The sequence below is a fragment of the Coloeus monedula genome (assembly GCF_965178545.1).
Source record: "Coloeus monedula genome assembly, chromosome: 12".
In the NCBI taxonomy this organism is placed as follows: domain Eukaryota; kingdom Metazoa; phylum Chordata; class Aves; order Passeriformes; family Corvidae; genus Coloeus; species Coloeus monedula.
In genome coordinates this window covers 7,912,321-7,982,903 of record NC_138792.1, presented here as the reverse complement: position 1 = coordinate 7,982,903, position 70,583 = coordinate 7,912,321, and the positions used below count along the sequence as shown (strand labels likewise).

At 43.3% G+C, this 70,583-nt stretch overlaps 3 protein-coding genes across 3 annotated transcripts in view; 2 read left to right on the top strand and 1 right to left on the bottom strand.

The window, feature by feature from the left end:
* RNF128 (ring finger protein 128) overlaps positions 1–6,670 on the top strand; it is a gene marked incomplete at its 5' end in the record, with an annotated part of 23,605 nt that extends 16,935 nt beyond the window's left edge. The window contains 3 exons of the mRNA XM_082289201.1: positions 2,482–2,578; positions 3,795–3,972; positions 5,365–6,670. Of these exons, the coding sequence (XP_082145327.1) occupies positions 2,482–2,578; positions 3,795–3,972; positions 5,365–5,501 (412 nt within the window). The 3' untranslated portion in view covers positions 5,502–6,670. The remainder of the gene's footprint in view (positions 1–2,481; positions 2,579–3,794; positions 3,973–5,364) is intronic.
* Positions 6,671–11,606: 4,936 nt separating this feature from the next.
* TBC1D8B (TBC1 domain family member 8B) lies at positions 11,607–44,699 on the top strand. Its single transcript, XM_082289458.1, has 21 exons — positions 11,607–11,767; positions 19,726–19,836; positions 21,940–22,058; positions 22,668–22,893; positions 23,819–24,059; positions 25,131–25,338; positions 26,900–27,067; positions 27,626–27,775; positions 28,913–29,063; positions 29,293–29,507; positions 29,961–30,078; positions 30,795–31,080; positions 32,354–32,483; positions 35,975–36,073; positions 37,228–37,296; positions 37,484–37,724; positions 38,392–38,457; positions 38,573–38,656; positions 39,498–39,554; positions 39,878–39,975; positions 40,306–44,699. The coding sequence occupies exons 1-21, from the start codon at positions 11,638–11,640 to the stop codon at positions 40,714–40,716; spliced, it is 3,378 nt and encodes a 1,125-aa protein (XP_082145584.1). The 5' UTR covers positions 11,607–11,637; the 3' UTR covers positions 40,717–44,699.
* Positions 44,700–49,223: 4,524 nt separating this feature from the next.
* PASD1 (PAS domain containing repressor 1) overlaps positions 49,224–70,583 on the bottom strand; it is a gene marked incomplete at its 3' end in the record, with an annotated part of 25,691 nt that continues 4,331 nt past the window's right edge. Inside the window, exons 5-20 of the mRNA XM_082289747.1 lie at positions 69,391–69,511; positions 68,123–68,236; positions 67,339–67,457; positions 66,473–66,555; positions 62,751–62,857; positions 59,911–60,058; positions 57,767–57,848; positions 56,159–56,282; positions 55,298–55,407; positions 54,743–54,829; positions 53,626–53,784; positions 52,923–53,126; positions 51,907–52,109; positions 51,241–51,333; positions 50,555–50,762; positions 49,224–49,394 (exon numbers count right to left, since the gene is read on the bottom strand). Coding sequence (XP_082145873.1) covers positions 49,224–49,394; positions 50,555–50,762; positions 51,241–51,333; positions 51,907–52,109; positions 52,923–53,126; positions 53,626–53,784; positions 54,743–54,829; positions 55,298–55,407; positions 56,159–56,282; positions 57,767–57,848; positions 59,911–60,058; positions 62,751–62,857; positions 66,473–66,555; positions 67,339–67,457; positions 68,123–68,236; positions 69,391–69,511 — 2,133 coding nt within the window. The remainder of the gene's footprint in view (positions 49,395–50,554; positions 50,763–51,240; positions 51,334–51,906; positions 52,110–52,922; positions 53,127–53,625; positions 53,785–54,742; positions 54,830–55,297; positions 55,408–56,158; positions 56,283–57,766; positions 57,849–59,910; positions 60,059–62,750; positions 62,858–66,472; positions 66,556–67,338; positions 67,458–68,122; positions 68,237–69,390; positions 69,512–70,583) is intronic.

Sequence of the window (70,583 nt, the reverse complement as noted above, 5' to 3'; positions counted from 1 at the left end):
GTTGTACAGTGAGAATTCTTGAATATCTATCAAAACAATATTTTGAACAACAGAAAATGTGTGAATACACATTTGTAGTGTGCCCCAATGGCTTGTGTTCATCACTTCCCTTGTGAGTGCATTGACACACACAACTTGGCAGACCACAGTGTCCCTCAAGGGGATGCCAGGGCTTTTAAAATATTTCTTCCTTTGCTGGTGTATAAGAATGTTACCACTAACTTGCAGATAATTGGCAAAATGTTGCCCATTTCTTGTCCCTTACATTACCACTTACTAAGAGGGTCGTGTTTCTGCTAAATTTGTTAAATCATCCTGGCTTTTGTAGTTTAAAATAAAGCATTTCTATTCTTGTATGCATCCTCTGAGATAGAGACCAAAATAGAGCTATAGCAGTTTATTTTTCTAGAATTCTCTCCTGTTGTATCTCATTCCTGTGTTGCTGTGGAAGCTCAGTAGTGAAGCACTAAGGCTTTAATGTGATTGTTCCTAAGGTGAGCAATGAAGCAGCCTCAAGGCTTAAGGAAACTTGTTCTGTGGGATTTCCCCCTGTGCCTGCTGACTGGGAATGCTCTGGCCAAGCTTCTAAAATCAGAGGGCTGCCAGGTGAACTGCCCAAACTGTGCATAGGAAGAGGTGTCATAACCCTTAGGGAGGGTTACAGAAAGCACTTGGAACCATTCTGATGTAGGATAATGAAGTTCTGAAGAATAGAAAAATGGGTAGCTGCTGTTGTGTGCTAAGCAGTGCTGTCAAACACTGTCAAATCTCAGCTGAAGTTACCTGTGCACCAGGTTACAGTTTTGCAAAGGCTTTCTCTGCTCCCAAGCAGTAGAATCTCTAAGCTGTTCTGATAATACAAAGTTGGTCTGCTAAAGTGTTATCAACCAGCTTTCTTGATCTAATGCTTAAAACTTTAGAAAAAACCAAAACTGAATAACCTTTCAGGCATGTGTGTTAATGACTATTCAGTTGTCTTGTTATGTTTATGCTCATGGGTAGTTTTGCGTAGTAATGGACAAAGTCCCATGAATACAGGAGCTTTTAGACAGGCTCAAGACAACTTTTCCTTGATAGGAGACCTGACTTCTCATTATTTCCCTATAAGCCCTGCTAATCTTGGTATGAACCTGCAAACTAAGCATGACTTATTTGGGTAAGAGTGGAATAACATCTTTTGAATGTGTTCTTCATACACGAATTTCCTGCATTTGCTCTGAGACTGCTTTTATGTACATTTGTGATGTTTCATTCCTCTGCAGCCCAAATGTAGCTCTCAGAGGCACACTAGCTTGAAATGACTGCATGGACTTGATAATCTTCATAAGTGGTGATATCTGCCAGTATCAACCATATAAAATTCTCCCCTCACATGAGTTATAAACTGATATTTACTGCAAGAACATGCTGGTGGTTGACCTCAACACATCGAGCATACTTGTTGAAAGCATTTAACTGTATCTATGAAAGAACCACGCAAAGGAGTGCTCCTGTGAGTCACATTGGTGGTATCTGAGTCCCTAGGGTGTGGATATTTGCCGAGGGCATTCTTGTCCAGAGAGTCAAACTGAATGCATTTGTAGTTGGAGAGGTTCACAAGTCCAGTGTTAAGTTCAAGGACTTAAAATAGTGAGGTGTCAAGGAAGTCTCAGGTTTTATTCTAAACATGGTGTTGATGCAGCTGGAAGGAAGTGCCGATTATGTGAGCTGAATTGGAGAATCCTTGGATCCTTCTGGAGTGTAGGCTGCTGAGCACTGGATGTGGTGATCTCCGCACTTACTTCATAATAGAGTTGATTAATACTGAGCACTGCTTGTTTGCCTTGCTGTTTCTATTCAGGCTGAGGGAACAGGCAGATTAGAGGATTTCAAGTCATCCTAAATCTGTGGCCTAATTTAAACCCATTGTGGAATTGAGTGTCTTAATAGAAGCACCCATTTGCATCTGTGATGGCTGAGCTATATTTACTTTCTTGAGTGTAAAGCCTGCCAAATACCCACTTGGAATACACAGTGATTGTGCAGACACAGTAAATGGGTGGGAGTACAGTTTATCTTGAGGACATAAGTCTGTGAGATGATTTGCCTATGTAGTTATACAAAAACAAGTGCTATTTAGTCATCTGCATCTGCACGACGTAAGTTAACCTTAAAGCTGAGGCTGAGATGTCAATAGCTGTATCATCTAAATTATTGGCTAGGAGTGTATTGTACACAGTTTTGGAAAAACAGCTTTAGACTGGTTTAGCAAAAAGGGTAATGCTGAATTCTAGCAAGTTGTATTGGGATACTAATAAGCACAAACCAGCTACAGGTTGAAAGATCAACTGTCCATAACTTTCAGCTGAAACTTGTGGCAAAACAAGGTCATCTGTTCTAGAAGGAATAAATTCTTGGGGTTACAAAAGGGTCCTTCATAGCTGGCACATGAGCAATCTTCCTGGTATGAAAACTAACCTGTTGGCTATATTCTTCCACCAGCCATGTCTTCCACAAGACCTGTATTGACCCCTGGCTTCTGGAACACGGGACGTGTCCTCTGTGCAAATGTGACATCCTCAAAGTGTTGGGTGTTGAGGTAAGCCAGCAGCCTGTGGTCGTGGCAGCCACAGAGGCCATCCTGCCCTTAACGAGAGTCCCGTGTAGAGAGCAGCTTGTTACTTGTGTATGTTAACTTTGATAGAGGTCTTTTGTTATCTCTGGAAGATGCATACCAGGGAAATGACCACAACTATAAGCACCAGGTGTGAATGTTTTTCCTTTATCTCCCAGAACACGGGGAGATGGCATGTTTTTGTGGATGGCTGATAAGGGGCAGAAAAGTCTGCCCTGCCATGTGTTTGGTGGTGTAGCTGTTTTGTCTTTCCCTCTGCACGTTCCCAAAACTTCCTTAAAACTTTCCCATGGTAGAAACATATAAATACTGAAGTGTGTGTAATAAAGATGGATCCTGCTACAAGAAGCAGTGGTCTCTGTTTTTTCCAAGCTGCTGCAGCAGCTGCCAGTTGCAGTGTTACACTGCTGTTGTGGCCACATCTTGAGCTATTTCATGCTGCCTCTAGAGTGCAGGTGATAAACACAGGTGTTGCCATGTCTGTGCCCAGATGCTACAGGAGTAATTGCTGTGTCCCTTTTAGGGAAGCCTGCAGCTGACCTGGTGTGAGTTGGTATCACCTAAAGGCTTGGGCAGAATGTCAGCCAAAGCTGACTCATGCCTGACGGAAGATTCGGTCTTAACTGTTGTGCTTCCAGCTAAGGGTGTTTCTCATATCTTCAGGCAGACTTTAACAACTCATACTGTCCCTGAAACCAGCTTCTCTTCAGCTGCTCAGTACTTGGAGTCTGTGAAAAGTGAATGTGTTAGTATGTATGACATTTCTGGAACTGCATGATTTCCTGGGATACATCAGGAATTTCTGATGTGTTCTGTAATTGCTTATTGTTGCAAGTGCCAGAGGAAGATGTTTTTGCTAGTGCCTGATGCTGCCTGGACCAGCTAAAATGTAAGCCAGTTTGCCTGGGGGAGGCAGATCTCCACTGAGTGGAAGGAAGATTCTCTTTTCCTGGTACTGGGCAAACAATGCAGAAGCTGTGTCTGAACTTCCCACTCAATTAGGCAGTAACTGGTTTTCACCTCTGATGCTGGAGGTTAACAGCAGAGCTTTTATTCCATTTCATGTTTTTTCCTCTGCATAAAAGTGCTCTGGACTCAGTCCTTGTGGGCACTGTTCTCCTGGAAAGATGCAGTCTCCTGCCAAGTTGCAATTTAACCCTTTTCTCTTTTGTTCACAAAGATGGATGTAGCACCACGGTCTGAGCCTGTGCAAGCCCCAGGATCCAGTGGCCAGAGACCTCTATCCACTGTTACTATAGTTAATGAAGAGGACAATCTTAGTGAAACAGCATCATCTGGATATGATTCTGTACAGGGACCAGATGAATCTGCTCAGGAGGCACATGCACCATCAGAAAGTACGTCTACTGTTTCATCTGCCTTGCTAGATCACATTGCACTTGGCTGCTTAGGCTGTGAATTAGGGGGAGTTGCCTTCATAGCATCTCACAGGGCTTGAATACTTTTGTTTTTCAGGGTTATCTTAATCTTCCCTTTTGTTTTAGCCCTTAGCTCTGACACTTGGTCTTTGTTTTCAAATGAAACGAAGCCTTAGCGTGAATTAAAAGCCGAAGTCTATGAAAGAGTAGTTCAAAGTCAGAGGCTTACTACTTCAAGAGCCGAGATTTTTCCAAATATGTCCCCTACCCCTTTGTCTCTTTGGAGATTTCATTTGGATGAGTGAGTGTTGCTTTGCTACCAGATCATCTGCTTTAAGTAGGTACTTACAGAAAACTTTTGGGGAGTCAGTCCTGCTCTAGCTCAGATGGTGCAAGAGAGAGGAGGCAGATACTTCAATTGAATTTCAGATTTGCTAAGGCTGAGTCATCCTTGAACACTTTTAGAGAGTGTCAGTTTGGAAAGACTATCAGATTTTCCAAATACCTTATTTTTTTGAACGAGCAAACCAATTGAAAACGTCTTTTTGGTGGTCAGCTTTGCCAACACATATTCAGTGTTGCTGTTGGCTTTAAAAATGGAAAGGTTGCAGGAAAACAAATGAAAGTAACTACCCATGAATTGTGGCATGGCCTTAGGAAGGGGATGCTCTATTTCTCATGGGAAGACTAGCTGACAGGAAAATCTGGGATTTGCTGCCTCCTGTGGGACTCGTTGCTGCAGCAAGTGATGTGTGTTCAGGAGTGCTCTGTTGAAGCACCCCAGTAGAGAAGAGGACATTTCCTATGAGCTAAACATCAGAAGTTGAAATTGCATCCCCCTAAGCAACTCAAGGTGTGCTGGGTTAGTTACGTGGGTCATTCTCGTGTATTCTCACTTGGAGTGGGAAGGGCACACAGGGACATCAGCCAGACAAGGTTAGTGTGTAGGGAGAAGGCCTTCCTGTCCAAATTAGCATGGCCCCCACCCTAATTCATCCTGAGCCTGGTCTCTAGGAGTTGCTCTTGATGCCTGCCTTCAGCAGCCTAAAGATTCAAGACTTGGTAATATCCTCCAGGTTGGATTTTGTAGCCATGTAGGGCCTTCTGTGGCTTAAGCACACAACTTCAGCTTGCTTAGCACTACTGAGCTGAGTAGGTGTCTCCAGAAAGGACAGGCAGTGACAAGAGTGGGCTCCCAAACTAACAAGGGGCAGGAGGAGAGAGGTAGTGGGAGCATGGCCTTGGATTTCCATCTCTGCAGGAGAAGTGCAGTGAGCTTGCGCAAATCAAGTGCGTGTGGTTTGCTTTAAGGTTCTAACGCTTGGCTGTGACACTTTTTAACTTGTCTTCACTTGGCTTTCTTCTGGACAGATGACAACACACATCCTGTAAGTGAAGAATCCCAGCCCTCCACTGTGACTGTCTTTTCACACGGTGACAACCCAGGTTTTGAGGGAGATGAAACACAAGTTTGTGAAGGCAGGATTGTTTGTGAAGTCACGCTCTGAGAACATGCCCAGCCACATGGTGCAAGCCTTCTGCAAGGAACTGCTTACTGCCATTCCATATAAACCAAAAGTTGCAAGACTGTTGCAGAAAATGCTGCGTTGGCAATGTTTAGATAAATAGACTTGTCCAAATCATAATTGTATGGATTGCCTTTCTTAAAACTGTATTTCCCGCAGGAGTTTTAACACTCTCCAGATAAAGCTAAGCTGTCTTAAATATAAAGAAAACCAGCAGGTCTTCACTAAAACAAAAGTTCCATCTTCAGCAAAGCTTCTGTACCGTATTTGAGTTGTTTAAATGAGAAGATTTTTTACATCATAGTTGTCTCCACTGGGAATTGTTTTGAGTTGGGTCTTTTTGTTGTTTATTGTTTTCATTCAAGTGGATTTTCATTGTAAACAAATTTATTTTGATCTGTTCTAATACTTACTTATGAGACAGTTTTGTTTAAAGCAACATGGTCTTTAATGTTTGATAGGAGAAAGTGCAAACTAATGCTTGTCAAACTGGATTTTGTCCACAGTGTCTTTGGTTCTCTAGTAACCAACTGATTCTCTACCTCTCAACTCCAGCCTGCCAACCCCACATTCCTAAAGGGGAAGAAAAGAGAGCTGCAAGCTGACAGGCCAAATCTGACTTTCTGTAAAGGGAACAACTGCAGGAACTTTTCAAACCTTGTTCACGTTAGCCTGTTAGTCTGAAAGATCCTCAAGTGATCTGGGGAGTTAAAACCATTTCTAGCACCAGCAATATGCCAGAGTCCTGGCTTTGTGGGAGTCTGGGATAACTTCAGGAAAGACTCAGCTGAAGATGAAAAGACAGATTCTTACAAAAGGATCTGCTGTGTTTTGTTCAGAAAATGATCCAGCCTCTGAAAAATGCTGGACTGTTGCTGTACATTGTCTTGCTCAAGTGCACAAGCTGCAGGGAGATCCGATGTCCTGAGAGTGTAACAGAGGGTTGGAGAAGCTGTCTGTCCTCTGTGTGGAGTTGAGATGGGGTCAAGGAGGAGCACTGGGTGCCTCTATAGTAAGTGACTTGGCCTTGTCCAGCAAAGGTAGCTAAGGACATCTTATAAATGCACTTTATTTTTTTACCTCTGCATCTCTGACTAGTTTCTAATGTTTAGTACGACTTTGTCTTAAAGCCTGCAATAAATAACTTAAGAATCTGGGGGGTGAAAGCAATGCATTTTCTTAGCTATAGTACAAATGAAATGGTTGTAAATATTTCGTAATTTGTATTGAATTTGAATATGAAAATGTAAATGTTAATAAAACTCTATTTTTGATGATCCTGACTCACATAAAATATTACCACTCTCATGGAAGCAGATGATGAATTTGCCCTGTCCCACAACCTCAAAACACATCTTTCTTTTGGAAGGCCAAAAAGCAGCAGTGTTTGCTCAAAGTAACTGGAATAAGGAGTACTAGTTATGTGCAGGATGCTGCTGTTACATGGATTGAAATTGTGTTGAGGGGCTTAAACCGAGTAGCTGTACTCAATGTTAAAGAAAATCCAAGCACCGTAGGGTGTGTACAAGGGCGTGTTGAATTGTTCTACAAGGCATGTTCAGCACAAGGCAGTCTGCCACGTGCACTTCAGACCAGACTGGCTGCATCTCACTTTTCCTCTGTCAAGTTGCTCAGAATCTCTTCCTTACCCAAGGCTGTGCTTGCTTTGAAGAAAAAACATTTTAAAAATTATTATGTGTCCTTTGTTCTATACTCTGCTATGATATACAGTAAAAGCCTGTCGCTCTCCTGGCCAGTTTGGGAGCAGTTAAGTCTTGTGTTTCTTTCCAGCTCAGTTCCAAGTTCAGTCTAGAAAATACCAGTTGGTTCTAAGCTCCAGTTGTAAAGCTGATTATAATCAGACTCCACTCTGAAGCTGTAATTTGCTGTGATTGCCTTTTTATTCTACCTCTCAAGTGCAGAGCAGTGAAAGGAACAGCCAAGCAGTAACTATGCAGCCCCCCGATCACTTCATTCCATTTCACAAAGCTGGTATAAATTTATTGTGTGTAAGCTGCAACGTAGTAGAATCTTATGAGGATACAGTCTCATGAAATCATCTCCCAGTCTTGTGTTCAATGGGAGCAAAATTTGATGTTCAAAATAAAAACAGGATTCCGATCAATTCAATACATTGAAAGGCACTTCTTGGGTTGCTTTGTTTGTAGAATTGAAGCTTTACATTTACTGCCTTTTAAGAGGAACAAATCTGCCTTTTCCCCAGTACTTGTATTTCTAAGGGTAATGTGAATGCATAGCACTTTCTCAGGGAATGCACTAGGGGAGAACTGGGGGGGTGCAGAAGCTCACGTTGATGAACCTGTACTGCTGTAGGATCAGGTGATGTGTATGTGATCTGCCAAGGCAGCAGCTTGCTTGCTCAAGACACTTCACTAATTTTCAGAGATATTTGGGATTCTTATATCAAAGGTGACCCACTGCTAAAGGAACACATTCAGGGTAAGTACCAGAGCAGTATTTGAGCTACTGTTAGGCAGAACTTAATGGTTCTCCAGTATTGCAGCTTAACTTGCAAGTCTGCCATGCTCTTATCTGTGCAGGTTTGTTTATAACTAGTAGCTATGCAAGGGATTCGGTTTAAAAACGAAAGTGTAAATTTCATGAACACCATCTGTGATACTAAACTTGGGACTGTTGCTGCCAGACTGCCTTAAAGAAATTTCAAAGTTCCACTCTCACTTTTTGGAGTTCCAAGTTTCCATGGATAGCAGCTGTCTTTAACCAACCCTACTTAGGGGACTGTGCAGCAAAATTGTCACTTGTTTTTGGTGATGCCACGGGCTGGAATGTCTCCGGGTCGTGTATATGTTTGTGCCCTGGCATGACAGACTCTTTCCTCTAAGCAAGAGGCCAACAGGAATGTACCTGGGGCTAGAGTTGTTCCTGAAAAGCAGTAAAAACTTGCTGTTACTGCGCAGTAGTTTTGGGGTTTTCTATAGATACGCTAATGCTCATGGATAATGGAATGATACAGATGAAATGATGAGCCCACAAGTGGTACAGTTGCTAAAATGTCTGCCTATTGACTGTTAATATTCCCACTGAGTCACACAGACATGTCAATTCTGTCCCCAAAGAACAAACTGAACAGGCTCCGGCATCATGGCCAAGTGTTTACTCACTCCCTCAGGGAAAGGAAGGGAGTCACCCCTCTCCCTCAGGAATGCCCTGATCTAGACACTTGAGTGGAACACTTGTGTGGTCTCAAAGGGGAACTGGGAAAATTTTTTTATCCCTGGTGGAGAGGAAGCCTTGTTGCCTGGTGCTGGATAACTGTGCTCTCTTGTAAATCAGGCTTTACAACAGCAGGACTTAATTTTAAATGCCAAATCAAAATAAGACCATTTTCTCATCTTGAGGAAAATTTTCAGGTGTCCGTATAGAAATGTAGTTTCAGATGAGAATTTTGCTTAAAGGATAAAGCAGGACTTATGATGAGGGCCTGCAAACATATAAAAGCAGTTTGAGTCGCAAGGGCTATTGGACTCTTGCCATAAAATGGAGAGACTTAGTCCATCTCAGTCTTTAGAGGGGAAATTCTGCACTTCACAAGTCCCCTAAGAATTTGGCATAATAAATACAGACATTTACCTTGCCTGTGTGATTTAAATTTCTTTCCATGTTTAACACACCAGCACAGAAGGTAGCCCTGCCTTTTCCCTCAGGTTTAGACTGATGCCTTTCCTGTGCAGATGTGAATGGGGCTCGTCTCCTGCAGGGGTGTAATGTCTGCGGTTTGGAAGAGATCAAGGAAAATCTACTGGTGTCAGCAATTAATTTTGGTTTCAAGAGAAAATTGAAATCAAATTGCAGCGTTCATGCTATGTGAATTAAAAACTATGTAATACTCCTAGTGCAACTCTGCATTGTTCAACAGTTGGTTATACAGAGTGAATCCAAAATTTATTTATATAGCTATTTATTTATATTATCTTGACGTGGTTATTTGAAAGAAGTAATTTACAATATCTAATATAAGTCTTGAATAAGTGAAAGAAAAATTCTGCAGCCCTAAATAGATCGGTATTGCTGTAGAATGCATTGATTACACTGTAGCATGATTGTGCACTGATTAAGGTTTTCAAATGGCTATAAATAAATTCCTCCAAGTCCATAGAGGAGCACTCTTTGCATCTTAACAGTATTTGATTAAGAATCCAGTGCCTGAGGGAATTGGAAAAAAGAAAGACATTCAAGACCTTGAAACGAGGAGAGAAAAACAGAACACTTTCCAAGCAGTAGCATTTTACTGTTAAATATTTATCCAATTAAAAAAGTTTGAATGTTACATTAGCAAGTAACACATGTCCTAACAGGTCCAGTGTGTGTATGAGTCAACAAAAGGCAAGTTCTGGGTACGAAATGCCAAGGGCCTCTTCCTTAAAATTATCATCAGAATTAGAAGGTCTTTGTTAGGTCCTTAATTTTCTGTATCCAGGGGCTTGTCTAATTGAGGAAAATTAAATGGTAAACACTCTCTCTGGGAATGCTCTTAGAGGAGCAGGATCCATGCAGGAACCACTCAATCAGTTCAGCTGGTAAATCCCCAGCAATGTCTGTTAACTTGTGGCTTCAGGTGAGGGATTGAAGACGCTGCCTCATGAAGAGCTGTGTGCCAGGGTATCTGCGACTCTCATTAATGTTTGATCTGTGTCAGTTACCACGTACTGGCTAATGACTTTTATTTTATTTTTCCTTTCTAGTAAAGGTAGACCACCAGAAATTTGTTGCTTCCTCTTCTGTTATAAAAACAAGTAAAAAAATGGTATTAGTTAAATCTATATCCAGTCCCCAAAGTAGAACTCTTCAATACTACAGCTCCTCTTGCTGTTGTGCAATGAGTGATTGAAAGAAAAGGAAAAAAAGTCTTATACCCGTGTAATTCACCCAGTTTTGAAGCTTCCTGTGAGTTAAATGTGATTGCACACTTGGGTCTGCTTTCACACTGGCCCTTTGGGTAGGTGGTTGCTTATGCAGCTGGAAGTAGATGAGCATTGCTAAATAATTTCTGAGACTGCTTGGCAAAACCTCGCTGTGCCTGTGCTCACAAATAGACCAGTGCTGGCAGCAGCATTTTTGGTGAAGTACTATTGAAAACCATGAAGGAAGGCAGGATGAAGCAAAAGTGCCAAGGTTGCAATGTATAGTTAGTGCACAATGTGTGTAATTTTTTTTAGAAAGAGCTCAGAGTAGAGGCTGACTTTAAACAACTGTCTGCTGCATTTTTTGTATGACACACAATCAATAAAGCATTATCCTTGAAAAATCTCAGGAAGGTCAATTATGCTGGAAATAGAGTGCTAAGGGAAGTGCACAGAAGTTCCTGGGAAACAGGAAGGTCTACTCAGTACTGAATGACAGATTGTGTTAGAACAGGAGTGAATCTTGCATGGAGGTGGGAAGAGACGGTAACTCTGGGAATTCCTCGGCACCAGAGACTGGAGCAGAGTAGGCAGTAGGGCCTCCAGCCCTCTGAAGCTCGTTTGTTTTTTTTTATCAGCTTCTTTCTCTCTGCGCCCCAACCCTCGCCTGCAGTGCCAGGCCCAGTGCTGACTGGAACACACCTGGGCGCCACACACCGTCTCTGGTGACGTTCGTCTGTCCTGTGGGCTGAAAATGGACTCAGGTTTGGCCAGAACTGAAAACGGGACTTGTGCCATGGGCAGAGCGGCCGCAGCAGCCTCTGCCCCGCCTGCGGCAGGGGAGGTGCAGTGTGCGGGAGCGGCAGAAGAGCCGCTCCCCGGGGCACAGCAAAGCCAGGACTCGGAGCCCCCGATCCCCGCTCCGGGGCACACAAAGCCGCAATCCGCGACCCCGCTCCGGGACAGGCCCCGGGGCTCCGAGCGGCAGCACCGCCACGCGGCCAGGGGCGCGCAGGGCCCGACGGGAGCTGTAGTCCCGAGGCAGGGGAGCGCACAGCCCGACGGGAGTTGCAGTCCTATGGCCGCAGCGCAGCGCGGCCCCTCGGCGGCAAGGACTACAGCTCCCAGCATGCCCTGGGAAGCCCCCCCTCCCCCGCCCTCCCCTGCCTGGCACAGCAGCTGCGAGCGCGGAGCGGGCACGGCGGCGGGAGCGCAGTGCCGTGAGGGGCCGCGCGATGTGGCTGAAGCCCGAGGAGGTGCTGCTGAAAAATGCCCTCAAGCTGTGGGTGCAGGAGCGCTCCAACCAGTACTTCGTGCTGCAGAGGCGGCGGGGCTATGGCGAGGAGGGCGGAGGCGGGCTGGCAGGTACTGCCCCCGTGGGGCCGGGGCAGGGCTGGAGCGGGAGGACGGGGGTCTGTCGGCCCCGGGACCCCCGGCCAGAGGGGCAGGAAGGGGGCCTGCTGGAGTTCTGGAGCCCCGGACCTTCCTGGGTTTCTCGTGGGGCTCTTCTCTCGTTCCTTTCCCCGCGTAGCGCGGCCCCAGGGGCAGCACAGCCCGGCGGGGACGGGCACCCGGTGGGGCTGGGAGCGGCTGGTGCCCTGGGCCCCCGAGTCACCGGGGAGCTGAGGGCAGCACAGCCCAGCCTCGGCACGGGCTGAACAGCCTCTGCTCCGGTGGAGTCCGGCACACCGCCATGGGCAGCTTGGTGGAAGTGGACACGTCTGAAGAAGGACTGATCTGTCTTGCTTTGCCAAGATGCTCGTTTCCAAATCCCTTTTCCTGCGTGCATCTGGGGCTGCTTGAGATGAACTCCTGCTCAGGCATTTCTGATCGCTTATTTTAAAAACAAGCATATGATTTGATGGAGCTTGTCAGCAGTGGTGGGTCAGGAAAGTGACAGAAGGGTCAGGACAATGACCATCATATAATAAACTTTATTCCATGAGAACTTCAAGGTATGGAGCTGAACTTCTATTTTTAATTCTCGCCTGTTTGTATCATCAGACACTGTAGGGGCCCCAGCTACTGCTGAGACCTATGTGATGGTGGCGGCTATTCTGACTAGAACTGACTCCTTTATAGGCTGGTGGTGTCTGTCATTGACCCTGTCAAGGAGAAATGCTACAGGGAATCAGCACAAAGTCATTCCTCCGTGGGATGTGGTTCTCGAGTGTTTTGCATCTCTGTAGGTTTTCTAGGCTCTATCTAATTTGTGTCATCCTAAAGCAAGTTATGTTAAACATGAGGCATAATTGTCTTGTGGAAACATTTATTAATTTTACTGAACAAAACCACAAGGTTCAAACTTCTGGCTGGTGAATTTCAGATGTAGAAGTGGCCTGTGCAGCAGGAGGTGGGGCATTCTTCATTGGCATCTGAATGAACCACTGGCAGGGCACATGGAAAGTGTAAAAGAAAGCATCCCCAAATCCCAGGTTCCTATGCATATCATAGTCTTATAAGCAGATAGATAATGCCAGGCTTTGGCTTAGAACCAAGGGTGATACACTGCCAGCTTGGAAGTCTTGGGATCAGACTTGATGGCCTGTTTTCTGCCTTGATATATTTGGAAGCCAAGGAAACCGAGTTGGTATGAAGGTTGATTTTCTACATGATAAAATTAATTTAAGGACGACAATGAATGTGGAACAATGAGAACTGGAATAAGTTGTTGTTCTGAAAACCTCCTTATAGGCTTACAGCTGGGCCCTCCAATTGCCCTTTGGGTTTTGGTGAAGGTGAGGCTTCTATTGCTCCTCTCTTGTCGTGGGTGGCTGTTGACAGTGTGGGAAAAACACTTGGATGAGATAGTTGCTGTACTATGCTTTTTTTTGACATGGCATTGCATATTTTATTTTTGTAACTTTTCTTATAAATTCTTACAGATTCTTCTGTGCAAGTTACGTTTGTCACTAGACACAAACAAAAGGAGTGAGATGTTATTGAATTAAAATCGTGATTAAGAAAGATTAGCAAGACAGTTGCATAAAAATGCAATTATATTTGTGTTTGCAGGTTTGAAAATATTCAAACCTCCTAGGTATGAGCCAGCATGATTTGCTGTGCCTGGGTTTAATTTGATATTGCTGTGTGTCACTCGAGAAAATTAGCACTTCCTTTAGGAAAAAGCAAAGCACAGCTGTTGTGTATGAAATCATCTCAAATGTCCCAGTACAATCCTGTTCTGCTGAAGAGCATTTTACAGCTGGTGAGACAAGGCTGGAGGTGGCTAACAGCACAGAGGGACTGGGGAGTTAGGAGTGAAAGAGGGAGGCAGCAGTGCAAGACCGAGTCATGAAGGAAGAGGGGGACAATGCCTCGAGACAGGAGTGGAAAGAAAGATGGGCAGTGCTGCAGGGTTTGAATAGCAGTAATGGGGACCTGGCAAAGGGTTCCCAAAAATACAGGAGTACACTCAGTAAGACAGGCTTTAAGGAGGGGAGTTTTGAGGAAGCGGGCAGTACCTGGAGAAAGGTACAGACAAAGGAGGAAAAGATAGATTACAACAGAGGTACTTACCTGAAGGAAGGCTGGGAATTCTGGTGCTATCCTTGGAAAAGAATGAAGTCTGCAGTTGGATTGTTTGTATGACCCTTCTGGAGTGACAGGGGCAGGACCAGTTTGTAATCTGTAGATGACACAGGGAGCTGTTATGGCTTGTGTACACACACACCACAGTTCTGAGTTTGCTCGTGTGGATAACTTGTAAACAGGTACAGAAACACCCTGTGCTGGTTGTGCTCAGCCTTGGCTCTCTCCTTGCAGATATGTACTTGCTCAGCTTTACACTTCATTCTCTTCGTTTAAGAGCTCCCCTAAGGAAATCGATGCTGTAACCTGTCAGTGGTGCTCCATCGGAAAATTCATCATGCAGTAGTGGGCTGTCCCAAAGTGTGTCTGTCAGTGCAACCATGTAGCCATGGCCTCTGGTTCTGTCTTCTGTAGAGCCACTCTGGGAGAGCTGCTCAGGTTTTTCAGAATGGATGGATAGGAATACATTTGTGAATGCATGTGCTGTAACCAAGCTCTAGTGAGATTAAGCATGTTGGTTACAGAGCTCTAGTTTTGGTTCTAGTTTAGGCAGGACCTTGGTTAAGAGATAGGTATGCTGGGAGCAGTGATGCACGTGAGTATTTGGTGTCATAAAATTCCAATCTTTCACTGAAATTTGAACAAACCAATTGTTTACTTTCTGTTTCTACTGTTTCAATTTGCCTCATTCTGCTTGACAAAGATAAGTAAAATGCAACTGTGAGAGGACAAAAACTTACCAGTGAAATAAATATATGGTTGGAACTAGTCTTTCCTGTGCTGTGCTTGGAAAGGTAAGGAAAACCTGTGACTCTCCCACGTCCTGGATCTCCTGTGGCAGTTGTTGCCATCCCAAATCTGTCAAAGGCCCCTGCTGGTATTCCCAGTGTTTAAAAGCTGTGGCTTGTTGGCTGGGACATTGCTGGCTGGCTTGCATGCACAGGGAGTTGGGAGAAAGGGAGACAGAGCTGGGGAAATTTTCCTTCACTGACATCTGACAGAAGGAGCAGTGTTCAAGTATTAGTTGTGGATGTCAGTGGCAAGGACGTTGTCTCTAACAAAATTTCCTGGTGGACCAGTTTAAAAAGTACTTGGTGATCTCTGCACAAACTCAGAGATATTTACTTTGGTAGGAACTTCAGAATGGGAGAGGAACCTTGTGATCTAGCTTGACCCAGTCTGCAGCACAAAGGTGCTTGGTTTTCCAGACTTCCTGGTCTGGGCAGGAATCATTTATCCCTGCTGGTGTTTTAGCACACAGAACTTTTGGTGTGGCTTCCTTACTGCGGGTCCTCGACCTGGATAGGAATCAAATGGGAAACTTCCTGGTTAATGAAGATCTGAAATTATGTCAGCTACGTGTTTTTTTTTTTTTTCAGCAGCTGTAGCAAAGATTATTTTGCAAGTGCCTATACTGGTGAGACAAATAACACCCTTCTGTTAAGATGCGTGTTTACATTTGGGGATGACAGGTAGAAAAAATGACCAGCATGTGCTTCCCAGTTCCTGTCAGCTTTTTAGAAACAAAACCAAAGAGGAACTGTGATATCTGCAATACTTTTTTCTGTTCTTACCAAGCAGACCAAAACTTACTATTTTTTCAGAGTTGCACTTGTAATTTTCCCTATTTCTAAGGATATCTTTCTTGCTGCATAGAGGCAAGGTTGGACACACACCTTAGTTTAATTGGTTACTGTTTTCTTACTGAGTCACAACCACTGACCATAACGCACTTGAGTTATTGTAAATGGAATTGAAGTCTTTTGGCTCTAAAGGCTTAAACTGATGTGTTTGATGTCTGAATTGTCTTAGAACATTCCTATCTCAGCCCATGCTCAGTATTTCCTTAAGCTGGAGTTTCTTAGTCATGAAATCAAGTTTACTTATGAAAGAAAATGAAGCCAAAAAATAGTTCTGTGCTTAATTTGAGGCTGTTGGAAAAGGACTATGATTCACCAGTTGGCATTCCTGTAATTTAAATCAAATACACTGAGATGATGTGTATTCATGGTTTGTATTATTGAAATCTGAAACTTCAGTCCATTTTTTTTTAACAAAACCAAAATGCTCTATAAAAGTAGTTGCTGTTATAGAATGAAGTTTTGTCCTGTCACTGTAAAGAAATATCTGCTGTTATGTTTCTCCCCTGATACTGCATCCTATACCAGAGAAGCCTTAGAGGAAGTTATTGAGCATCTGCTATGTTAGGCTGGTAGTTTTGGTTCCAATGGACCTGCATTTGTGGGCTTTTGGTGTATTTTTTTCTCCCCCTGTCTCACTGGGGAGGGGGTTGATAGAGCATCTTGGTGGGCACATCCAGCCAGGGCCAACCCACAACACCTCTCTATCACAAACAGTTTTACAGTGTTTTTCCTTCTTTGGTTCTGCTCTGATTAGGCTGTGAATTCTTCAGATTGCAGAAGGGAGCAGTTTTTGCTGGAATGAAACTGGGTATAGCTGCAGAATGTCACTTTCTGTAGTTGTTGCCACTCCCGCAGAGCTTTTACAGTGTTTTCCAGCAACTCTTTTTTTTATCATGATGTAAATAAACTACAAGTGAGAACACTGTTGTACACCAACATATCTGCTGTTCAAAATCCTTGCTGCAATGGGGCTGCCCTGTATGGTGCTAATAGAACATTTCTGTTTGTAAGGAACCCTTGCATTCTTATAAATATTTTCTATTCCTTAACACTTCTAATGTAGCAAATCAGGAGACTGTCTGATCCAGTTTTAATATAATTAATTATTGACCTCAAAGGCACTGTTATGCATTAGAGGGGAGACCAGGCCTGTGCTAACTTTGCTTCAGAAGAATAGTGCTTTTTCAGAAAAAAGACAGCATCATGTTTTCTTTGCTTCTGATTCTTCATTACTAAAAGAAAACTGATATTATTGTTTGCATTACACTAGTCCCACAAAGGACAGGAAGGAGTCAAATTGCTATAAATAAAGTAGATCCTTAGAAATAAAAAAGCTGTAACTGATGCTATTCCAGGAGAAGAAAATAAAAATCTTTGAGACTGTGGTTTTAAAAGGACCAAGAAAAAGCACCAATTTTAGTATTCTTTTGGTGTACTTGGTGAAATAAATATAGGACAAAGTGGTGCTGACCCCAAATGGCACAATGCTGGGCAGTTACTAACATGTAATGTCAATTGGTATGTGCCCTAAATTGGTACAACTGAGAGCAAAATTCAATGCTGATGTTTTGTGACATGTCTCTGAGCTTATGCTGATATTTTTCTAACCAAGTCTTTTAGAGACGTCTTGGGATTAACACATCTGTATTTCAGAACTATTCTGGATCCTTGCCCTTTATTTTGGTTTCTAGGGTATTTTATCCTGTTTGCTGAAGCATCTAGGGTATTTCCCAGTAGTTTTACTCAGGCAGCTATGAAACTGAAAATGTTTTCTGGAAGCAGAGCCCTTTCTCCATATAAATGTGCATCACTATCCATAGGTACAGCTGCAGTCATTCCCTGAGGAAAGCAGGAAGATGATTAAGGTGGAATACCTGGGAGAAACTCTAGCTTTAAGCAGAGATGAAAGTAGAGGACCCTCTGTAAGTTGTCCCTTGGTTCCCACTGGGAAACAGCAATCCAAGGGAGTGCTTGCTGAGAAACACACAAGAACGTGAGGGTATGGCAACCGTGACTGATAATGCAGTATTCCAAACATTGGCAACTTGTGGAGCACTTTCAGGACTAGGATGAGAAGATAAGTGAGCCTGTGTTTGTTCCTCACAGTTATGCCAGTGTCCATAGCCATGGAATTAGTTTGTGCTGTAATGAGGGGATATTTATTGTCCTAGGCTCAAACCTGTAGTCTAGATCCCATTCATGACTTGTGGGAATGCTGAGGTGATGGATACTCACCTGGTACAGTTCGTTGTGTCTAAAATCTGATAACCTTCCAAGGAGACAGGAGCTGTGATGGCATTTTGAGGAGTGCTGCTTTCTAGTGCACTGTGGTAACCATTGGCTCAAGTTGAGTTGCATTAGCCTTATAAATGGTGAATAATATCCTTGTAGTGTATAGTATAACAGAAAATGTTATTAGGAGAATTGTGAATGAATTAATGCAACATCTGCCAAAGCAAAGCCAGCTTTGAGATCAGCTCAGTGTCGTGACTCATTCAGTAAGCAGAAGCTGCTTAAACAGACATCAATGTTATTACTTATTCAATGTCTGTCTTCAGTCAGGAACTAAAAAATAATTCTACTTTCCAACAGCAACTTACAATCTGTTAATTGCAGACAAGACCAGAGATGTAATGTACTGGTCTGTTTTTGGTTTTTTGTTGGTTTTGATTTTTTTTCCCCTGGTTGTTGGTTTGGGGTTTTTTTGTGGTTTTTTATAATTATTTACTTCCATGTTTTTGAGAAGAAGCAAAAACATTTGAAACTTGAATAGCCACAGTGAGGTAGTCTCACAGGCTCTATGCTGAAAGTGTATCCTCAGGAAAACCATGCTTTGTGGATGAGTATCTAGACTTCTTAATTTTGCCTTATTTTGCTTTCTTGTATTCTTCCACAATTTCTTTTTTTCAGAATTTGCAAGGGAGTTAATAGAAAGAAAGTGAAACCCAAAGTACCAAAGAAGCCACCCTAAAAATTCTGAAATAACTTTTGAGTGATGTATTTGAAGTCATCTAAATCTAGTGCTTCTATAGAATATTAAAAACCAAAATCAAAAGATCATTTTCCATTAAACAGGGAAGGGTATTTAAAGATATAAAGGTGCTACAACGGTTCATATTAGTTTTGCATTCCAGCTCTCTGCTCTAATAGCATTTTTTGGGAATGCTTTGCATCCATGATCTCAACAGATTTGTGGAACAGACTTTACAGCTGGTCTTGGGGTAATTGTGTAATGGTTTTTTGGGTAATCTCGTCTCTTCTTTTGCTGTTCTTCTGTAGGAGAATAAGAGCCCAGTGTGATTGCTTTGGTAACTTTGCTTCAATTGAATTTTCTGTTTCTGTGGCCCTGATGCAAGGGTACAAACGTAGAAAATACAGGAAGAAGCATAAGGTCCTGTTGATTGTATTTTTGTTCCTGTTGTAACGAGAAAAGGTCTTACGGTGCATTAGGAACCAAAAGTTTGTATTGTTTCTTCAGTATTGATTTTTCTTCTTTTAGAATTTCCTGATTTTTAGATTTTAAAGGATCAGTTAAGATATCTGGGCTAATATCTTTATTACTGCACAGTGAGAGAGAATGATTTTGAGTCGTTATAAAGTGCATCCTCATTTTCCCAGAAAATGTTTTTGTCCTGGTTCTGGAGAGATGAAGTTTGGCTCTTTAGTGAAATTAGTATATTTTCATATGAACTCTATTTAATGGAAGTTAATTGGCAGAGAGGTGACATATCCAATTATGGTCTTCAAGGGCTCTTTCCTGTGACTGGAAAACAGAACAACAGTAAATTACTAATTAAGAGGTAGTTCAATTGCTGCTTGTGCTTATTGAAGGCTGAAGTAACTGCCCTGTTACATTTCTGGTTGTGCTCTGGTTTCACATACTGCATAGCTGTCACTTCCATGGGGGTCATCTCAAAAAACTTCTTCACCCTCATTTGTGCCTCACGGCTTTTACTGGATCAAAATATCGCCTCCCAAAGAAGTTCTTCTGGGAATACTTCATGCTCAACTCTATTGTGCTTATCTTCTCAGAGTTCATTAGTCCTTACTTGGGCAGCATTCCTGTTCCCCTAGAAACGAATGAGAGGGGAGTGTACGTTTCAAAACTTGAGTTTCACTGTGCTGTGTGCATTTTCTTGGACACAACAGGTCTCCTTGTGGGAACATTAGATGCAGTGTTGGACTCGACGTCGAAAGTCGCCCCATTTCGCATCCTGCATCAAACTCCAGACTCCCAGGTCTACTGGTCCATCGCGTGCGGTACGTACTGTGCTCTGGGAGCCAACCGAGTCCAGAAAGTGGAAAAGGAGGGTGAAAAGTATGGGATCCATTTTTGGCTTAATCCTCTCACATCATTATTCATTCTCCCGACCTCTAAATGGTTTAAAAACATTTGCAAGCCTGAGCTCGACAGCAGTGTGTGGTTCCAGTTTTTCAGAACAGATCTCTGGACTCTTCCTATTACACTTTCTGATTGCCTGCTTTTTGCAGGAGTCCATCAGGTACCAAAGCCTTTGGGCACTGTTACAGTGACAGAGGCACAATCTTTTCTTCTGTAAGGTGCAAGAATAACTTGACACAGTTCAGGATGGACTCCTCAGGGTCAGCTTATCCCAAAGTGTGCTGTAGGTAGGAATAACAGTAGATGCTTATCCTAATACTTTTGTTTACTTTGTCTTTGCATGTTTAAACATGGAGGTTCCCAGTCATGGCCAGAGCTGAATTATTCCTCATATCTGTTGCTCTTGTGGTATAAGTTCTTTCTCTTTCTCATGTTGTGTTATTAATCAATAGGGAATGGCAAAGTAAATAAAGATTTGTTCTTGTAGCTTTAATTTAATGTAATTGCATGTCACTTTAAAAGGGCAGCCTTATAGAATTTGAACAGTTTGTGAATTGACAATATATAACATTTCAGGGTCACTTCTGAAGAAGTCAGACCTGGTGACAGGCTATCAAAAAAGTACTTTAATATGTATGTTGGAAGTACACTCTGGGGAATTCAACTGCCATCAGGTCAGCCCTTTGGAAAATACAAAGGGTAATCTGCATTTTAGGACTGAATATATCTAGATTTTGTGCTGCACAGATATGCTTTAGAACAGAAAGCTACATAATATAATTGTCCTAATTGTGTTAGATTGTTTCTTCTGTGAAGAAATTGAAGGGATGGCACTTTGTTCCTGCTGTTACGTATTAAGGGTCTGAAACAGTGCTCCTAAACTATTTAAGCAATTACTAAAATGTTTAATTATTCCTGGGTCACCTCTGTGCCTCTGATTCACACTGTGACTCAAATAATTGGTCTACATGTGTAGTCTGAGAAAAAGAATTACTTTTGTGATGTAATTGCTATGTTAATTACTCTTCATATAATTTGTTAAGTGTTGTTGCAAGTCTACCCGGTGTAATGCAGTCTGACTATTTAACTGTGTTTAGAGCAATTTCTATTCATTCACAGGGCCACTTTAATCCTGTGGAGCCTGTTGAAAGTTGGTTAATTACCCTTTATAAAGTAAGCTGAGAAAGAAGCAATTGTTCAAGGTGTGTTCTTGCTTCAGGGTATCAATAATATGTGATCACACCGCCTGCTTCGATTGGTGCGCATTCTTGTGGAGGATGAAGCTGCCAATTAATTTATATTCTAGAATGCCTTTATTCAAACCTGTGTAAGTTCTTTCACTCTCCCTGTGTGCCAGCATCTGACAGGGAGTCACCTGTCTGTAAAGCACTGACTCTATTGAATTTGCTGAAACCCTGCGGTTTCCCTCGTGGCATCTCAATCCTTGCTGCTTCCCTGGTTACGGTGATGTTTGCTTTACATCCTCACACGTGTTAGGAGGGGTTTTGCACAGCAAGTCCTAGTCTTGAAATTGTGCTCTGGAAACTGTTATGGGCCAGTGATCAAAGCTGAGGATATCAAAGGCACAGATTTAATTTCCTGCTGAGCCTCATAGGTTTGGTCTCACATTTCCCACATTCTGGACTATTAGACTGGGAGTATGGCAGTGGGGCTGTGCTGTCCGTGTTGGGGAGGTACTGCTGAGAGGAAGGAACTGTCAGTCTAACTCAGGCTTCACCACTGAGCCACATAATGTTAACAAAGCTGAGATGCTTTTGGATTTGAAGGCCAGAAATAGGGCTGCATAAAGGGCTTGAAAGATAAAAACATAGCAGTGCACATTTCGTGTACACTAAATACGTTTTCAATGTTCACAAAGGTAACAAATTCGAGACTTGTGGTTTTGACTTGTGTATCTAAGTTACTGTGCAGCTCGGGAATAAGTCTTCTCTTGATTAATAGTTTTGATGAAATGATTGAAGTCTGTCCTAATTTAAAGTAATACTTTCTTTTTCAATCAGGATCCAGCAGAGAAGAAATAACAGAACACTGGGAGTGGTTAGAACACAATGTTATGAAGACTTTATCAGTATTTGATTCAAATGAAGACATTACGAGCTTTGTCCAGGGAAAGATAAGAGTAAGTAACAGGCGTAATTGGGAAAGGCTAAGTACTTTTTTTCCTCTAACTGTACATGAGTAATACATGCTCTGTAGAATATCCAAGGACAGCATGCTAGTGCTGCCTGTTCTGGTTGTGTAGTACGTGACTGTTAACTTTAACATGGGCCATTGTGTCTGTTTCTCTGCCCCACAACTAAGTAAGGTTGTTTGACATAAACTCCGCTTGGTAAATGCTACATCAAATGCCTTTAGACAGTGGTCTAAAACTGTTGATAAATTATTTCACAATAATTTTAACAGTGCCTGGGAAGCATACGGTCTATTTTTGTTCACTCTATATGAGCTAAATATTTAGCCTAGGAACTCTTGGGATTAAGTGAGGAAAATATGTCTGTTTCAGAGGAGGAGACATGGCAATGTGTGTCTTGCCTAAGCTGTGTGGGAGACTTGGTGGATGAGTCTGAAATAGCACATTTTACTTGTGATTTATGATTTGATCCTCAGACTATTCTTCCCCTTCTAAAACTTATTCTCCTGTTGGGAGAATGCTGTACTGTGTGCATGCAGGTATATGACACCCACCCACAGGGACACATACATAAAGTAATGTGCTTTTTTGCTGTAGGGTTTGATTGCTGAAGAGGGAAAAGGTTCTTTTGTAAAAGAAGATGATCCTGAGAAGTTTCGTGAAGGTCTTATGAAGTTTGAAAAGTGTTTTGGATTACCGGAGCAGGAGAAGTTGATTACCTACTACTCGTGCAGTTACTGGAAGGGCAGAGTGCCCTGTCAAGGATGGCTCTATCTTAGTACCAACTTCCTTAGCTTCTACTCATTTTTGCTTGGAGCAGAAAGTAAGTAAACCTTGATGCTACGATGAGTCTCTTCATGCTTCACTGCTTATCTTTCAGATTAGGTGGAATTCTTCCTATGTGTTAAAGGAGCTATTTTGTCATGTGGGCAGATGTCAACAGAGATGAGCTAGAACTGCCAACATGATTTATGGAAATGCATACATTTGTGTAACATACTACACAATATCCATTATTATGCTTCCTTCATTCAAGCTTCAGAGAGAAGGCAGACTTCCAGAAGCTGATTGTAGCTAAAAATTGTCCATCTTTAGTTCATGCTGCATTATTAACTTTGTGAAGATTACAGTTATTTCTTCACACACAGGCTTAATATTTCACATGGGTGCACTACACACTGGTGATAATTGCACATGACTTTTTTTTTCCCCTGTGTAACATTAGTTTGAAATGCCCAAACAAATGCCTCTAATAATGTGTATTATAACTGTACTTATGTGAAAAATGGAAAACATATAGAAAGTAGGATCCTTTCAAAGCTTACTTTGATCTGTGTTGAGAAATGCCATGGCTAAAGGGCACAGTTCCTCTACATGCCAATACATGATGGATTTAATTTAAGAAGCCCTATTGGTGAGCTGTTGAAGGGGGTTGGCTTGTATGATGGTGTTTGTTTGCTGTTTGCAGTTTCGCATAAGAGCAAGAAAAAGATGATGTAGACTTGTGTTGTCATACATGGTGTGTCTTTTAATGTTTTTCTATAAAATTCTTTCAAATGGAACTATTTTTTAGGAAATGTGAAGAGAATGCGTTTTGTGCTTATTAGTTTGTAATCCTTTTCAAGTGTGTTATCATTTGACTGTGTTGCTTAATTATATTTTATTAGTGCTGCTACCACTGCGTTTCTTTCTTTAATACAAGCAGATACTGAGAAGTGACTCACATGTCCTTATATTTTTATTTTCAGTAAAACTTATTATCTCCTGGGATGAAATATCAAAACTTGAGAAAACTTCCAATGTGATTCTGACAGAGAGCATTCATGTGTGCTCCCATGGGGAAGATCATTATTTTTCCATGTTTTTGCACATTAGTGAAACATTCCTTCTCATGGAGCAGCTGGCAAACTATGCAGTTAGAAGACTTTTTGACAAGGAGACATTTGAGAATGATCCAGTCCTTCATGACCCCCTGCAGATCACCAAGAGGTAATGTATTACTTATAGTTTATCTGTTGTGCACCCAGTATTTGTTTAGGCAAAGAGGAAGAGAATCCTTGTCTCAAAGAGATAGTAAATATCAGCAATGCTGTGTTGTCTTAACCAAGGGTCTCATTAAAGTGTTGGACCAAAGCCATGTGAGGCATTGTAATTTGTTGTTACTGGGCAGGATCAAAGTCTGTATGAAGGCAGGAGGTAATCAAATCTTCAGAGCTGGTCTTCTAACTAAAGGGTTTGTGTTAGTTTGAATTTTAAAAAGGTGTTCTAGCAGAATTTAGGATTAGAAAATTCAGATTAGAGCTACAGTGTCTCCAGAGATACCTGATGAAGAAGGATAAGGTGGGGAAGAAATCATCGAATAAACATGTGTAAATGATAACTGCATGGCTTTTCTGAAAGTCCCTGGAGGTGAGTGATAAAACCAATGAGTTGCAGGTGGGTGCATGGCTTTCCTGAAGTAAAATATTATTTTGGGTGGTGGGAAAGGCATGAATATCAGTAACTTAATGATTAAGATCCTTCCTTTTCCTTTGATCCCTCAGTTTGGTAGCAATGCTGGAGAGGGATACTGGTCTACAACCAAAACATTGTTTCTGGCTGCAGTTATCTGGGAAGAATTAGCCCATGGCAGATGTTTACAACATGTGCTACATTTCTAGCTAATTAATCCTCTGTCAAGCCCAAACCTGTTTTATTTTTAAATGGATTATTCTGATGTATGGGGAAACAGAGCACATTATACTATTAGTATATTTGTGCACTACCTGTAGGCCCGGTAGTGCTCACCTGTGTAAGAACATTACTGAATCTGCTCTTGTTTAGTGACATACTCACATATTTTGTTAAGTGCATGTACAGGTAGGTGTGGTCCTGCCGTTTGTTGCCTCTTCAAGAAAAACATTGAACCCTCCAGACTGACCCCATAGATTATGGGAGAGGAGAGCATGATGATTTACTGTCTTCCTAAGATATTTTTGACTTTTGTTTTTGTAAAGACATTTAAAACTTACTTAATTTTTCTTTTGTCTTTCCTTCCTATTTGTTTTATTTTTAATCCAGAGGCCTGGAGAGCCGTGCCCACAGTGAGCAGTTTAGTGCATTCTTCAGGCTACCTAAAGAAGAGTCCTTGAAGGAAGTTCATGAGTGCTTCTTATGGGTTCCTTTCAGTCATTACAACACCCATGGGAAAATGTGCATTTCAGAAAACTACATCTGCTTTGCTAGCCAGGATGGCAGCCTGTGCAGTGTAATCATTCCATTGAGAGAGGTAATGCAAACTACCAGAGTCAGTTATACCAGCAGTTTTGCACTTGTGTGGTTTTATGTCAGTTTAGCAGATTTTCATTAGGACCTCTTTACTTTGTGATGTCGTGTATTGCATGTAGGAATTCTGTTTGTAGGTTTTCAGAACTGCTTTCATGTGTCAGATTTGTTTCTCTACCTTCTTTCCTTTTTCTATATACTCTTAATTTCTGTAGCTTGGTACAGAATCCAAATGTTTTAATTTTTTTTTTTTTAATTAAAAAGCTTTTGCTTAGTCCTTGAAGGTGAGTTAATGAGACATTCTCAAGATAAGAAGTAAAGGATTGTAGCACGTAAAGGATTTTGAAGATTAGTAATTACTCTGCCATGTTTCTTAGCTCAGTAGTGCATTTTTTTTTGCAGCAGTTGAGCAGTGCTGTCTGTTCAAAAGTGTAGCAAAATCCTGTTGGCAAGTGAGCAAGTAGCAATGCCATTACAGCTGATAATCTCAAGAGACTATAAGGACAGAGTAAGGACCATATAGCAAAGGACACAACATTGGAATTTCTATAGAGTACTATAGTAGACTGCAGAATAACTTATGGGAAAAAACAGCCAAGCCTCTCCATTCCTGTCTTGACTTCATGTGATCTGGGACATTGCCACATTTCAGTCTTCCAGTGTTAAAAGCTTTTCCTCAACACCAGACACATTTTACAATAGCCCACAAATAAACCTTGCTCTGTAATTGCTTTACATGCTCTGTGTACTCACTGCCTAACACCTGGCATAGGGGGTGAGCTGTACTAATTTCAGCAATACACTTGGTGTTCTCCACCTACATAAAACCATTTATTTGATTGTCTATAAGTAGTGCTGCAACCACTAGAGACTTCCATAACATAAGAGGCTGTGTTAAAGGAGCTGGCTCTAAATTTATTCTTATGGACTGTCGGGCCCTCACTATTTGTTCTACAGTACTGCAGTTGCCTCATTTCAGTGGTGTTTCCTTCTTTACCTGTAACAATGTCCTCAGTGGTTTTCCATTCTTTACCTTTAACCATGTGAATGCATCAGCAATGCCAGTCTAGATCCTCATGATTGTCACACTTGTACTTGCATGATTAAAGTGTTTTAACTGCTGTAATCTGTAACTGTTCCATCATGGCAATTAAAGTCAGCTCCAGCTGTCATGTGTTATGACAGCTGTTTTGACAGGGCATTCTCAGTGGAAATTCAGTCTTGTAAAACTTGTTTCATTTGATTACTTACAGAAGTCATGTTTTCTCTGCTTTTGGATGGTAAGAAAAAAAAAGCAACAGCTTCAGTGGGTAGAAGGAGACAAGGTTTTCAAATAAGCTGAGTACTCACAGCTGGGAAAACCTTTTCGAAGATTTCTGGTACTCTGTCAAAAATCTATTGCATAATACTTAGTGCCTTTTGCTAAAATAGCTACAGGCAATTGAGCTTTCAACTTGTAACCTGTGTTACCAAGTCTGCCTGTTTCATTTACACATGTATTCTTAACAGGTTGTAAGTAAGCAGGTAAAATTTCTTGCTTAATTTATGTGTCCTTGTTTCCATAGGTCACAGGGGTGGATAAGGCAGATCCAGCCAACAGAGGAGTCAGCATTAGTACCAAAGGGAAAACAGCTTTTCGTTTCACGGAGGTGAGAGATTTTGAACTGCTTGTGACAAAGCTCAGAATGAAATGCAATGCAACTGCAAGTCCACAACACATCATGAGTACTGAGGTAACTGCTCTTGCTATTCTAACTTCTTAGAATTTCTTCATAGGAATAAGTCATGTACCTCTGGTTTTAAGGTTTGGAAAGATAAATAACTGTACTCATGTGAAACAAAATGGGTTAAACAATGGTACTCCTGTGAATGCATTATGGTTTGGGTTCTTTTACCTTGCTTTTCTTCAGGTTTTGAAAAACAACTCCAGTTCTAATGCTGGTTTTCAGGTGCTCTCAGGTTTTCTGTATAGTTCATTGTATGCATGGAGTTTTTTTGGTAGTGATGGATGGTCAAGCCTCCCTATCCTCATATTCTCAGTTTTCATTACAAATATTTGTCCTTTCATAATTTTGGTTTTTTGCTCAAGAGATGGCTTTTTTTTTCCCCCCAAGTGAGGCCTCCTGAAAGCCCAGCTGTGCAGAGCAGGGACTGCTGTTTTTCATGTATTTTAGAAGCCTGTATTTGGTACCTGTAACTTAGTATAGTAAACAATGATGGTCTGGTATCAGTGCTGGTTCTTGGAAGATTATTTGTTATTTATGAATACCACCGTTACATTTTTTTTCAAGGTTGCAGCTGGTTCTGCCACAGACAGTCCAAAGGATTTTGGTGCAGGACAGTCAAAGATGGGCCAGAGAGATAACAGCAAAACTGTCAGTACAGAAGCACTAATGACTGTCTACCATCCTCAGGATGCTGAGAACCTTGACTCTAAAATGGTAAGGGATAAAATGGCCAATAGTCATTGGAATTGAATTGGAAAGGACAGAATCAAAATGAATTCCAGCCAGGCTGCTGATTTCCTCTGGGTCTTTGTCAGCCTTCTTTCATCTGCATTTTCTGTATTTGGAGTCCACAGGGTGCTTCTTCATGGCTCCATTCAATTTTCTGCTCGTCTTGTTTAATAATGATATGCCTTATCTTCATGGAGTTAATTTCTCCTGCTCTTCCACCCCTCAGGGAAGAGTTGGCTGCTTGCTTTATGATAGTGAACATGTTGCATGTCTATCTGAGTTTTCAAGATACAAAGTCACTACAAACTCTTTGGGAGCAAGGAAAATGTTATAAGAAATTGACTTAACTTCTTCCTTGTTTCATTCTTCTGCACCACTGTCTAACAAAGTTATGCTTTGGAGAATATTAATGTAGTTGCTTTTGCAGCAGAACATCCAATTTTTGCTTCTCCATAGTATGTGCAAGAAGACGGGTTTCATTTCAAAGTAAGTCTTTCAGCAGAACTGGGTAAATTAAGATGCAAAATTTTTTATATTAGAAATACCAGAAAATAAATATCCTTTGGGCAGGACAAAAGGGGGTCCAGATTTTTAAGTCCTGCTTTTTATAGTATGTTGAACAAAAGTGGACAAAATCTACTTTTCCTTTAGGCACCGTTAATTGCTTTAACAACGTTAAATCTTAGTGCTGCATGCACAGAAGCTGTAGTGGTGACATTCACCCTGTCTCAGCCCTGGAGCCTCACATGAGCTGGGGCACCCAATCAGCAATTGCTTTGCTTCAGAGAAATGTCTGTTTGACCTTCCTGTGCTGTGGCACTTGCTGGTTTCTGCCAGATGGAATACTGGATTAGATCTACCTTCTGTCTCATCTGGTATAAACATACTTTAAAGACTAGTAGGTCATGTATGAGATGGCATTTTATGCTATATTTGTGCCCTGCATAGGCTGGATTTTGCTCTGATTTGCTTCAGCAGTCATTTCACACATCAATACGGATGCCAATGCTGCAGTTTCCAGTTTATATGAATATAACAGGGAGCAAAATTTACTTTTGTTCTCTGAAACCTGGGGAGAATCTACCAGTATACTTAATGCTTGTTATGTTCTGCCTTTTGTAGTTGAAAGAAAAAATGAAGGAACAGTCGTGGAACATCCTGTTTGCAGAACGGGGCCATGGGGTCAGTATGTTTCGAACAAAGAAGACTCGAGACCTAGTTGTAAGAGGCATCCCAGAGGCATTAAGAGGAGAACTTTGGCTACTTTTCTCAGGTATTGCATAACAAGTGTAATTGATTTATTTTGGGAGTCATCATTGGCAATTTTCATTGCGGAGTGATTCCATTAATTTCAGTAGAATTACTCTGCCACATTACTTCAGTAATATCTGGAGATTCATGAAGTACCTCAGTAGTCACCAAAATTTTTATACAAATTGTGAGCAATCAAATAACTGCTGTACTGTTGTCCTCTAATAGTGTGCAATGCAATGTATTGGCAGGTGCTGTAAATGATATGGCATCTAATCCTGGTTATTACACTGAGTTGGTGGAAAAGTCCTTAGGAACATGCACTTTGGCTACTGATGAAATTGAACGAGATTTACGTCGCTCCTTACCTGAGCATCCTGCTTTTCAAAGTGACACAGGAATTTCTGCACTCAGGAGAGTTCTTACAGCTTATGCACACAGGAATCCACAAATTGGATATTGTCAGGTACAGCAGTTTTGAGAGTCTCAGTGTTGGTTGTTGAAATATTAGCTCATGATGGCAGTATGGTAGCACCTCATAAAATCTGTCACAGAATTGTGGAATAGTTTCTTGCTTAGTGGTTCACTTACTTTGCTTATTTCATGCCATTGTGTAAAATGGGCTTTTACATTGTACTTGAATTAGTTTATAAGTGCTGTCATGTCCACTTCATATATGCATTTGCACTCCAACTAGGCACATAGCACAAAAAAATATTTTTATGTACTTTAAATACTCTCCTCTTTATTTAATAACATAGAAGTAAAACTCTTGTCCTGGACATGGCTGTAGGTTGTCCCAGCACTTTAAAAATGTGCTGTAAAGTGCTTTCAGAAATACAAGTTCTGAGAAATAGCACCAGTTGTGTTCTCACCATCTTTTCTCTGAAATGTTTCCTTTCCCATTTGAATGTTGCAGGCAATGAATATTCTGACATCAGTGCTTCTGCTGTATGCTAAAGAGGAGGAGGCATTCTGGCTTTTGGTTGCTGTGTGTGAGAGGATGCTCCCTGACTATTTCAATCGCCGAATCATTGGTAGCATCCATCTGCCTTTTTATCTATCTTGAATTGAATGTCTATCTATATTGAATGTCCATGGTTAAGAACAAATGTAATAAGTGAGCTGAAGACTGACCTGTGGAGAGAAATCATTGCATTTGGTTTGGTATTGTTGAGTAGAAAATGGAGGTTTCAGAGAACATCCCATGACTCCTCCCTAAATAAGCGTGGATGTGATTTTCAGATGTTGTCAGTATTCTAGGCATAACTACTGAGGAAATAGTCAGTTACACTATTATACTGTTCTTTCGGAATTATAACCGCAATTCCTACTATTTATTTGAAACTTAGCCAGTTTAGATAAAAGAAAAGGAGTTACTCCAGGTCCAGACTTAGACTTAGATCTCATATGCAGTTCTTAAAGGTGTATATGCTAGAAGAAAATGGGGTGTGAAGTTTCTCTCCTGTTGCAGAGGGAGTGTATTGGCTGTTAGGAGAGTCACTGGAAGCAGCCATGCACTTACCAAAGCGCCAACACACTTCAAGCATGCCTAAGGCTCTGGCCCCATGCATGGAGAGCACAGCTCCCAGCACTGGGAAAGGAGCCAATGGTTCCGTGCAGCTGGGCCTGTGTGTGCTTGTACAACAAAGCAGCACTAGGACAGGAACTTTGTTTCTGGCTGGTGCTCTGAGAAAAGTGTGTTTCTCTGTATTAAGATTTGGGTGGTGGTTTTGTTATCCTTTCCCTGCAGGTGCCTTGGTAGATCAGGCAGTGTTTGAGGAGCTCATCAGGGTTCATCTGCCTCAGTTGACAGACCACATGACGGACATGACTTTTTTCTCCTCGGTCTCTCTCTCCTGGTTCCTTACCCTTTTTATCAGTGTGCTGCCAATTGAAAGTGCAGTCAATGTGGTGGACTGTTTCTTCTATGATGGAATAAAGGCAATCTTGCAGCTGGGCCTTGCAGTGTTGGAATACAACATGGAGAAGTTGCTCACTTGTAAGGATGATGCAGAAGCAGTCACTGTTCTCAACAGGTATCAGTGTAACTTACTCTTTCAGGTTACGTAGCAGTTCTATAATTGCATATAGGTAAGTCATTCTGAGGTAACTGAGAAGACAGCTAGCCAAGACTTGAAGGAAGGCTTGAAAGGAATTAGTGTTCATCTCAGGCTGAAATTCTGGAAGAGGTGGCTGGAAAGTGGGCCTGGATCCTCTGAAAATCCCACCTTACATTCAAGTTCTTCTAAAACCAAAACTATTTTGTGAATTTTAAGGAAAAAGCAATGTACTTTTTACCTTGAATTTATATCATGTATAGAAGGCATCTTTCCTAATGATGAGATGATCAAAAGCACATTATGACTGTCCCAGAGAGTTCAGGCATCAACTTGCAGCAAATTCTTTAGCTCAGTTCTTGTAGTTTAGGCTGCTGAATCCTCTGCTATTAATGGCTTAAAACAGGAATAAGACCAAAAAAATGCGATGAGTTCAATCATGATGAGATGTTTGTTCTATATTGGCAACATGAAGTGCACTTCAAACTGATGTACTGCAAACAAAACTTGCACAGTTTTTTCTTGACTAACTAAATTCTCTTGTGGTTGTGTATCATGGAGTATTAAAACAGCAAAATTACTGTGCTATAGGAGTTAACGAGTTATAACTGTTAAGAACTGATAAGAATTTCTGTTCAGTGAGGCTTTTACATGTTGCATGCATGTTTTACATGTTTGAATGGGGTAGGAGCTACAGAATTATTGAGGAAAATGTAATTTTTGTTATGAGATCACGCAGTCTGGTGTTTATTGTAAAATCTGGCCTCCCCACTGGGTCTATGTAGGTTGGTTATGTAGGTGTGATAAGCAGGTACAGATCAGGCGTGTCTTTGGCTTATACATCTGGGGGAATTAGGGTTGTCTTGTTCACAGTTCAGGACAAGGATTTTTCTCTGTCCCACTTAGTACAACCTTGCTATATGGATTAGAAAACCACGGGAATGCCAAGTGGAAGGGACCTTGGAAAGGGTCTAGTTTAACTTCCCGCTCAAAAGGGGGTTACTGCTAGCACTAGGTCACATAAGCTCAGTCTTAAAAATTCCCAATGCTAGAAGCTCTACAGCCTTCTCTGGGTGGGCAGTTCCCATGTTTGTGTATCTTTGTTGGTATTACGGCACATTTGTGCTACTGACTCTGATATTCTTTGCTTTTTCCCATTCTCTGCACACTTTTTCTTCAGTAGATGCCAATGCTGTTGTTTTATTGGGATAAACTGGTTCTTGCTGATTTCTCATGTGTTTGCTTTGTGCAGATTTTTTGACAGTGTCACTAACAAAGACAGTCCTTTGCCTCCAGCTGTGCAGCAAGGCTCCAACCTCAGTGATACAAAGAGTGACCATCCAAAAGTGGACATCACTGACCTGATCCGAGAGTCAAATGAAGTATGTGTTCTTGTGGGTATGTTTTTGCATCCTGTGCAGTGTTTATGTTTCATGGACTAATTCAAAATAGTACAGTTGCATTGTACAAATTAGGGAAGAAAATCTGTCTGGATTGGTAGAAATTTGGCTCTGCGTTTTGTTGAGCCTCACTGAAAAACTTAGAGGTTATGGGATAGGTTTGCTTTTCTGTTGTTTTGGGTTTTTAACTGCTGATAAGGTCTTTCTAGTCTATCCTGAGTGGAGTTCCCTAGATTCACTGCAGGTCATGTATTACCATCCCTCATTTGCATTATTAGGATGTTAACTAAGTGACAAAACACAGCAGGAACAGCCTTCGTGTTATACTACTTTCAGACTGATTATTGCACATTGCAGATGCTGGTAACTTTTGACATAACAGTGTATATGGGAAACTATGTACTTGAGTAGTTTATGGTATGGGTGCGGAAGACCAGCTATATTCTTTCAGTACTTTCTTTCAATTTGCAAGTTTACTTTCTGCGTTGTTAAGCTTTGGAGCTCTGCACTGGGGAGGAAATACATCTAGCTTCTCCTTTTTGTCCCCAGATTTCCATCAGACATTTTTTTCCCTTGCCGTGATGTGAGTCAGGGTATTAATCTATTTGTAGATAGGTTTCTGCTCAGCCCACCAGAAGGCAAGCTGAGAGAAAAGATAGGTTCATATTTTGCTTTTTCTGTTAACTGGTTTCTTTTATCTGTGTGATAGTTCTTTTGTTTTCTGATTCTCAGTCATGTTTCTAATAAAAAATCCACAGTGCATCTCTTGAAAAGATGTCCTGACCTTGACTCAGAGAAGATTAACTAACTGTAATTTGTACAATTTAGAAACTGTCGTCTTTGATCTTTTTCTGAGAAGAGGGTGTTACTTTCAATGGGGTGAACAATGACAAGAATCAGAAACCCAGTTTCTCTTGGAACTGTCTATGGCACTGGGCTAATCATACAAAAGTGTATTCTGCTATAGTATTGTTTTACAAGAACGTTGCACTGAAGAAACATATTTGGAAAATGCCTTATGATTCTTGAAAACAAAGTTGCAAGGTATTATGGGTCTTCCTTGTCATGATGAGAACTCAAAGTGAGGATGAATACATGCAGAATAGAGACCAGAGACAGTAAATAATGAAGTGCTGTATATTGCATTCAGAAGTGTAAGTTGAAGCTTTCACAGAGATGGAATCATGACTGTAAAACAAAAATTCACTTTCTTCTGCAGGAGACCGCACCAAAGCAGTAGTCTCTGGTTTGGTGTGGCTTTTGAACATTGTTTTGGGCAGATCTTTGAACCTGAGCTTTCCACTTCCAAGCTGACAGCCCTGTTCCTAGGCCCATATCCCAGTTTCTATCTCACAGGCCCTTTTTCATATGCAAATATTGTCTTCAGTTGAAACTAAGCTTCTTCAGTGCTGGCAAGTGTCTCATATTTGAGAACTGCTCATACAAAGTAAGAGTCAATTTCCTGCTTCCCATTTTGACCAGACAGTTAATTTTAATACAGTTGCGGTTTGGTAAAGGGTTTATTTTCATACCACTGTGGAAATAAAACCAATTTCTAAATGGGAAGATTGCTGCAATGTAGAGTTGTCATTCTGCAAATAGGTTACAAATTATGGAGAAGTGAACAGAGATACTTTCTGTGATACTATTGTTTTGAACAGGTGTTCACAAGATAAATGAGTTTAAGTGAAAAGGTATGGAGTTGAATTTAAAATGTAGTTTAGTTTCATGCCTTTGGCTCAGGCACAAATGCAGATTCTTTGGCAGTCTAATCAGGCATTAAGAAGACATGTTTACCTAGAGAATGGAAAACTATAATGTTTTATCACATTACAGTAATTCAGAATTACATTAGACATTGTATTTATATTCTTACTACAGCCATTGCACAATATTAGTGCTCAGAAGCCACACCAGTGAATGAGTTATGATCCAGAAATGCAATTTCTCTCTGCTTCCACTTTGTTTCAAGCCAGAAGGATGCTGGTAGTGGTCTCCACAGGAACATAGAAATACAATTCTGGGAGGAAACTCCACAGGTCATCCAGTCCAGCTTCCTGTCCAGCATTCACCCAGATCATCCTTTAAAAAGTCTAGTGCTGTTGAAACAGTTCAACAAAAGAAAATCTGCAAAATCTTTAGTCCATTATAGGATTTCTCTGCCCATGTGGGAAAATATCCAGTATAATTTCTCTCGGATGTTCATAAAGCACTATCAAGGAGAGTTGGTTGTGGTTTTCTCTGTAGTTCCTTGTTGCTATTAGGTCGTTGTTCATCATTTACCCTTTCAAGTCTGGTCATAGAATCAACTATAGAATAGTTTGGGTTGGCAGGGGCCTTTAAAGACCATCTAATCCAATGCCCCTGCAGTGAGCAGGAGCAGCTAGATCAGGGTGCTCAGTTGGATTCCAGCCTCATCATGACTCTTAATTTACAAGAATGAGTCCTACAGATTGCTCTCCCAATAGGGAGTTGCCTGATCTATTATTTTTCTAGATTTAGTACAACCAGTTCCTTTAACCTTTCATCAAAGTTAATGTGCTCAGACTCTTGTCTGTGTTGCAGTTTTTCATATCTTGTTTAAAGGGCATTGCTGATAAGGAAACAAACACACTGCAGAAAAGCTTCTGGAAAGTCCTGCATAGTTTGGTTGTTTATCACTCATTTGTTCTCAAAGTTTGTTACTAGAATTTTAGTTACAGTTTTGCCCACGGTGCATGGTGGTCGTGGTTAGGCCATGTCTTCCTGATTGCCTGTGCTGTTGAAAAGTGTCAAAAAAACTTACAGAAAAGAAGTTGAATCTGCTGTTTCACTTCTACTGAATTTCCTCATAGAAGGAAATTAAATTGATTTGGCACAGTCTTGATAAAGAATGTTGTCCTGTTTTGATCTCCTGGTTTCTGTTTAGATTTTAATTGTTTAATAATTTTGTTCCATGATTTCTCTGATAATTTGTTTCTAGTTTTTGCCTCCTATCCCACTTTTCCTTAAATGAAAATGCATTTTTTCTACTCCAGTGCTCAGACACCTATCCTGTCCTTCAGAAATTACAGAGGTAGCTAGGAATGATTCAGAAATTACTTAGGTAATTTCTTAATTTCACTAGAGTGAACTTCAGTTCCTGACAACATGCAAATCCCAGACTTTCCTGCCTTGCAGTAGTAGTCACCATGTGATAGCAGAGTTGGGCATAGAGCCAACACACAGTAAAATCCCTTCCTTTGTCTTCCCACAAAGGGAACTACTCCAGTTTCTTCTTTCTCCATCACTCTCTGAAACACTTTTTAAACACCCTTTTGAGAGTTACACTGGTTAGGGAGAATGTTAGTGCTCTAATAAATTATTTTTTCCTCAGAGTTTCTGTGATCTTCCTTTGTGTCCATGCCTATATTATGCTTAGCTGCAAGAAAGACAAAAATACCTGTTTAGATGTGTCTCCCAACAGTTGAATGGAATGGTGCTTTTCTTCTTAGAGATACGGTGATATTCGCTATGAGGATGTGGAGAGCTTGCGCTGCAGGAACAGGCTTTATGTGATCCAGACCTTGGAAGCCACGACCAAGCAGAATGTGGTGAGTGACTTGGAAGAGTTCAGCCTTCTCTCTGATAAATTCATTCCCTTTTGGAATGTTCTGAGAAGAGCTACAGTTTCCAAGGCCAAATATATTATTTTATACACTGAACCCCCTCATGTCTGCAGGGTGTCTGTTAACTAAGGCTTGGCCTGTGATGTTTTCAGTCTGTGAATCACAGCATGACCTTCTGGTCTTCTTACAAGTAACACCTTCGCCAGCCACTTCTAAAGGCTGGAATACCTCTCACACTCTGTGTGGATTGGAACAGGCTGACCTGTATTTCTATCTGCTGAGGTTAATGCATTTCTCTTAGAGGCACAGAGCACCGTACAGTAAAATAATTAAGCACCTGCATTTTTACTCTGGGAAGCAGCACTGAAGAGGTTATTGTAGTGCATTCAACAGGAGTTGCTTTTTGTCTGTGATGTGTGTGAATGTCTGGTGATGTGGCAGCTTTCCATCTGCCTATCTCATCCTTTCAGTTCAGACTGATGAATGAAGGTGGAGGTTGTGAGGAGCTTCCTTTGTTTGCCTGTTTTCTTTCAGTGGCTCATTTCCAATACCTGGTGGTGATAATACTAGCCTGTCCACCACCCAGTGCTTCTTTCTGTAGTAAGTTTGGCTTGTAGCAACAGAAACTAAATGCTGGTGGTTATGCTAAGATGGCATTGTTGTATTTCATTTTACAAAACATATATATTGTGAAGATGGAAGCTGGTCTTACAGCAAACTTTGTTTTAAAAAGCTGTGAACAATTTTTTAATTTAAAAAAATGAGGATTCAGCTTCACTGTTGAGAGCTGAACATGCATTTGCCCATTTAAAGGAAGCTATATGTTGCGTCATTATAAATAATTGCAAATATTAAGGAGTTTTATCTCCTGGGTTTCATAGTGTAGGCTCCATGTATGTTAGTAACGTGACTAGCTTTAAGCTTTTCTTTTTTTTTGAGAAATTATTTCTTTTAATCTATAATCTTCTGATTACTTTTTAAAAGAAGTGCTATTCTTACTTCTAATTGTAACATGCCAAAACCTGGAATATGCAAACAGTGTCTCTTAATGTAATGTTAAGTCTCCCATAATTTTATTTTATGGCCTTATTCCAAAGAGGGAAGACCCATTAATTAATTTTTTCTTAATTTTGTTTCAGCTACGTGTTGTGTCTCAAGAAGTAAAATTCAGTCCTAGTGATCTTGAAGAGCTTTATGAATTGTTCAAGGTAATGTGCCATTTTCCTCACTTACTGAACAGACTTTGAAATGGCTTTAATAAATAGAGATAAAGGTTGGACTCAATGTATGTTTTACATGCCAGCTGTAAATCTGATTACGTAGTTAACTCCTCACATCTTTCCCCTGGAGAGACTTGTTGTTTCCTTAAACCTCATGTTTTATCTTTCTTTGCAGAAGGAGCACTTTCTTTCATGTTACTGGAGTGTAAATAGTCCTGTCCTGCAACATCATGATGCCAGTCTGCCCTACCTTGACCAGTACCGCATTGACTGCCAACAGTTCAGGGTTCTCTGCCATCTCTTGAGCCCCTGGTCACACTGTGCCAACAGGGACTCCCTGGCCCTGTGGACATTCCGGCTGATGGATGAGGGCTCTGACTGCCTTATAAACTTCAAGCAATTTGCCTGTGTTCTTGGTATGGCAACAACACATACATGAGCACGTTCACGAGGCTCCTGGGAGTAGTCCTGCGGTGTGTCACCTTCCATACACGATATGGAGAGCTAAGGAGACTTAGTCTCTTAACACAGGGTCAAATAGTGTGATTTTTGTCACAGACAGAATAATCCCTTCTTGGAGATTAAATTTAAATATGGCTTGGTGATCAAAATATCAAAAAATTAGAATGGTCTGATCTCATTGCCCAGCCTGTTTGGTTTATGATAAATCTTCATACTAAGTCATCTTATACACAGATTGTGCAGGATGACCAATGCCTTGTATCTCTGGGGAACTGAAAGCTTTCTTGGCTCACTGCTCTGTTCCTTTCATCTTGTTTTCAAAGTGGTATTATTCAGGAAACAAAAATGTAAGGGAAATGTGGAGATGTTAGTGCTGTATTTCTTTGGTGCTGTGGTTTTATTTTAGTAAGTCATAGACATTATTAGTGTTTTTTCCTCAGCATAGGCTAACCCCAGGCTCAGCCACAGGTGATAGTGCTTTCCTTAAGATTAATCTCTAATTATACTCCCTGTAAGGTAGGGTAGGTATCCAGTTCCAACCTCCCTGGGTTGTATTTGTTTAGGTTAAACAGGTGTTTTAAAGTTTGGTCCAGTTGAATAGACTGTCCTTTCCCCTAACAGATACGATGTATAATGGAAGCTTCACTGACAAACTCAAGCTTCTTTTTAAGTTGCACATCCCTCCAGGTAAGTGAGAAGCAGTGGCATTTGGGGAGAGCTGTTTCTGGTCTTTGTCATTGTTATTACTGCTTTGGTAATGCCTGGGTGCCACAAACCCACTTTATTCAATCATTTATTGCAGCTTTTACTGAAGTAGAATATCTAAGCCCTTCCAAAGGGGATGATCTTTCAAAAGAAGAGCTGATCCACTTCAGCCAACTCAGTGGTAAGCTCCAGAGTGTGAGGTTTTGCCTGCAGAATATGAGAAGGGATCTGTTACTTATCCTGTGAAAAACGGGGATTTCTTCTGAAAACTAGTAAATCCAGTAAATCATATCCCTGTTAACAGAATCCTCTGTGAAGATCTTCTGTAGATAGTTAAAATTGAATAAAGTTGTGGGGAATTTGTGGGTAGCTCATCTGATGGTTGAATTCAAAGGCCATAGGTGTTTACATGGAAATAGCAGAGCGTATTTGGTTGGCATTTTTCAGCATTGTAGGCAGCCTGTTGTGGTTTTGAAGTGATGGCCGTTTTATTTTTGCATCCTGGGCATAAAGGGATGGTATTTTCTGCCTCAAGAATTAAAATACCAAATCCATACTTACTTTGAGGCACATAAGCAAGTGTTTCAAAATTCAAACCTGAAAAAGGTTTATTAAGTTTATGGAGTTGATAAAATAATCTGTTTCAAATACTCTTGAAAGCTGTGTGATTTTTATAGGGAAGACAGATCCCCTTTTGGTTTTTAAAATCTGCCCAAAGTAGTTAATAAATAGGTACTGTTCCTGCTGCTCTTCAAGTCATGGACCATGAACATTATAAAGATTATTTGATATAACTGATAGCAGTTTCATTTGTGATCTTCTGCCTCACATTGGCTTCTGTTTTTATAGAAAGTATGCAAATTTTACCATGTGGTTTCTTTTTTACCTAATCTGTGCTGAGAACATTGAGGGTCTTGCCCCTTAAGGAAGGAATTTTTGATAAGGGAAATGAAACATTGGTCCTCTTTTCTGAAATAAATAACTTGTTTGTTTGTTTGTTTCTTTCTTCTCCTAAATTGTAGTTTCATCTGTTGGGGATAGTCTTGAAAGTGATTCTTTGAAGAGCAGCCCAGAAAAAGGTAAAAGAATCCTGGTGGCACATTTGGTAACTGTGTCTTTTGGGGGAGTAGAGCTGGGAAAGTGTGTGCTGACAGAGTATATTCAGTAACGTCATCCTTAGTGCACTGCTAACATTCTCTCCACTTATGTAAGTGTAGTTGTGGGAGCAAAAGGGCAGTGTAAACTCTGCTCCTGTGTAGTCCTTGGCCCCACCACTCTGTTGAGAAGGAATGACACTGAAGATGCCAGTTCTTTTGCATATCATCTTTTAGTTCTTGTGGGAAGCTCTTAGTTCTTGTTTGTTCACTTTTTTTTTTTTTTTCACTTCTTCCCCTTCATAAAGGGAAGGGGAAGGTTGATATTCAGGCATATCTGAAGCAATGGCAAGATGAACTTCTTAAAAAAGAAGAAAACATCAAGGATTTGCCAAGAATGAATCAGGTAAATGGTCTGTCTCTTATTTAAGTCTATTTTATCTTGAAAGTTTACCCTTTAAGTCTTGTTACAATATTTCTAAAGGATTTGTAGGGTCCCTTAAATTTCAAATCTTCACATCAATCATTGGACTGTGGCTTTGTAAAACTGCTGTAACATATGAAGAGAGGGACTTTGAGACACACAGAGGTTTCTCAGAGCTGGTCCATGCTGTCATTAGAGCAGCTGCACCAGGTGCCTGGCAGCAGCAGGCACTGGACTGAGAGCACAACAGGTAGTGAAACAAGACAGTTGTGTTGCTCTTCTCTGAACAGTCTCCTCTGTATCTCTCTGTAGTCTCAGTTTATCCAGTTCTCAAAAACTCTCTACAATCTGTTCCATGGGGATCCTGAGGAGGAGCTGTTGTATCGGGCTATCGCGGTGGTGACCAGCCTCCTGCTGAAAATGGAAGAAGTTGGCAGAAGACTGCAGAGTCCCATGTCACCTGTCAAAAGTCCACTTGCTGATACAGAGATGGCTGCTGAAGTCCCCAGAGAAAGGCAGGAGGAAAGCAGCTCTGAGCAGACTGAAGGCAGTAGAGCACAGAGTTCGGGAGGGAACCATGAATGGTCTTTTGCCTTTGAACAGATTCTGGCATCCTTATTAAATGAGCCAGCCTTTGTGAGATTTTTTGAAAAACCTCATGACATAAAAGCTAAAATAGAGAGTGCTAAAAATTTACAGCTTAAAGCAAGAACCAGAGTGTAATTTTCTTTACCTTTGACTCTGAATTAATCACATGAAATGCTTACAAATGAAGGCTGTAACTATGGAAATCAAGTCTGGTGTTTACATGGGGAATGAAGTTTGAAGAGTTAGCTTTAATTATCAGATTACTGGTATGTAATGTAAATAAAAATAGTTTGAAGCACAATCACTTTCTTGCATTGTTCATAAGTTTCACTCCGAAAAAAGGGACTGAATAATAAACTGTCTTTACCATGTTATTAAAACATGCCACATTGCTTGGAGATACTGCGTGTGTACCTGTTGCAAACCTATCTGAATGACTGTTGTTAGAGTGAGTGTTCTCCAGGTTCATTTCTATTACTGTGATAAAAGGAATTACTTTTTTCCATTTTCACTTTAAAGGAGTATCAACAGCTTGGAGGTTGTCTTCCACAGTAATTAATTATTTACAAACTTGCATGTGGACTGGGGTCAAAGCAGGGTGAAGACTAAGAACAGAGGCTGTGGTAGCACAAGACCATGAGATTAGAGAAGGAAGTTGCCCTGCTCTCTATTCCTCTGCTTTAAGGTTACCCATGGGTCTGGACTCCAGCAGATTCCAGCCCCTCATCAGCAGTTTGCAGACTGCATTCTCCCAGCCCGTGGCTCAGTATTTGCAACAAAAAACTGGTTGCCTGCTTTTCTTGCTCGGCCTAGAGGTCTCTTTCCCACTTTCATACCAATCCTCCTACAAAAAAAAGGTGAAAAGGACAGAAGCTTATTTGTTCATCCAGGCTGCACAAGGATGCAAAAACTAATATTGATTGATTTGAAATCAATATTATTGATAATATTTGAAATCAAATATTATTGATAATATTTGAAATCAAGGGAAAGCAGTGGCTAAATCTGTCTGACCACATGGTGTTTGTACTTTATGTGGCAAGAGGAGCCATTCTTGTCTTCTTAGGAGCATGTTGATGAAATGTAGAGTTTTTGCTGGTGTTTGGAAAGTCCAAGCACAGGCCAACTGTAGCTGAATGCTGACTATTGAGCTGCTCAGGGACAGATTGCAGTTGCTTCTTTGCCTACCCTGAGTCCCTATCTCAACCCAGTAATTACTATTGCTTTTCTATAGCACTCGGGATTATTGCTGCTGTAATATTTTCCATCTGTCAGGATTCAAGGCAACAAGAAAACCGCCTTGAATCTGACTTGAAAATTTTAATATAGAAAATATGATATAGTGGAGATTCTGTGGAGGAAAGCTCTGCCAGTGTAAATGCTGAGAAATGTTGACTTTGAGTCTTTGGTAACTGGTGCTAGAAGGCATTCAGAGGAGGGTAAGAGCTTGTATTTTAATAACAGTAGCAAAGTAAGTGGGGAGTCTGTGCTAAACTAGATAAAAATGTCTGTTTCTAAAGCCTGTATGACAATCTTTTTCTGCAGAGCAGCATTATTTTTATACTGTGCATGTTTTTTTAAAGAAGCAGAATGGGGATGGTATCTTTCTGAGGCTTTTCTTGCAATACTAGTGTGAATGAAGAATAAAACGAATTTCTGACTTGTGTTACAGGCACTTTGTGAAATGCCATCATTGCAGTTGGTGTTAAATTTATGAATTATGTCTTATACTCTCCCCGATAGTCTCAGGTATTAATGTAAAATAAAGTTTTACTGAAGAAGTCCAAAAGCTTTATCATACATGTAGAGAATGAGGAAGTTTTTTTCAGAAGCCTTCACAAAGTAATTGCACTTGATACAATATAGTGCTGATTTGTATTTTTATGTATAAAATAGAAAAACTAATTTATCCATGTAAGTGGATATGGATAGGGCCACACTGTATTACTTATCTGAAAATGTATTTACTCACTGTTTTCACAAAGTTGTTTAGAAATACAAAACAGATGATATTGTTGTTCTAGTCCAGGATGTACTCAGATAAGGTTTGATCAGTGAGTAATTCTACTGCAAATAGCCATGATGAATTAATGGAGCCTCACAAAAATACATACAGCTGCCCATCCCAAAAGTTTTTGGAGGTTTATGAGAGATACTGTTTATGTCAACAAGTAGTCAAAGCTGTGAACTGTTTGCTAATCAAGGTAACAGAGATATGAAAGTCTTAAATTTCAAAGACTTTTTTTAAATGAGAAAGAGCCAAGATGTGAATATACAGAAGATGTGAATGTACAGAAGAGTGTAGTGAAGGAACTTGCAAAGTACAACAACCTTCTGTTGTTAGCTGGTTGTAAAAAGGTGCTCAGTTTGTACAATGCCCTTTTCTATCAGTGCCCACCCAAGAGACTGTAGAGCCTTTGCCAGCTGGGTAGAAGCTCTTGTCAGATGTCGTGTCTATGTATAAAGAAACATTACCAGCATATATATATATATCAAAATAGATTTAAAGTGAGAAGTTAGGATATGTAGGGGAACACTAACTTTTATTAACTGCATGGATTTTTTGTTCAATTTTTTAATGTTTTTTCCCCAAATGGGTGGTGTCTTTAAATTCTTCCTGTAATACACCTGCAGGCTGATCCAGGAAGACTAGTCCCAGTGACCAGGCATCCAGTCTCAGCAGGATGGAGGGTGGAGCGAGGTCACTTCCAGCAGGCTGGCAGCATTCAGGCAACGGCCCACCTTGGCAGGGTCTTCCTTTTGGAACCTCTGGAGCATGGGCTGGTCTCTCTGGGGAGATGTAGATGTAGCAAGTGCCAGTGATTTCCACGGAGTGTGACCCAGAGGTATGTTTGCTGAGCTACTACCACAGTGCACCAGAAGTTGAGCTCTGCTTGTGACAGAGTAACTCTGGAGTTAGTGTTTAGCTTCTTTCCTTCACTCTCCTATTCCAGCTCCTTCCATCCCTATTCCAGACAGGCTGGCTAACAAATAGATGCAGGTTTACCTGGGATTTGCTAGAGCAACAGCAGCTCGTTCCCTGCCTTCATTCCTGAAGAGTGATACCTTGACTTCAAAGCCCTGCACAGTCAGGGACACAGGTCCCTGTGCCATACAGCTTCTTGGCCAGGTGAAGCTGGTGATGCAAAGATGGCCCCAGACTCCCATCACATCACCTGAGGGCGCTGGGTGTGCCCACAAACAGGAAGCACTTCTGTTGTGTCACTTCACTCATCTGTGTTACTTTCTGTAAGTCTTCATGAAGTTTTCCGCCTTTATTTTCAGGTTCAGTCATAGGAAATAAGTGCAGGTGCATCATTCAGTACAAAATAGGCAGTTGTAGGTAGGCTATAGATTGCTACAACTACTGATGCTGTTTGTACAGTTTGACAATTGCAGTGCCTGCTGCAGCATCACCCCTGTGAGTCGGCAGGGGGACTCCACAGCACTGACAGTGGCTCTTGAGGACACTGCACAGTCCTTCCTTGTGGCTGGGCCATTGTTGCTGTGTACTAAGATGCCTTTTGTCAGACCTAATCAGTAGCCTGGGGACATAGCCAGCAGAGCTGTGATGTCTTCTTGGTCTTGCCATATGGAATGTGCTGCTCTGGAGCCTGGCGCTGCTCCCTGTGCTCGGGGTGACCAGTGACAGCCCTGACCCCCACAAGGAACTGGCTGCTCTGTGTGCCCCAGCACAGGCCTTGGGCATGTGAGGGGAGGAAATAACTCAAAAAATACCAGCTCTTTCCACCATGGGGGAGAACTGATGGTAATTCAACCAGTAGCATTTCCCAGGACATGGAAGTGGCTGCTGCCATGTGATACAGAAAAATCACTTTCTGTTTCCATCGATTCCTAAAACAAGCAACTTGTTCATCACTCTAATGGCTGAATAATAATGTCATTTTAGAAGAGTTTGCTACCATAGTGACTAAGAAATAGCTGTGTGTTGATTTTATCAGAAGTTTTTCATCCAATTGTACCATACAAGGTTCTTGATTGTGATTGCTGTTGTTATCTGGACTAAAACAGAAGGAAATATCCGACTTGTTTCCAGAAAAATAGGCTATTCTGTCTTTTTTGCTATAGCTTTGTCACTTTACCAAGATGGCAGCACATGTTTGTGTTGACAGATTGGCTTTTAAACAATGTGTTGTATGCAGAGGTACTGTAAGACAAATGGGATGTTAAATAAAATATTGTTTCCCTTAAGAAAAAAACCCTGTCTTTGAGGCACTATTATTTCTTGTGATGGCCTGTTGTGGAAGTTCCTTCAAGAGTGTTGGCCACGTTAAAGCCATGTTTAGTCAGTGCATTCCGAAACAAGGACGAAGCCAAAGCCCCTGCTGGGACAGCAGCCTCCCAGAAGTGGAAGAAAAATGGGGACCTGTGTTTCGCAGCCTGGGACTAGTTTAGGCTGGAGTACAGCCTGAGCTGGCTTCAGTGCTGACCTGGTAAGTGAGAGAGCCCAGGAGTACTGGCACTTGCTTTTTTCATCCAAATTCAAACAGTGTGCAGACCCTGATCCCTTGTTCTTTCTAATTTATGCATTGCTCCTATTGCCTCTGGCACTGGTCGCAGAAATCCCACTCCTTGTCCTGAGCCCCATCCCTTCAGCTGTCCATGCACATGGACACAATGGCTGCTGCTCTTGTCTCTCCTGGAGAGTAGGGATCAGATCCCCAACAGACCCACACCACCCAGGGAATAACAACAGTACATAGTGTGTAAGAGTATTATTTTATTTCTTCTTATTTTTTTTTTAAATACTATGTACAATCTGTTTAAAGCTTGTCAAAATGCACGGGCTCCCATTCAATGGAGCTGTGCAGGGACATAGATTCAAAACAAGAATAAAATCTTTACTGTTCATCTTCATAAGACACTTACTTTTTCCCATTACAAAATACTTTTAAGAATAGTAACATTTATAAATGTATTTATATTCAACATCATATAAAATAAACCAAGATTTATACTCAATTCTTGACTTTTTCTTATTTTCTTTTTTTTTCTTGCATGGACTATACAATATATACAGTAACTTCTCATTGTGTTTGTCAAATCAGCCTGATTATACCCACCAGGCTTTAGCTTATATGTACAAATACGCTAAAAGTGCAAGACTTTATTAATTAAAGCTGCCTGTGTTTTCAGAGGTCTGGAATTGTGTGGCCTATATATATTTATATATAGATATACATGTCCATACATATAAATGTATATTAGAAATATGTATATCTATATATAGACTTATAGTATATAGGTAATTGTGTACGAGAAAACCTCAGAACATTTATGACTGATAGGTCAACACTGACACTGGAGGCCAACCCTGCTGCCATCGGTCACGTCCCTGCCCTCTGCTTGTCACCAACAAGTCACACTTGTGTTTTCTTGTAAGCGGCTGGGGGGCTGTGAACCAAACCCACCAGCAACCCTCAATTCCAAATGAGTCATAAAAACACAGGTCATAGCTAACACCGAGGTAAACAAATACAAATCAACCTGAATAAAGAGATTTTTTATCCATCTATTTTTTTGAGCGTCAGGGACAATATAAGGCAAAACCCTCCTGGCCCTGACTCAGCCTCCCCCTTGGCTGGAGACAGACTGAGCAAAGACCAAGGAAGCCCCAGAAAGGGACGGTGGGATTTTGTCCTTTGGAGCATGTCAAGAAAACAAGGCCCTGCCCCTGAGGCAGTGCCTGGGACTGTGCAGCCCCCATCCACCAGCAGTGAGGCCAGCGGCTGGGGGTGCTCTGAGATAAGGGGGGGGCACATGATAAAGTGCGTTTTTAGGTGTCTGGTTTTAGCAAGGCTGATCTAACATGTAAACATCCTCACCAAGCTCCTGTGCTCCTTGCTGGGAGCTGTGAGCAGGGGCTGTGCCCCCAGCCCTCTGTCCCTGCAGCCCAGTGCTGCCATCAGCAGGGCCGTGCCCAGGGCCCGGCCCCATCTGGCGCACCCATTGCCTCCCACCTCCCCCGGAACCCCTTCCCACCCCTATTTTTTTTTGGACTCACTGCCAAAGCCACAGCAATGCCAGAAAACTGCTCTGCCTCAGCTACCTCCCTACCACGCCCTGTTAAAAAAATACACCCCCAAGCCCCTGACCCCAACCACCACCACCTCTGAGATCCATTTGATTGCCACCTGCCATGTCTGGGCTCATGTGTGGTGATGGGACACTGCAGACAAGCCATGGGGATGTGCTGGGGTGATGCAGGTTTAATGGGGAAGCCAGGAAAATGCACAGCCTTTCCCTTCAGCCAGCCACCCTGAGCCACAAACTGCACAGTGCTGGAGCCCTAACACAAATATATGTGTTTGCCTCCCCTTCAACATTATGTGCCAAGGCTATGGTGGAAAAAATCCCACGAACAACAACCCCCACAAACAACAATCCCAAAAATACAACCCCCACCTACTGCATCCTCATGAGTCACCCCACTGCCTTAGAATGGGGAGAGGGAGACCCTAATAGTGCTTTAAAAACACAAGGTTCCTACCCTGAAGGCTCTATGCTGGTCCTTACTGCAGCGCAAACCTGCAGAGTAGGAAAGCCCCAGGTGTTACTATTTCAGCTCCAGATTGCCCCACAAAGGCAGGTGTTCCACATCCCACTACCAGCAGTGAGGTGGTCCCAGCCCATGGCTGTGCTGTAGCCACGATTTCTTGTGATGGTTTGAAATGGAGGGGCTGGCTCCAACTGTGTCCAAGAGCAGCTGCTCGGCTGCCCAGCACCCAGGCGCTGCATGTGCTGTGTGGGGTGGGGCCCAGCCAGGGACGGTGCTGACAAGGCATGAGCCCCGATACCGGACCCCAGGCTGTCGGGCACCTCACTGCCTCCATTCTATGGCCCAGAACACTCCCCAAAATGCTGCATGTGGCCAGCTCTGCAACCCACGATCCATCATGTCTGGCACCCCTGGGAGCTGTGCACTCAATGTCCCAGTCAAAGCTGACCCGTGCAGATGCTTTTGCCAAGGGAGGGGACACATGGAAAGCCAGGGACTGGCACAGCTTTTGTTCAAAACACCAAAGCACCCTGGGGCCTTGCACCAGCCCCAAAAGCTCCTGGCTGAGCCCAGCTCCAGAAGCCTGTCCTCCCACCACCACTCCCCAGGCAACGTGGCACAGCAAAATCCCATCCCCTTCCCCAGGAAGAACTGCTGGGAAACAGCCCCTGGTGTACCAGGGCTAGACGAGCCCCACTGCACCCTTCTCTTGAAACACAGGGCTGCTTGGAGCTGCTTGTGCCAACAGCACCAGTAACACCAGCTGCTGCAATGCTGCGAAGGGCCAAGGAAGTGGCTTGCAGAAGGAAAAGAAGGAAACACACACAAAAAGAAAACCCCATTAAAAAAAAAAAAAAAAAAAGGCAAAACCAAGCATTCTTTGCTTGGTTTCAACAGATGCTAAGAACTAAACATTAGGAACTAACTCCTCTCTAAATCTTGCTCTGTCTGCCAGCTGGAGCTTTACTGCTAGATGGACCTGGTCCTAACTAACCACTGCCCTGCAAAGTTTACAGTAATGGCCAAACCCATCTATGTTTGGGCTCTAACAATGCCCAAAGTTAGTACTCAGCTACTAACACTTCAAAAATGTACTTTTAAATTTTTCCTTTGGAAAGACACAAACAGTAGGGACACTTAACTATACACCCACTGAGGAATAAACTGTTTTTTCAATTCATAAATATAAACATATAGTTAAAAAGTGACAATTTACAAAAATACAATTTATTGCTGACCCTATGGGCTTGTAACATCGCGTGCGTTGTGATTATACATTTTGGGTTTGCCAAATTGAAACATGACCTAGCAAAACCACAAAGTTTGCTGTCATATGCTGTTCTATGCATGTTTGTTTGTTTTTATGTATAGAAACATATACAACTACATCACTTGAAACAAACAAAAAAAAAGGAGTAAAGATTCTTTGTCTGTAACCTGAAAAATATTTGGCTACAGGGAGTAAAAACCATACAAATTTATCTTCACTTGTTAACCAAAACCAAAACATGACAAATATTGTACTAGCTGCGATGTGAGCTGGTATAACAACAGTAAGAAATTCAGGCAAAAGTGGTGTTATGTAAATTAGCAGCATTATCCAATCTCCTGGAAAACAAAAATATGCGGGACTGAGGTATAGAAAAAGGAAAAAGAATCCACAATGGACCTACTACAGCAAAACGAGTTATGTACACGGTAATCCAATGGTGTCCTGCGGACTGGTACAGTCTATGTGCTCCAAATGCTGGGCTTAAATTCACAGTGACTTTCAGCATTGAAGTCCTGAATGGAAAAGGGTTTTTTCCATTGCAAACTGAGCTTCACGGCGACCTGACAACTCCCCTCCCTGCAGCCAGAAAGCCACCGCTTCCAGTGGCACCACGGTGCTGGGCCAGGGCACACCCTGCTGCCGGAACAGCATCACGGACTGGCTGCAGGGGAATCCCAGCAAACAAGGCCCTTGCAGCCATGCATCCCTGTCAGGGATCATCCCTCTGGCCACCACCTCCCCACGGAGCCTGACCTCTCCCGTGCCGTGCTCTGACGGCATCGTGCTCTCCTGCGTGCGCCCGGGCGCAGCAGCTGCAGCCGTGTGGTCCTTGTCTCCCAGAACCGACCTTCAGGGCAGCTGCATCTCAGGCAGGTCGGGCAGGTTGCAGGGCTGGCCCTGCGTGTGGTGGCTCTGCTGCTGCGGGTGGAGGAAGTAGCTCAAGGGGTTCTGCTGTGGGGCGTGGGGTGGCTGGAAAATGCGCTGCGTCGGAGCCCCAGGCACCAGCTCAGGACCTTGCATCTGTCGGGAGACACAAACCTGAGCAGTCAGACCTGCTGCATCACCCAGCTGTCCCTCTCTTGCTGCAGGGCTGATGCTGAGGCTCATGCCCAGGAGTGTGTGCACCAAGTCCTAAACTTGAGGGTATCAGCTGTGCCCCTTAGGATGCTGTTGCTGTCAGCACAACCAACAATGCCTGGAGAGCACAGGGGGGAGGCAGGACCCATCTGTCCTAACAGGCTCATGGGGAGCCCAGCAGGAATGGAGACCTCCAAACACTACTCGGATGCAAGGTAAAATCTGCAGGATGTGCAACTTTGATCTAACGTGGGAAAGACCTTCAAACAACCAAGGAAGAGGTCCTAGAGTGACCCTGTATCCACCCATGGCTGGTACCCCAAAGACCTGGACTTCCTGTTTCACCCCAGTGTCCACATTGCTCGTCCTCAGGACCTCCATGCAGCCCATGAGGACATGTATCCAAAGCAGGGACAGTTCATGCCACATTTGCTGACAACAGTGATTCATTTCTCACTCTAAATCCAGTCCTGCTGTGTGGCTGCTTTCAACTGTACCTACTCCTCCTGTTTTCTTTTCTACCATCTTTACCTGGAGGACTGTAACTGACCTCTGCCATCCAGGCAGGGCTTGGAGAGAGTGTTACTAATGAATTACTAGTTTCAACAGCCCCTCTCCTTGGCGGCATCACTAGTTCAGCATATACTGATGTAAACTGTGTGTTGAAAAACCAAAATCACCTTGTCCAGATGTGTGTTGTGAAATACCCATTTATTAAAAGAAAGCTCTGAGGGCAGCTGACAAAAACCTTGCTCTGCTGAGATGCAACAGCAGGAGGTATGTTTTCCAAAGAGCTTATCTCTTATCATATTTCATGACTACAGCAAGCTTCCCACCACACCTTCTCGGGGTGAAAAGCTGTGTTTGAAAAACTGGGTATTTCTTCCGTACATGCTGTGATAACTCTGTTGGAAAATACGGCCTTGAGTGGGTGCAGTCAGCCTGCAAAGGTAGAGCACTTGGCTATGTGGAGATACAATGGGAATGGAGGATGTGCAAAGGCACTGACCAGGTTTGATCAGCCAGATAAGTACCATTTCTTCAAAAAACCCCAACCAATCCCTAAGCCATCCCTGTTCCTCCTCAGAAACCTGCTCCAATACCTGAAGGTAGAGGCGGTGCTGCTGAACCTGCTGCTGTGGCCACTGGTGGAGATGAACTGGTGTGCTGGCCTGGTGGGATGTGAAGCTGGTGTGTGGGATCATCAGAGACGGGGAGAAGATGGGTGGCGGGGCTGGAGGTCGGACGGCGCTGCAGGTGACTGGCTGCACCTGCACTGGGGGAGGCAGGGTCTGCTGCTCTGCAACGAATCTGCCACAAGGAGGAAAACCAGGCGTGAGATGCCACACCCAGACCCACCCTCAGAAAGGGCACTGGGGAGCCCAGCTGCTGCAGGAGCCAGCCTGGAGCAGGGCTGGCCAAACCGTGCAGACCCTGCTGACAGCAGGCCCCAGATTCTCCCCTGCCCACAAAGCACAGACTGGAACTGCTGAAAATAAAGGTTTTCAAGGCTGTACATTTTCTCTGTGTCTTGGCCAAGCATTTTACGCTTTGCAAAAGCCAGAAAATGGTTAATTTTTTTTTCAAAGCTCTTTATTTATCAAGAAGTTCTTTGTAGTTAAAAACTATTCTCATTACTTTTTCTCCTAACTGGCTGAACTTTTGTTTCACTTCAGACTGAGACTGTTTGTGTTTGCACAATCAGGTACAAGTTTTTCCACATCTTTTTCAGTGCCATTAAGTGTCCTGCTAAGACACTGCAGGAAAACAAGGGCCAGCAGAGACTCACTTTCCTTGCTGCCTGCTGGCACTGCTCTGCACAGGCTGGCCACTGCTGTTGGCTGCAGGCATCATGGCTTGGATGGACTGATCCAACAGCATCCTGTGGTGGAAGGAAAACAGAGGATGGTCAGGGAAGGGAGAGGTCCAAGCTCCTGTCAACAACTCCTTGAAAATCCTCCATGAAAGAGGGTAAACCACTATCTTGAAAACAAGCTAATGAAACAGGATGCTTCTTATCACCTCACATCTCTCCTGTGAATATAGGCTGAGAAGATTGGGATTGTTGAGACTGGAGAAGAGAAGGCTCCAGGGACACCTTATAGCACCTTCCAGTCTCTAAAGGGGTTACAAGAGAGCAGGAGAGGGACTTTTGACAAGGGCATGGACTGACAGGACAAGGGGGAATGGCTTTAAACCGACAGAGGGCAGGGTTAGATTAATTTATGGAATTTTGGAAGAAAAGGATTTAATGCCCTTGATGATACAGCATGACGTGCACAGCACCCTGCTTGCCTGCACACTGGGCTCACCCCTGCAGAGGGAACATCCTTATACCTGCTGTGGCATCCTGAGCCCAGTGTCCCGAGCCCAGCCACACCTGCCCTCCCTGCTGCCCCAGTACTGCTATTTTCTGTCACTGCCCCCAGGATGGTCCCAGCAGGGCTGTGGGTACCTGAGGCTCCTGTCCTGGCTGTAGTCAGCTGGTGGTTGCCTCTCACTGCTGTCAGTTGGCACCTGTGCAGCCACAGCGATGGGGTGTGTCTGGGAGAACACCATGGGGTTGTTGTAGAGGGGCACTGAAATGCTCGCCTGCCCTGGCACACACATTTGCTGCCCTTGGCTTCCTCTCATTGGGTGCTGCTGCTGCTGCTGTTGCTGCTGCTGCTGTACCTGAAATGAAGACATAGGTACCCATGTACATTTTAAAACTCCCTAATGGAAGGATAAAATAATCACTTACAGTGGGCAGATGGGAAAAGGAGAAGGAACAATAGGATATTGTCTCTGAACACAGCAGTAGGAACAGTGTATCTATTCAAGACAACCAACCCATTAGTGTTTATTGTCCCTGCAAGGCAGGTGTTGGCATCCCCAGACAGTCTCTTGAGAAATTAGGTAAGGGCACAAAAGGCTTGAGGAAGAAAAGAACAGCTTAAGAGAAGAAGTGCAAATCCAAAGTCTCCAAGGAAAGCATCTCATCTGTCCTTTAAAGCAGCAGTTTTGGCTTGCTTTGCTTTTGAACAACTCAAGTCTTTCCCGTCTTAATAGTGGATTTAGGTCTACTGATGACAAAATTGTTTTTTCAAAGCTGCCTCCCAAGATTCCTCAGGCAGAGGAAAATTAATCTTTTAAAATGATGCCTACTCCCATGTTATGAAACCACAATTCTCACTGGCTATGAATGAGCATTGTGTTGATGAGAGCCCAGACTTCCCATTCACTTCCTCCCCAGTCACCAGGAGGGCTACAACAGCCCCTGGGGTTCAAATGCTTTTTGGCTACCTGGCTTTTATTTTTACAGTTGAGTGACATTGTTCACAACTGACTCTTGACACAAATTCCTCAATGCCACCTACGCAGTAAAACCAACACAGAGGGGATGCTTGGGACCACAGGGAGGACTGACAGGGCAGACAAGGATTTGGAAGCCAGGAAAGGGGGTCATGAAGAAACGAAGCAGCCAGTGACCTGGGGGGCTGTGCCACAGGGGTCCCTGAGGAACGGGCGTGGTGACAGCAGGTGGGTGCTGCAGTAGTGCTTCGTCCCCATGAGGCCTGGCTGCTGTGACTTCTTGGCCGTGGTCTGCCTGGGTGTCCCCTGCAGCGGCGGCCTCCGGGGGCTCGGCTGCTGCACGTTGTTAAAGACGACGGGGATCGGCTGCTGCATCAGCATCTTTAAACAAAAGAGGCACAGGAGTTGTTGGTTGTACCACCTGGCAGAAATAACACTGCAGCAGCAGCAGTATCTCTAAATCCAGGGGCAGAGTGAACTATGAGCAATGGAAAATCAAATGTTAGCTTGTGTCAAATATTTATTCGGAGACAGGACCGTTCCAGCTCCATTGTGCCTGCTGTGTTTTGCAGGAGTGGCAGTGGGGATCCAGCAGCACTAACCAGACACAGAACCACCAAGCTTTTTGTGCACAGGAGACTTTGGATTAATTTGGGATTGGTTTTTCTAAAACACGGAAATCACTGATTCAATACCCAGCCAGATACTGATGTCACTTCATCTCTCGGGAAACACCACTCCCACATCCAAAAACACGTTACCAATTTGTCCAGAGTTCATTCCTGAATACTTTTGCCACAGACAATTTTGTTACTGCTCTGTGTGCTTAAAGGAAAAGCAAATGGCTGGTGAGTTTGGGAGCCTCAGGGGCAGCAGGTACCTGCAGGTTGGAGTCCTGCACAAGCTGGAGCTGCTCCTTGATGACATGGAGCTCCTCTTGCTGTGTCTTGATGTCAGCTTGCAGTATGCGAGTCCTCTCCTCCAGCTGCTCCTTCAGCTGGTGCATCATCCCCAGCTGGGTGGGGAAATGGTACACTGGCTGCAGGGAAGAGAGAAAAAGGATGACAGGGTAGGACCAGTCCTGTCCTGGTACTCCACATTCATAGCAATGCTGGATTGAGAAAAATGATGGCTTTTCAGCTTTTGCCATAAAAAATATGATGCCGACAAAAAATGGCAATTGCATATTTAACTGAAGTGCCACTGTAGTTCCAGAGCAGCAGCACATCTGGCTCACACACAGTGCCTCCCTCCAGGTGTTGGTCTTTAGATTACTGCACAGATGAAGTGTCTATACATGGGACTCTCCTGTCCCCTCAGGATAATACCCTGCTGGTTTGGGCCCACTTGTGTTTTGTGGCAGACACTGCATCCAAACACTTGCCACACCTCCTGGCTGGGCTTTCAGTTGTGCTGCTAATGGTATTTACCAGATGCCAGGCCCAAGTTAGGCTGCAATCCCACCTGGGGATCCATCCTTCACACCTACCCTGGCCATCTTCAATCTCTGTTTTATAGTCTGAACATTTACTGCACTGACATCAAAGCCCCGTAAGGACAGACCTTGTCATTATGGTTTATGATTCCCACATTTTTCTTGTTTTTTTTCTTTTTTTCTTTTCCTGGACTAACTCAAACCTTCCTCTACTAAATGACATCCCCTTCCTCTACTAAAACTCTTCAGCATTGTATCAGCCTGCAGGTAGCTGCTACAGATTCAGGGAGAAGCCTTCAGCAGCTCACAATGCTTTTGACAAGTGTAAACCTTCTCCTGTATCCTCCTTTGGGTGTCCCACCTGCTCTCTCTGCTTGCTGAAATAAGCAGTTCCAATAATTCGGTTGCAGGTAAATCCCAGTAACAGCAACAAAAAGGGCACAGAAACCTTGTCCCCACTCTAGGATGAGCCAGCAAGGATGGGAGGGCAGTGAACCAGAGCCACCAAGGCTGCCTTGCTGACAGGACACACCAGTGCACTTAACAAAAATAAACCACGTACCATCACAGGGTGCTGGGAGGGCACTGCCAGCTGAGCCACAGGGTTCTGAGGGAGGTGTTCACCAGGGGCTTGAGGAGTGGCTATGGCCTAGAAATGAAAATTTTGCCTTACTGTAGGTCCATAGCACCTCTAGTGCAGAGCTGGTGCTGTACCAGCTCATACCAGGGATGAACAAGTGCAGGGAATAGGACAACTGAGATTGGAGATCTGAGGATAAGTCTGCAGGGAGAATTTAGGTTCCTGCAATGCCCCTGCTAATTACAAGTCCTTGGTGTCAGCATCCATTTTGGATAAAGGCCATTTCATGTGTACTAACCCCAAGAGGGCTGGTGGTGTGAAAAGGCATTTGGCCCAGAGGAGCAAACTGAATCCTGAAAGAAGGCAGCAGAGGAGCCTCTAGCACCTCTCCACTAGCTCTGCCAGCCAGTGGCACTCCCCAGGAAGTCCCAGCACACTCAGAGTGTGGGATCCAGCATCTCTGAGGGTGAGATCAATGCTTGTTGAGCTCATTTCACAACAGCCTCAGAAAGGCTCTTGCTCCTCAGGCCCACTGACCTGAGCGCTCCTGACTGCTGCCAGCCGCAGGGCCGCCTTCTCGGCCGGAGCCCCCGGCACGGCCGGCTGGGTGGGGGTGCTGGTGTCCGTGCGCCGCATGGATGACGTGGCTGCAAGAGAGACATTCACTGTGATACAGCAGACCCGTGCCTGGCTACCCTGGTTAAGCCTGAACTCTGCATATGCAGATGGGCCAAACACTGCTGAAGTGAGACCCTCTGTGGTCCCTCTGGCTCCCCACCTGACTTGCTGGGTTCCCTCCTGATGCTAACCCCCTGTTCAGCCTGCCCTCCATGGGTATATCCAGATGAGATCCCTGCTCTCCCCACAGCAAGTACCTCAAGAAAAGTCCCCTGAGTTTCCTACCCATAGCCCCACACAGGGCACTGCAGTCACCTTGCTACCTCCCGAAGGGCAAGGTGGGCACTCACAGGAGCTGGGATGAAGCCGCCAGCAAGGCAGGCATCCTTCTGTGCGCCTTCTGCAGGGATTTCACATCAGAGACCCCACAATAAAATTATATTATCCCAACATAAAACTTTTGCCAGTGAGCTTGGCTCAATCAAGCTAGCAAGTCACCTCGTGTCCCCTGAACCACAGCAGACAGCCATGACCCTCAGCTGGTGAAAAGCCAGGGGAAATCTGCTCTCACACAGGCAGTGGGTTAAGAGGGAGGAGGCGGCAGGTGGCCGTGGCTCTGTTGCTGCTCTGTGACTTGTCATGACGCGATATGGTGGTCCCAGCAATGAGCATTCCCCCCCACCCCGACTCGGTCCCTTCCAGCCGAACCCCAGTATTCTGGAGGCTGCTCTGCCCTCCACACCACTGCCTGCACCCAGGCTGGGCTGCCCCGGCACCTACAGGTGGAGTCGGAGAGGGCGGTGTGCGAGGAGCGCCGGGAGCTGTGCGATGACAGTGACACTCCCTCCCGGCTGGCGTCCTGGCTGCTGCCGCACTGCCCCACGTCCAGGTAGCTGCTGTGGCTCTGTGGGGAGCAAAGCACAAGCGGTGAGACCGTCAGCAGGTGGGAATGGCCCCGGAAGGGACCTCCCTGAGCTCCTGTTTGCAGACGAACCCAGCAGGCTGGGTGTGCAGCACCGTGGAACCACACCACCAAACCCTGCTCACTCTGAGTTCACCCGAAAGCCTTCGGGCACACAGGACCCTCACAGTCATGCCCTGGGCACCCGTCTGATGGCAGCGAGCAGCAGTGGAGGACTGCTCCTCCATGGGGATTGCTGCCTGTGGCCTGCACTCTGGTGTGCCACCCTCCTGCTCCCCTGCCCACAGAGCCGTGGGCAGCAGGAAATAAGCTTTTGTCATCAGCTTCTTTCCACCCGATCTCTTCAGGGATGTCTCAGCTGGTTGGCGGTGGCGCTCTGGGGAGTGATGGCAGGGGCAATGAATGAAGGTGGCAGGAGGGGCTACCTGGGCAATAGCTTTATCCATTGCAGAGATGGAGAGAGATGACTGGGAAGAGACATGGAGCAGTGGCATGGGGACATCAGCTAGAGCCCCAAGAGGACCTACAGCAAACGCCTCCTGAGGGGGACAGGTACTGGGCAATGCTGAGAGCTGCAATCCCACTCACTGCTCCTTGGGGAGGAGTGGCTCCAGCAGCCTGTTCTGGGCACAACCTGGGCAGCAGAGGGGAACAGCCTGAGCTCCCATAAAATAATGTCTGAACAGCAATGAGGCTGATGGAATGACAACTACACAATAATCCCCTTGAAATTACTTTGATTTCTGGTCTTATTTGTAAACTACCAAGAGAAAAAACTTAAAAGTTAAAATGACCTTGTTACTTGGGCTGATGTGTGGTGATGCCAGACTGACTCAAGCCATGGAAGCTATTGCTCTGGTCACAATCCTATACTTCATGCGATCCAGCAACAGAGCTGAAATCTAGGTAAGTGTTTTCCCTTCAGTTGCCATCCTCATCTGAGTATCAGTGATGATCTGGCACAAGCAAAACAGGTACCCTGTGGTACTGCCCTTCTCTTGGGTCCTCTGTGCCTTACTGAGGGTGATAGGTACAGCAATCTGGCCTCCAGCTCCAGCTCTGCTTCTGAGACAAGGTGGTTTAACCCGTTTTTTGCGTCATGGTCTCAGAAAGATTACAAGGAGCAGAACAGAGCAATGCAACTGCTGAATTCGCAGTTATTGGGGTATCAGATAATACTTGGAGTTAAAGATCATCTAGGTCCAATCCCTCTGCCATGAGCAGGGACATCCACCACTAGATCAGGCTGTTCAAGGCTCATCCACCCTCATCCAACATGGGCAATTTGGAGCCATGCAGAGGAAAGCTTCTCAGGGGCTGCTTGAGTCCTGACCCAGGTGAAGGCTTGGAATGAGACGGGAGTAAAGAAAATGGAGAAGAAAGAACAGATATGTTCCTAAGATTGGTAAGCTATTACCCAGTTTGGTTTAAACATCTTCTCATTCAACTGTGAAGGAACATGGTACCTTTAGAGAAGAGGATGCCAGTTCAATTGATGACTCTTCGAGGCCAAGATCTCGCCTTCTCTCAGCCCGAACTTCTGCATAACTAAAAAAACCAAAACAAAAAACCCCCAAAATTATTCTACAGCTCCTGTGCAGGTAAACTGCTGTAACAAGTGTACATTCATTTTCTAACCTAATGATGATGAACAAGAATCACTTTTTTGCATGGTAGCTCAGTGATCCCTATGCCAGTGCCTTGGGCAGGACAAGGTCAGGTCCCTCCTTCTGAGGGTGCACACAGCTGTGCATGCATCACAGTTAACACCCTGCACTCCAGTGGAAGTTCCAAATAAAAACCCAGGTGCAATGTGAAGTGCAGGAATCCCTATAACGAGCCTCTAAAAGAGTATATTTTCTTTCCTTACTTTTTCCCCTCTTAAATAATAAAATATTTACAGTTACAAATGCCACATGAGTCACCACTTGGATAAACTGGAGAGGATGTTTCAAAGACTCTCTGAGTGCTCATGGATCAAGGGCACTGAGAGGTGCCAGACTTTAGGGTGATGAAATATTAATGAGCTACAACCTTTGTGGGAGGCAAGAGAAGTTGCTGAACTGACCTCACTTATATAATCGTGGCAATGAATTTTCCTGAAACAACATTTTAACTTGTGTACTTCAGTAATGTATTTTAAACCTTAACTATCTGAGACAGAATTGAACTTCAAAATCTATTTAGGGCTACATTGTTAGGTTTAAGAGGCACTGGAACCAGAAAGAAGAAACAAATCAATGCACAATTAAGTTCAGACCTTAAAGTGAAGCTGAATTCCCTGAAGGATGGCAGAAGCAAGACAACTGAGAAGCAACCTCTCTGTGTAACATTTGCTTATGTTAACACTTCATATGTAATTTATATCACAGATTATAGAATCAGAATCAATAGAATTTGGGTTGAAAGGGACCTTAAAAATTATCTGGTTCCAACCCCTCTACTGTGGGAAGAACACCTTTCACTAGACCAGGTTGTTCAGGGCCCCAGCCAACCCGGCCTTGAACACTTCCAGGGATGGGGCAGCCACAGCTTCTCTGGGCTTCCAGTGCCTTACCAGCCTCATAGGGAAGAACTTCTACCTAAGGTCTAATCTAAACCTATCTCTGACAGTTTGAAGCTATTCCCCTTTGTTCTACCACTCCATGTCCTTGTTCAAAGTCCTTCTCCAGCTCTCTTGGAGTTCCCTTAGGCACTGGAAGAGGCTCTAAGGTCTCCCTGGAGCCTTCCCTTCTCCAGGCTGAACAACCCCAGCTCTCTCTTCCTGTCTTCACAGGAGAGGTGCTCCAGCCCTATGAGCATCTTTGTGGCCCTCCTCTGACTCACTCCAACAGATCCATGTATTTCAGATTTACTAGTGTTTGCTCTTCCAGATGTTTGACAGAAAAAGAGGGGACCAGAAAGAAATTGATTCCTGACAGTAAAGAAATACACAGTGAGCAGTAAGTTTACTCAAGTTAATAGAGCAGTTAATAACAGTGAGTCACTATTTTTTCAAGCCCTTCAGAAAACACATTCTTACTCTTAACACAGTCTTTTTTCAGATGGCAGCGCTGATCCAGCAGATCCCCCTCCAGAAGGTGCATTCACAGAGCATCTGTGCATTCACACATGCACTGCCTTCCAGCACGAGCTGCAGCTCAGCACAAGCAGCTTCCCACTAGGGGGGGATCCAGGGCTGGATTTGGGTGAGGAATAAGGCCAGCAAGCCAGCAGCTTAATAAGTCATAAATATTTAAAGCTCTGATCAAAAGGTTTTGTTGGAGTTATGTGATCTCATTCATGCCCAGAAAGCTGTCTGATTCCTAACAGCTTTAATTCTTTCTATGGCCATGTCATCACTAGGGACAAAAGGGGAATGTAACACACTGATAGATTTGGCCAGAGGTGGCTTCCAGGCTATTGCCCCAGTTGCCAAAAAAAAAAAAAAAAGTAAACAGGTAAATAAAACCCATATTCCCTGTTGGAACAGTTTCATGGAATTAGATATCATTTTTGTGTGTCAGTAGGCACAGCAGGTATTTGGTTAACATGAAGCAGAACTAGAAGAAGCGATGGCTCAACACTTAGACATAACATACACTGTGAAGAGTTTGGTGCTTGCTCCTACCTAACTACCAGGTGAGTGCAAACGATGAACTCGGGCTTGGAGTTCCACTGGTGGTAGGTGATGTAGTAGTGGGTCTGCAGCCATATCCACTGCTGCCCTTTGGTCAGGAACCGATAGTAACAGGACTTTCCTTTTCCAAACTGCATCACTGTTTAACAAAAAGAGAAAGCAATTCATAGCAAACAGATTTCATGGTGCAAAGGTGATTGGAAAAACAATTCAGTCCCACACCCTTCTCCCAGACTAGGGCAGTGCTAAAGTGGCTCTTGAGCTTTATAAACAAGACAGATGATACACAACCAGGTACTCGGCTTTTGTTTAGGGTCATTCCTGCTGACTTTCTGGAGTGCTGTTTGTTATTTTGAGATTGCTCTTATAACTGGTATATAACCATATAACTAGCTACATTCTTATAACTTACTCATGGGCTTCCCTGAAATAAACATAAATAACATTAATTAAACAAATTATTTGCTTTTCATAAGTACGTGAGAATGCATTTCAAAGACTGAAGGTGTGACGTAAGAATCCTAATAATGGCACAAAACAAGACAGTGGAGTTTTAACAGTTTAACTGAGAGCTTTCTCCAAGACCTGGCCGAGGCCAGCCTGGTATGTATTATCAGGCTACATCCAGAAAAATCTCAGGTTCTGTAATACAACTGGAAAATAATGAGGGGAACTATGTTAAATAACCACACTAACTGTTCCAAACTGCAGGGAATACAAAATGAAACATGCTCACTTAAAACACCCACAATTAATGCAAAGTAAAATACAAATGTGGTTTAAACAAACCCATTTCACTTGACAGTAGTGACACAAGATGCCTGCCCAGAGTGTCAGTGTGACAAACAGGAACTTAGCAAGCCAAACTAACCCAAGTGGTCTTTTACTCACCTGCACACCTCTACTTTGTTAAAGTATCAGGACTGACTTCTTTAGCAATCCCATTAACAGTGATGGGCTTTAGATGAAGCACTTAGCAGAGATTTTCTGGCTAACATAACATGCTGGGGATCCCTCAGCTCCTAGTCCTGGCAGAAATGTCCTGAAGCAACTTCTCTAAGCCACTTTGCCAGCACTTTACTTTGTTTCCCTGTGTAGTAAAATGAAAAGATCCTTCCCTACAGGTGTGTTGTGCAAATATTCTTCTAATAGGTAAGAGGAATGCATGGCTGATAGAGATGTAGAATATAAATCATCAAATTGATTCTCTGCTGAATGACCTGACCCACTCTCAATACAGTTTGTGTCCATACCAAACTGCACATGCATTACCAAAAGGCCACTGTCTGGTTAAGTATCTCACTTGTATCTGAATCGTCTTTTAAGCAAACAGCACTAAGAAGTACTGTACTTGAAAACATTTAAAATAATCTGTTAATATTCCCATCTACACTTTTGCTGCACTTGACACAACTTGCGTGTCCCCCCTGTCACAGCTTCCTCCATGTGCTCAGCCAGACAACCCACTTCCCTGGCAGGGGCTGTACCAGTGGCTCTGCCTGGACAGGGCAGAGCAGCCAGAAGGGAAGTGGAGCAGGGAAACTTGACATGCAGGGAAGTATTCTCCCCCATTCTCTTCTAGGTCCCTCAGCTCCTCATTTGTGTAAGTGGCACAGGGTTTGTGGTAGAGATGGGGGTGGTTTGCAGCTCAGAGATGGGTTGTCTCCAGAAGGCTGTGGTTCTTGGTCCCAGCATCGTGCTGCTCTGCATCTCAGAGCAATTACAGCATCCCACTTGCTCCACTCTCTGGGGTGTCCTCATTTCCTTTTGACAAAACACTCTCCTTTCAAGTGGGGATGGCAGAGAGACAGACACTGTCCCCAACAGGAAACCTGTAAGTAATATTTCTTAGCAAAATACCTGATTACCTAGATGTATTTTACAAAGTATGTAGTTATTTTTCATTGCAGTGCTTGGCAATGCAAAACCACCGCAGGACACACGTAACTCTGGCTCAATATCTCAGTCTGAAATGCACCCAATAAAATGGAAAAATCTGGGTCTTGGGGATAAAACATCTCACACCTGCTAGGAACTGCACACTGATTAAGAGTAGACCACATCTGCAGACACCCTCTGCCCTTCTCACACTGGCTCCAGCCCTCAGCAGGACATGGTTCTCCAGCATTGGGCTGCACTGCTGTGGAACTCACGCGAGTGCTCCTTCTATTCTGGCTCCCACAGGTCACACCACTTCTGCTTGCATGAAAATGAACTTCATGGACCTTCTGTGGTGTTCACACATCAGCCTGAACTTGACTCTTCTGCTTTGTTGTTTTCCTTTCAGGTCGACCAAATATGAGCAATCCTCACCCACAGGGAAATTGCGTTCAGTAGTTTTGTATTTAAAATAATACTGAATCTCCAGAAGCATTTTACTAATGAGTAAGTGAGATTCACAACATCTAATTGCACAGGCAGGTGATCCAAATGATATGCTCAGAAGGTGTTTTGGTGAGCTGAGCCTCATGGCTGACTCTGGAGCCCAGGGGAATGGCAAGACCCCATGAACTGTGATGAATCAACAAAACTTGCAGGACAGAGGGGGGAAGTTCTAACTCCCAATCTTTTAATCTCATTTCACTCTGAGACAACCTGTGCTCAAACAAGGTATCTGCCAATTTAGGAAACCTGCACAAACAATTTCTGATTTGAGTGAATTCTGCAGGTTTCAACCTCGCAGGTAAGTGTCAGCTGTGACAGTCTGTCATGGGAAGGGAGAGTTCCCTCGTGCCCCTGAAGATGAAGCCTTTTGTGATGACAGCAAAAGGTTTTGCACAAGTGACAAATGAGATCAGAGACAGACACATTGCAGAGGGAGGGCAACTTACAGTGTTCATGGCACCTAGCAAGAAGCTCCAGGTCATCTGCGTGGTAGTAATCATACCCTGACGTTCCCAAAACCTCAAAGGGTAAATATCCTATAATAGGTGGAGCCCTAGAAAGGAAGCAAAGAGCAGGGAGTGAGCACAAAACTTGATGCTTTGACATCCTGGCAGATAAGCTGTGATACCAGCAACAAATACCTTGTTCGTTCACTTGGCAGGGAAATCTGGAGTGGATTTTCCACAGGCAGTGATGTATTTTCACATACAAACAAAAAAAAAACCCCGCAGCAAGGGAGAGGTAAAAACTGAGAAAATGAAAAGGTGTGTGTTTACTCTTTGACAGCCTATTCATTATGTGGGTGTAGAGACAGGCATGTACGTATGTGAGTGACTCAATTCATTAAGGAGACACAGCTTGAGAAACGCTATGGCCGATCCCGCACATAACAACTTGGAGCTGGAGTGAAATTATCCGGTAGGCTGGATGTAAACGTCACCTGGGTAGTAACTGCAGAAGAGAAAGTGGGAAGCTGCAGTGTGTGTCAGGACCAGCTTGGGAAGAAGTAATTGCTCCCCTGGAAAACCTTGGGAAACTATAGCCAACAAAACTTTCTGTGCTGAGAGTACAGATAGCAATAGGCATGGGGCTGATTTAGGGCTGGTTTTGTTTTGCCTGGTAGGGAAGGAATTGATGAAATATTTAGATAGGCACATTGCAATGACTTACCTCGCTATTTTGTTATCAATTCTAGATTTTCATTTTTCTAGGCAAAATAAGAGATTTTTTTTTTTTGCAGGTGTCCTAACGCAGCCTTCACCAGAGCCTGATAGCTTATGATTATGAAACCACTGAAATGTGAGGAGAAAACCACTGTTTTTTTCTCTCCTCCCTGTCACTGTCCATCTTCCAGCACTCAGGTACACTCCTGTCTGCACCAACTCAAGCACTCAGTGAGGCAGAACCTGTGCTAATGTGGCTCCACCTGTTTGTTCAGGCTGCAGGATGTGCTGGTAGTGTGAGGTTCACCTGCCAAGTTCAGTGTGTTTCTCAAAAACAGGGCAAAATGGTAAATAACTCAAAATGGGGCAGGCTGAAGGGGATGGTGTTCATCAAAGCTGCCTCTCCTGCTGCCCCGCTCCTGGTATGCTGACTGCTCTTAAGGAAGAAGGCCATAAAGTGGCCAGGACTATGAACAAAAAGTTATTTCAGTGTAGTACCTGTGGGTTTGGATGGATCAGCCCTGAGTTTCTTGGTTGTGTGGAGTTCTCTCTTGGCTGAGCCACCCAGCTCCACATTTGTCCTCTTGAGAGGCACAGTGGGCATCAGTTATTCAGCCACAGAGAGCCCAGGCAGGTCTGTAACCTCCCTCTTCCCCACAGCTGCAGGCAGGCAGTCTGGCACCAAATGGGAAATGGGGGGAGAAGGAGCATCTAGGGATCTGCTCAACAGCAGCCCCAGGAAGAGCAAGGTGTGAGCAGGAGCTCCCAAGTCCCAGCACAAGAGGTTAGCTGGGAGAGCCAGGCCTCCACTCCACAGCAAATCTCTTGAATCAGACTGTGCTGAGCACACAGTGGTCTCTGCCACAATACAGCTTTATTTATTCAAGTAACTTTTCATAGAGCACTCTGTTCCTTTTCCTTATGTGACCCAGATTTCTGTTAATGATGATAATATGTGTATTTATCAAAGTGTCCTTCCTTGCTGTCTCTTCGGCAGAATGCATCACTGTTTCTCCTATTTTTAACGACATGCTTATATTCAAGACAATAATGTCTTTCAGATGCACATCAGATAAACATTTAAGCTGATCAGGAAAGTATTATGCTTTCCTGAATATCACCAGAGCTCTTTATATAAGAAAGCAGCCACAAAATGCTCCTCATCTGTCGTTTGACAAGGAGATGCCTTGTGGAGCAATTGAAAAGTGTCTTGTTAGCTTAAGTTCCAGCCCTGAGACCTGCAACTTGCTGTGCGAATGGGAAGGCACAGTCTTTAGAGAGCCTTTTGGGTGCAGTCTTTTAATAAATGAAGGGAAAATAAGAACAGTACCACAGCGCAGAAGAGAAACAGATCATTATCAAAGTTGACGGGTTTTTCTTTCTCTACACATATTTACATATAGACCCAGAATACAGACTTTTCCTATTTTTCTCATGTTTATTCAGATCTATGGAAGCTTTTATTGCATCTGTCTTTACTCTGATTTAAGTTGCAATCATGATAGCAAAGGTCCTGATTCCAGCTCCTGCTGGGTACCCTCTGCCCCTGCTGATAGCACACCTCAGTGCCAGGCAGCCTGTGGTGATGCAAATCAGCAAGAAACAGCAACATTTCCCAGTGTCCTGCAGACTGTACTGGAGAGAGCTTTGAATCAGATTAAATGAGACAATTCCCATGATCTGCTTATTCTTGGGTCTGAGCTCACTGCTTGCATCTGGGGCTGTCACAAACTCTGCCTCAGCATCTGCATCATCTTAATTTCCTCTCAGTAACAATGGTTTCCTCGCTGGGGATATCAGTGGGACTGGAGTGTCTGCAAGCACCAGCACAGAGATTCCTCTCTGAGTCATAACCAGATTCATCAAAGACTCTTTGACAAGTTTCAAAGTAGCTCCTACTCACATTTTTCACAGGAGCTGCTGGGGGACAGCCCTGTGGAAAAGCAGCTCACTTCATCAGTGAAGTGAGGGGTTTAGGGCTCTTTTACAAATCTTAACATTAATCAGCTGATTCTCAAAATGTGCATTATCAGACAGGCCAATTAAAGTCTAACAAAGCCACTCCAGCAAGATCTCATCTGAATGAATAATTATCCAACTGTCCCAAACCACGCATAATCAGCTGTAGGGCTGTCACTGGGTCAGCTCCTCCATGCTTCAAGGTGTGAGGCACACACCTTGTGTTCTGTATAAATGGAAGTTATTATTCATTTGTATTTGCTCTCTCTCTTTCTTGCTCTAAATGTGCAGATGATATTTAGATATTTTCCCTCACTAATGTTTTTTTTTTTCCTTAGAGCCTTATTTACTGGTCTTCTGTTTTTAGTAATGACTACCTTTGCACAGCTCATAAGGGAAGGGATAATGGAATGGGTAGGATTTTTCAATGTGCTTATTGTTCAGTGTGCACATATGTCAAATCCAGAGAAGTAAGAGTGAATAAAACCCTCCAGCTTCTTTTGAAGAAAATGAATCCTAAATTAAGCAGCTTAATAAAGTGGTTCCAGTCTGTTTCATTCACCAAGCTGAATTCTAGCTCACCATATTGCATTGTTAAAAACTAATCTGCAATTAAATAATAAAATCCACTGGTTTTTATTTTATTTTTAGAAATTCTATAATTTCTCAAGATGAAAACTCAAAAGTTTGTTGACACAGCAAAAGATTTAGAAGGATTCCTAGAAGCTGTAGTTGTAAAACAGAGGAGCTAAACCAATATGGGGAACATATTGGGACCCACACTGCTCACTTTCAATGGCTTGTTATCTTGGTTAGAAGATCAGACATTTTTCTAGACTTTTTCCATGGTTTCTTACTTGACTAAAATATGGAAAATAGTGAAGCACTTAAGGATGCCTAATAGCTAAGTTCAGAGTATTGCTACTTACTAAGTTGCATATAATTAGAACTATTCCATTTGGGATCTCAGGCGAGAGGTACAAAAAGTTTTCTATTTTTAAACTACAGTTTATTTATTCTTCAGTGACTAAACCCAGATCTCTTACCTGTGGTCCAAGAATAAAAACTTCCATTCTAAACTATGCCTCGATGTGAATTCTTCACATGGCTCTTCAATGTTGCAGAGCTCCTGCAAAACAGTGGGCACATTCAGACATTTAGTTCTATGAAATGACAAAAGGAGTCCACTATCAAAACCTAGGATCCACTTTGTTGATATAATAAACCACAGGAAAATACAGTGCTTTAAAAGCACTTGACTTATTTTCCTCTAAGGAATGTGTAAGACTTGTTTTATAGATGCATGAACTGATGAAAAATGGCTGAATAGTTTACCTTGAGCTGAATTTCAGAGCTAGGATAAATAGTCTTAGGGTCTCATCTTGCACTCTTTAGGCAAAATTCCACAGCTTTTTGCTAATACTGGTATTGGAATATGGATGACAGCTCCAGGTCCAGCCTCTAACTGAGCCGGCTAATGCCCTCTTGAGCAAGCAGCGCCTGGAGTTGTTATCCCTGTCATCAGTGCACAGTGCCACAGGACATTTACAGACCAGCAGGAAGAGCCCATGACACACGTTTTCCATGTGTTTCAAGATGCAGATGGCTTCCTTGCACAAAGGAGTGGTGGATGGATATCTTTGAAGGCTGCAAATTCCCAAGTTGTGTAGCTGGTCCCCTTGTCCTGGAGCTTCCCAGGCTGCCCCCTCTGAGACACCCCATCACAAAACCAGCTCTTCTCAAAAGCAGCTCCTGCTTTATACCTTACCTTTCCCAAATACACACTTGTGTCATCTCCCACTCCCAGCCACAGCGGTGTCCTCTCTGCTCTCCCAAGCCCGTGCTTGTGCCGCAGCCCGGCTCCCGCAGCGCCCGCGGCCGCGCCCCAGGGCAGAGGCGGCACAGAGCTCACCTTTAAGAACTGCGGTGTGACGAGACGAACAGTCGCTACCAGGCAAATCTGCTCCTCCGTGGCTGACCTGAAAGCTCGTGCAATAGCTGACTCAAAGCCATTACAGGAGGGTGTAGGCACTAGAAACAACCAGACAATTTATTTAAGAAGAAGAGGAAGGAGAGCTCTCTTTTCATGTCGAGACAGGTAGGGTGACCGATGAAACCCAAGCAACAAACTCCTCCTACCCACGGGGTGATGCCACGCTGATCCACGCTGATGTTATTTAAAGCATGACCCTTTAGGCTCCAAGTTACACAGCTGTAACCACCTATCCCTGGGTTGCAGGGGAGCTTTGTAAGACAGCTCTGAGCAGCTCACAGTGTGCAGCTGCAGTCTCCTTGTCAGCCTTTCTCCAGGCCAACATTTGCAAGATTTGGGATTTTACAGGCACCTCAAACTACTTAATCTCTGTAAAGTGTCATTTCACTGCCACAAGTGAAACAGAATACCATATTTTACTGGCTATTTGAATAAGTAGGCTGCTTTACAATAGGCAGTGGGTCAGAGGTATTTTCAGTATGGTATCAGCTTTAGGCACAGCATGAAGGAGAGCACACTCTTCTGATCAACAGCCTCCCCACCACTTTTGTATGAAAAATATATCCAATGTATGCACAGCTCATTCCATCTCTGACAATTACAGGGCATTTTCAGCAGAAGCAGAGCCTTTAGGATGCTACAGATCAACACAATTTAAAGGAGAGAGGTGGAGAGGCAAAGGTAGGCCGAAACAGTAACTTACCATGAGTAAAATATTTAAAATCCACTACAAATTTCACATATTCATACATCAGGGGTTCATTTGGATCTAAGCTGCCTCTTGCTAAATGGCAACAAAACTCTATTTGTTTTTCCGCTGAAATGAGAGAAAGAGAGGGAGACACAAACAGTGGTATTAGAAGTCTGCACCTTAGCTCGCTCACATATTTAATTTATCTACCAACCCTGCTGTGGTGGTATCTGGGCACACCCTGCTGGGATACTTCTGATACCCAAAAGTAAATATTTAACTGCTAGGAGCAATTATCAGCTGTTTCTGCTTAAGGAAATGTACTCTCACCCTTTTTTTCTTGTCTCTGCAGTCACCCCAGTAAGCTGGGTGTGAAACCCTGGCTATACTGGTCAGCAGCATTGACTTCATGGATGCAGGATTTCATGCAAAGCAGTTACATGGTACTGCAGTATCCTGTTCTGGCACTGCTCAGAAGGACCCAAAGCGCACTGAACTCACCCTAAGCCACTAACAGTGAAGGGCACCGTGCCAAGCTCTAATCCAGTTTTGTGCCCCAAGTCTGAACTCTATGGATTAGACCACGAGGCCTTCAGCCAGAGGGAAACCACCCCCAGGGCAGAGCATCATCAGGCTGCTCAGCTCCCACTGATGCTCATGGGGCAGCAGGGAGGGGAGCCCAGTGCTGCTTGGTGGCCTTGCCAAACCCACCAGGAAAGGGGTGGGGCCCAGCACAGGTTTGGTGAAATGCAGGTGATGGGAAGATGCTCCTGCCTGCTCTGGTCCTGGGGACATTTTCTGAGGGAAAGGGACATTCTAGGGGTGGCACAGCAGCCAGCAGTACAGATTCAGACAGACTGTTCAGATAGGGAGGCTGGTGCTTAAGTTACGTTAGGGCTTCTCTCGTGTCCTGAGACATGCAAGCTTCCTAAGGAATAACAGCTCTGCCAAAACTGTTTGGGATTTCTCCAAATTTTTGTTCCCCTAAGCCCTCATTCCCTTTTCAGGCTTAGTCTAGCATCCCACCTGGGGAAAAGCATCTCCTGAGGGCAATTCCATGGGGGAAGAGCAGATGGTAAAACAGAAGACTGTCCTAATCAAAGAGCAAGTACTGAGAGCACACAGGAACATTAGAACTGTGATGCACTAAACCCACAAATGCAGCAGAACAGTAGTGGCAGGCAAGAGCATTAAATAGCTGGAGAGCTCTGTGCAGACTCCCCTGGGAGCTGTTTACCTTTGGCAAACTTCCCTGACCAACAGACAAGAGCAGAACTTACCATTTAGAAAATCAGCTGCAACAGGATCTGTCATGAGCACATGTGGAGAAAGGAGCTTGTACACTTCACTCTGCTCCCGCTCAGGCAGAAAGTTTAATATATTTTGGTCCACCAAATCTGACTGATACAAAAGAATGCTTTGTCATGTTCAGCAGCACAGCCTGACACAACCACATGCCTTTTCATCCCTAAGCAGAGCACAGACGCTGCCCGTCTGGCACGGATGCCTAAGACAAGGAAGCCCAGTCAATCTGCAGATGGATCTAGGGCAGAACATAACCCTTAGGCTATTTTACCCCAGGATTACTATCTATTTGCAAAAGGTTGAATGAGTCCCAGAGGTTGCCCCTCAGTTCAGACACAGGTTGGAGAAGAAACCCTGGTACCACTGGAATATAAAATGATGAGAAGTGAAGCATTTTGCTTTGAAAGCATGACACAGAAGATGGAGAGCTCCTCCCCACATCCTCTGTTTGTCTTCTAGGCTGAACATCTGGCAAAATCAGCTTGACCTGCAAGTGATTCAGTGCTCATCAACCCACACATTCTGACTAAAGGGGTTCTACCAAAATGTCAGCACAGATTTGTTCTTTGCATACCAGGACATTCAGGTAACTGTGTGCTCAAATTTCCCCTCATATAGGGCATCCTTGGCGCTTCATGCTTGGCACCAGATAAAGAGAAAAATGTTTTTGAGGAGCCAAGCTGAAATTTCTGCACCTGACAACTAACTGGTTTCTAGAAGTTCTCCCAGAAAACCCTGAGGCCACACACTTGTTACTAAAGGCAATGGGCTCAAAGTAGAAAAACCCAATGTCATTAGAAGAGCATAGATTCAGTTCTGAAATAATGTTTACATTATCTAAGAAGAGCTTTGGCATGGATTTCACAACCATAAGATTTTCCATTAACCTGGTGGGACAAACATCTCCCAGAGCTTTAGATGTACAGCCAAGTGATGAGCTATGAGTACAGTGATTTTGCGTAGTTGGGGTCTTTTAAAGCTAACTCATAGACCCTGGGAGAGAATCTGTTATTCACAAGAACTTGAGAAACTCCACAAGAGTTCATTGGTTGACCTCCCACCCACAGTCAGTCAGTTGCCTCTTTGGTTGGACAAAACCAATCCCCAGCCCTGCACTGGCTGATTTGCATTAAGGAGGGGAATGAGCCTTCAGTGTATTGCGTGGTCA

Bases quoted from the DNA above. Each gene is read 5' to 3' on its own strand.
- TBC1D8B (XM_082289458.1), top strand. From the start codon at position 11,638: ATGTGGCTGAAGCCCGAGGAGGTGCTGCTGAAAAATGCCCTCAAGCTG. The intron at 36,074-37,227 runs GTGAGTGACTTG...ATTTTGTTTCAG, and splicing joins CCACGACCAAGCAGAATGTG to CTACGTGTTGTGTCTCAAGA. The intron at 38,458-38,572 runs GTAAGTGAGAAG...CATTTATTGCAG, and splicing joins TAAGTTGCACATCCCTCCAG to CTTTTACTGAAGTAGAATAT.